Here is a 72,089-nt window from a genome sequence, read left to right on the forward strand (position 1 = left end):
CCTTGGCCATCATTATGCTAAAAACCTCTATTGATTTCAAACTTTTATTGCATTTATATATATTATTAATAATTTGGAGTTGTGCACGTGAGATTTGTCTGTTTCTGTGCCTGCAATTAGTCTCATCAGGTAGCATCATATATATAGTCATTTTGTGCAGTCCAGAAATCTTTCCCATATACTCCATTTAATGTGCTTTATTGCACTTCTGAGGGAAAGGAGACGCCCTCATTCTGGATTAGCACCCTTCCTTATTGGTTTAAAATCATGAAATATGGTAATGTATATGCACAATGTATTAGGCACAATTCTAGATAAGTCCTACAAGTTATATACCGTAGTGCAACTTTGGTTCATTTTTGGGGCGTGGGTCCCCCTAGATTGCGTTGGTTGATCTGTCTCAGGGCACCACATTATAACACATTTTCCTTTATAACACATTTTAACCCTTCACTGTGTGTTTAATATATACGTACTACACTTTTTTATTTTCATTCTTTATATGCAGCTGCAGCTGCTCCTAACTATCTCTTTACACTGCACTTTTCTTACTATGGTGGTGCCCTGGGGCAGCTTGGCTGGGCCAGTTTTGGGGGGTCCTGCGCTCTGGATTTGAACCCTAGTATGTTAGGGACCTATCCAAAAGAGGTTACCTGGATATGGTGGGTAGGCCCATAACCTTTATAAAAACAATCTAAAAACAACCTGCGCCCTCAAGGACTGCAGCTCAGTCCACACTCAGGAGCACCACCACCTTCAAAATATAACAGAAATACAACAATATGAGTGGTCCAAAGAGCGCTGTCCCTCATAGGTCATGTCTTCTCCTATTCTTTCATGCAATGATCTCAAAACAGGGAGACAGAATAATACACGATTATACTCCAAATGATAAGTGTTACTTCCAATGGTCCGCAATTAATGTTAAAAGCTACTCACCTAAACTAGGTGAGATGCATTCATATAAAGGTATCTTTTTGAAGTGTTTTACTCTGGTCATAGACAAACACACCAATTTTCATCGCTTATTCCCCACTGGGAATACACTCACCTGAAATCAGGTATAGGCGTTCTCAAAAAGGTATCTTTTTATTCCCCTTAGGAGAGTTCCATCCTTGACCCAGATGACTTTATAATAACTAAAAGATGATACAACTCCAAAGGAATAAAGTTTAACTTTTTAATCCAAGAATATAAAAAGGTTGTGTCTATCCTTAGATAATATACATGTACATTTTTTGGCTGTATGAGGTGAGTGTATTCCCAGTGGGGAATAAGCGATGAAAATTGGTGTGTTTGTCTATGACCAGAGTAAAACACTTAAAAAAGATACCTTTATATGAACGCATCTCACCTAGTTTAGGTGAGTAGCTTTTAACATTAATTGCGGACCATTGGAAGTAACACTTATCATTTGGAGTATAATCGTGTATTATTCTGTCTCCCTGTTTTGAGATCATTGCATTATCCATGAAAGAATAGGAGAAGACGTGACCTATGACTCACAGGCCCATAACCTTGGCCATGATTATGCTAAAAACCTCTATTGATTGCAAAATTTTATTGCATTTATATATATTATTAATAATTTGGAGTTGTGCACCTGAGATTTGTCTGTTTCTGTGCCTGCAATTAGTCTCATCAGGTAGCACCTCCCATCATATATATAGTCAGGTTGTGCAGTCCAGAAATTTTTCCCATATACTTTTTCCAAGAGACCCACTGGTGATGCTGAGTCAACTCAGTGCAGCAGAGTTTGGTCAGACTTAAAATAATTGCCCACATATATTGACAAATCTACCATGACTCAATCCAGTAAGCATCAATAGAATGGTGGAGGATTACTTTAATGATAATGTACAAATTAGCATTTTACACAGTTCTTTTGAATACTGGGAGGTAAAAGGCAATTTGGAGCCCCTTGAACAAAGTATAGTATCTATGGTCTACTTAAACTGTCCACCCTATAGTCTGTAAATGGAAAGAGTATTTAGCACAGCTAAGAACCTTCTGAATAATTGGTGTAGAAAAACTGATGTTCATCAAAATGAACTACAAATATTATGACAAACATAGCCGAAAATTACAACAAACACAAACTTCTTAAATGGTGGATTCCAGTGGGGATAAGCTAGTATTGTGTGATGATGATATCAACAACAGTGATGAGGGTGATGATGAGGATGATGACATCTTCCAACTCTGAGGATGATTAACATCAATGTTAGATGCCCGAAGCTTACTGGTAGCGCTTGATTTAACCATCAAGGCGTTTTCTTTTGTGTGGGCCCAAACCAAGAACTTTAACCACAAAAGTGGCACTCCCTTTTGCTGAAGTGCTTGGTTTGGTAAACTTTGCATGTCCTCTACAACATAAAAGTGGTTATGATGGCCCAAGGACATTGCCATCATGCATCAATTTTAATTATGGGCTTTGCCAAGATTTTGTGTGTTTGACAGACAGCATATTTTACCATACTTTACTGGTGCATTGATGGTTTGTATCTAGCAAGACCATCCATCACCAGCTTCTCCTCCATTCGTATAGGCCCTGTTTCTGGTAGATTCTTCACAGATACAGAGTGGTATCATCCTCCTTAACACTTTATTTATTTATTTATTTATGCAGCAGCATATGTTTCGTTCATCATTTATAACAAACATTGATTTTCTGTATCTTTTATCTTGTAGCTTGTATTTGGTATCTGTATGATTTGATTTGATTTGATTGAGCATGTGATTTGCTGGTTGGACATTTGGATGCTTGTTTTTTAATAGTTTTTATACACCTCTAAACACTTAGTACTCCACCTCCAATCACTTGTATTGACCTAAAGCCTGTGATTTACTGTTTGGAGAAGTGTGCTAGTATAATATATTTTCTACTAGGATTTAAATTTTAGGCTATTAGTATTTGATTAATGAAAACATTCTATAGAGTTGTATAGTTTATTAAACTGCCATCCTGTCTTCCACTGCTGTGCCACTGTGTCATAGATGTGCTATATTCTTTTAAACCGCCATGTGTTTGTGCCACAACTGTGTTGCTAAAACAAATTTTTCACTGCTGCAATAACCCAGGTTATTACTGGGTCTTCCCGGTTATCAGCTCAGTGGAAAAGGGTCCCTGAAAAATAACCCGGGTCAAGTGACCTGGGAATCCAATCAGGATAGCTAATTACCCAGGATTACCTGGGTAATAGTGCAGTGTAAATGGCACAACCTGGGACATTCCTAAAATTAATTGATTGGTAGCTGTGGACCAATCACCTCCCACTTTTTATGACCTCACAAGTTTAGCAGGGCAGACCCGAGTTCTGTGTGAACCCAGGAATAACCTAGATCGAAGGTGCAGTGTAAACGAGGTCTGACCTGGGTTGGAACCATGTCCAATAACCCAGATAAGATCCGGGTTTTTGGTGTAAAATGGGTATTAGTTTAGTCGGCCAGCTCGCTGCAGAGTTTGCCCAATATTGGTGAAAACAATTTAGTGAGCCATAAGGTGGTGACAATTGACTGGAAATGATTGCTACTGTATTGATATTTATACTACTGAAGGAACAAAAACAGGTCCAAATTACATGACTTTAGCTGTTTTTTTTAATTTTTAAGAAATCTAGATCCAAAACCAAAACATCTGAAGGTGGATTCCAAAACCAAAACACGACAATGATTTAGAACCAAAACCAAAGTGTGGGGCACATCTCTAAGTATTACACATTACATATATTTTTATTTTGTTTCATAGAAACAATTATGCAAAATATTTATACATTTTTTAAAATTTTAACTATATAATAATTCATCATCAGATCTCTGCACCTTTTTGTGAATATGCAAATCCAATCTAATTATTTCACAATTATGTGAGCAATTAACATCTAATTAGGATTTTTTGCAGAACATTAACATATCATTTGATGCTTAAGGACTTAATTGGTACTCAAGGGGATAGAAAAACTGGTTATAATAGATACCAGTAGAACTGCATCTAGTATTCAATGGCTACTAAAACTTTCAAAATGGAATCTTCAATTTATGTGTCAAGAAGATTTTAGCATGGTTTTCTAACAATGTCAATACTGTACTTCTTACTATATAAAATAATCAGTTGTTTACAGATGTTTGCTTACTTTTGTTGTGGTTTTTTTTAAATCATGAAACATAAACCAACTAATTATACAACATATCATTCAAACATACAGATGTGTCCTCTTACACATTTACTTTTTTGCTTCATGTGTCACGAGATGCTTAGCACAGATAGGACACTCTACCATGAGTAGCGATTGGATAAGTTCGGAATTTTTTATGCTGCAAAAGAATTTGTATAAAGTAACAGATTAAAGTAGCAAATTTTAAGAAAAATCACAAGGTGTGGCTAAGTCGCAGAGTCCATGGCATGGCAAATTGGGCCATATGCATGGGCATAACTACCACAGGAGCAAAGAGTTCAGCTGCTAAGGGGCCCAGAGCTCAGGGGGGCCCATTTTCCTTCTCAAAGTTATATGTGGGCCCCATGTGGTAGATATAGGAGCCGTGAAAATTGCCGTATGAATAAAGGTGCTAGTAGCCTCAGACTTTACCGTGCCCTTTTCCTTGCACGGTAAATCCATGGGTAATGCATGTTAACACTGAATATTTTGCTTGACATGTTAGAGCAAAGAAAAAAATCCAACACACTTATTGTAGCTATGAAATACACTGTAAAACATTATCTTCATAATCATATCTCATTTTTTTCAGAATGATTAGCATAAAATAAAACCATATAAGTAGAACAAATAATTTTATTAGTATTTAATTAATAGATTAATTGGTGTATATTTACTGTACTAAAGTGTGGGTTTTTAGAAGTGGAGATGTTGCCTATGGCAACCAATCAGATTCTAGCTATTATCTTCTAGAAGGTGCTAGATAAATGATAAGTAGAATCTGATTGGCTGCTATGGGCAATAACTCCACTTCTAAAAACCCGCACTTTAGTAAATATACCCCACAGATTCAAACTAATGAATTAATGTCCCATAGTTCAGGTAACAGATTAGTTATTATTGCCTGCTCTCCACCTTGTATTTATCTCCTTTTTATTTGTGATTTTCTATATCTTTCTCTTGTTCTTTCTTTTTTTAAATTTTATTTGTAATTTGCAGGTCCCTTTACCATTTGATATCTCGATCCAGTCAAATTGCAAGTTTGCCTACCTGCCACCTGCAGAATGATGGGTCTCACGCTGGCTTCCTGAATCAGCTGGCTTTCCGAGTAGCCAGTGCTACCTGCAGGGTTGCCTGCTCCACTACTGCTGCTGACCAATGAACCTCCAGAGCTTCTACATCAAGTGTTGATTACCCCATTGTGCATTCCTAGGCTGGGTAGCACCATTAATACATTATGGAGGTAGCAGCCTTCTCTTCCAGAGAGTGGAGGGGGTGGGTTCCTCATCTTAGGCTTTGGAGCCTCTCTGGTGATAGCCCTGCAATTCTAGCCACTAAGGTTGAGTTTACTAGGGCTCCGAGTGGTTCCTCCCACTTGCAGACTACCATAGCTGGTAGTCATGGGGTCATGTTTGCAGCCCCAATGTGGTCACAGTACAATAGACAGTTATAGGCTACCAGAGTAACTCTTGGGGTGCTCTCTACTTGCCAGTGTCATGCTGGATAGACTTAGTGCTGGACCAGTTCAGGAGAGAGCTCTAAATACCACACAGGGGGCACACCAAGTGTCCCCTCCTCTTTATGTTTTTTTTCCCAGCTCAGCACTCTTGATTTTACATTAAGTGGGCACTCAAATATCTGTGGTCCAGTTCCTGGCTGGTATAAGGATTTCTGGTGCTCCTGTCTGTGCCCTACTGTATACATATTCAGTGCACCCGGGGTGTGCTTAATTGTCATGGCTTGTCTGCTCTCCTGCAGTCCCCTCCACATCCATGGCTAGTGCTTTTGTCACACTTTTCTTGCTACTTCCCCCTGCAACTTTGGGGGCTATTGCAACTTCTGATCCACTAAAAGTTGATACTGCTGTTGGGATTCTGGCCCCATTCTTGGTTGAGCATTCCCTAGTTTCAGCCACTGTCCAGCTAATTCCTTATGTCCAGCAGTCGCAGTAATTAATAGATTGTATAACATTGGTCCATGTTTTGGCCACTTGGCTCCACAAGATTAAATCCTAGAATGATACTATGCAGTAGAGACAAGAGTGAATGTTAGAAAATGTTTGGTGGGATCTACAATAATAGAGATTGCTGAACGTGCATCTTTCTTAGGAAGTGTGACAAATAAATGTTTGCATAGGGAAATACATTCTAAACTGGGGGCAACAGCACTTTTCATCAACATTTATACAATACCAAATAATGTAGTAGGTATTGTATTGTCAAATTATGGGAGATTCCTTGTCCACAAATCTGCAACTTGGTCCAGAATTTTTTAAGAATGGATTCCCATACAGTGTAAACTGAAATGGCTAATACAATACTTTATTACTTTAAGAGTGCCTACGTAGCACAACAATATTACATCTCAAAAATCACACATGGAAATTACATGCAACAGAATTGCATTTATATTTGTCTCAATCATTTAGTTCAGTATTTGTTTGTTTGTTGTGCCTTTACAAAATTGTCTTGAATGTTTATGGAAACTAGGGTCAGCAACAAAGGTTTGTAGAGTCATATTTGCTCTAGATGTACATTGACTAAAAGGTATCTCAGTTAGAAATATGTGTTTCAGGCATAAGTACATTGCCTACAAAGTGCACCTTAAACTGTTAATAACATTCCAATTTTGTGTGAAATAGATGTAGCCAATTAGCCATGATTTATTTTGATTCATTTGGTATGTTGTTTTTTCTACAGTTGTGATCTGAATCCCTAGTATTAAAAATCCATAGTAAAACAATATTCTTTTCTTCAATTAATAGATATGTAAAGAAATTCATCGTACCAGATTCAAGGTATAAAGTGCTGTTAGATTGAAGGCCTTTACCAAAGAATACAACACATAACATCTGTTCTTTCTATGGCTCACAGAGAGAATAATTTCCTCATTCTTTTTCTTCCTGTAAGCTCTCCGTTATAAGAATCTTACAGGCATCACATTAAGCATCTTTCATCTTCATCATGTTAAGCATCTTTCAACTGCTCAGATAAGCAGTTTAAACAGTAATGCTTTTAATGCTTAGTCTGTCTGTAATTCAGAGAAAGCAGTTCAATTGAAAGTTATGTTAGCAAAAGCAGATGGTTTTCAAACTATAGAAGGTAGAGGTCTGCTTATAATGCAAAGATTCGCTGAAGCCAAATGAGGAATACAGGATGAAATTATAATTACTTTCCAAAAATATTGGTATGTTCTTAAAAGTATTTATGGAAAAAACTAAGCTTTATTTAAACAACTAAATTGCTTGGGGTTTACAGTAGGCTGCCTTAAATCATAATCTACATTCTAGCATCATATACACCCTACAATTACTAGTTAGTGAATTACTCATGCACTTTTTGTGAACAGAATGATTTCCAGTTCCATGTCTTTTTTGTATGTTGCTATGTTATGGGACAAAAATCTGGCATGCATAATAATACACCTGAAAGCTCATTAACTAACAGTAAAGTATGCAGACATGCGGCACATTTAATTTTGCCCAAGTTCAGTTATATCTGCCCACTGCATGAAATTTCCCTGAAGAAACCCATGGAAACCCTCAGGAATAACATACAAACTCCACACAGATAGGGCCTACTAAAACTTCTCGTCCACTCTCTTTATTTATTAAGATGTATTTTATCTATTGGACATTTACGTTTTTCTCCTGAAGTATTACTCACTAGAGTCTCATGCCTAATATCATGTGGCTTAAGTGACATTGGGACCAGGGGCGTAATGTGAAATTACTGCATAGCAAAATTAAAATATATGAGGTTTATAAAGACCTCAAACTTACTCTGATATCCTCCTAAATGCATTGATTTGTTGGATTTGGTTTACTGTTTTAAGTGGTAGCTGCAAACAGGCCATATATACATATTTGGGTACATGTAATAACACCCAACATACACTAAAAGAATGGATTGTCTATGTAAATATTCATGCATACAACAGTAATACATACATACTGTACGGAATCTGTATGTATTCCTTGTGGCTGAATAGCCGCCGGATCAAATACCAACAGTGGAAGACCGACAGATCAAAATCCTGACTGGGGCTGGTAAGCACCCTAACCCTCCCCTCTCCCTACCCTAACACTAACCCTCCCGTAGTGATGCCCAACCCTAACCTCCCCCCTAGTGCCCAACCCTAACCTCCCAGGGGTGTGCCTAACCCTAAGTCCCTCTAGGGGTTCCTAAACCTAACCCTTCCCCCGTGGCTACAACCTAAGACACCCAACTTATCTTCATTCGGTATGCCGGGAGTCGGGATTTTGACGTGGGGCTACTGATAGGTGTCAGGATTTTGATGCCTATCTTTAGTCCCATGTCGAGCTGTTAGTGTCGGGATCCCAGCCACCGGTAACCTGACTACATCTTTACTGTACATAGCTAAGTACAGTTTGTATAATCTAGTCCTACAATATACAGGTAAAGTCCTATTTTGCAATGCACTTTTTCCTACATACATGTTACAAACAGTTATTAAGTAATATATACAGCATAAAGAACATGACATATGTGTTATGATGCAGTTATCTGTATATGATGTATAATAACAGATGTGCAGAGAGAAAAAAACAGGCCCTGAAAATTACATTCAACCTTTGGAGCATCAGGTAAGTAATACTGTACAATTGTCAGTATATGCTGAATAAGAAAAGATAATAGTACTGAGCTGTTATCCATGCATACAATCTCTAAATGGAAAAGTATGGAAAATCCTTAACGCGTTTCACCACGATCAGCGGCTTTTTCAAAAGGCATTCACAGATTTTGCCTGATTTATTTAATTGTGCCTGACTCCCAAGTATGATGTCATAATTGGGTAAAATGGCAGACACCAGTGCCACATTCACATCATAATAGAATCAATCATTTCTGTTAGATTTTATTTTGGCTGTCTTTCCCTGACTCGTACTTCACCTCAACCTTCCCTGGATCCTTATCCTTCTCTCTACTACCTCTCCTTTCCCCTACATACTAACACAAAACAGAAAAGACAAACAATGAAAAATAAAACTAACTCTAACACTGCACTCCACACAAGCACACCATAGGCACATAGCAATAAACACAGACAAGATGGAAACAACAGACAAAAAATACAACAAACTTTTAAAGTACTGTACACAAGACTACACAAAATAAGACAAGACAACTACCAGCAATTACTTTAAATTCATACAGAAAAGTCCTCCAAGCTCCTTAATGACAACTCCATCAACCACCAGTCACCTCACTACACACTTCCAATTAATTTTGGTGGTTTGGGGCATTTATAAGGGGTTTGTGATGTTAAAATGGAATGTGTTTAAACTTATAGAAAAGCACCAAGAAGTGTTTGTTGGTTTTTAGGCAGTTTCTCTTAGATTTAAACTAAGGTGCATTTGACATAGGCTTCTACTGTCAAAATTGATACTGCCACTGACCATTCATACATTGCCTCCCCACTTTGCCACCCTATCTAGGGATAGTGACACCGATAATGGCATAGTGCCCCTGTCTTTCTTATCACTTCCCTTCATTACTACATCCAGGGTAGTGGTAACTGCAGCACATAACATGCTCAGTTACCATTTTTACTACTAACACCCTTCTAACAACTATCCCACAGACTGTAAAGTGACAGGAGCTGATTGGTTGGTACTTCATCTCCCTCCACTTTATCTCTCTTTAAGCCTTAGTACATAGACCCCTAAATCTAATCAAGGACTTGCAGAGGCATAATTCTGCCCTCCAACACTAATTCAATACCTCATTTATGTATAGGAGATTCTTACACATGACACTGAGAACTATTTTGAAGCTTACTATCAACAATCACACCTACAGTAAATTGTTCTGTCAATAAAAATCTAGCAAAACAATATTCACAAACTATGCATCATGAAGTTTCTTAATGCCAAAAAGTATCATTCATAATTTGTTAATATTGAGGTTCTTTAAGTTAATTGAAATAAGATTGCTGAATAACACTTTATTTAATTTACATGTATGGCTTTACCATATACAGTATCTACACATTCACTAACAAACCGTTTCCAATTGTTTTTTACAACATTTTGTGAAACTCTGGAGAATAACCAGGGTGCACATCACAAATTAGCATACTTCATCTAAGGCTTTGCTTCTGAGGCTGCTCTCTGCTCTGTCTACACACCTGTTTGAAGACATAGTGCATATGCAAGTTTTGAAATTTTGGCTTATAGACAAACAAATGCCTCAGTTGGAAAGATGCCATCCTTGCCTTTGCATAGCAGCATAAAACTAAGAGCAAAAAACACATGACTTTGCAATAGAGATCACAACATGGTCACATTTCAATAGGAGTAAAAAGGGATCTGCACCATCTGGTTATTAATTACTCAATATATTGTTTTAAAACTAAGTGATTCCAAATCCAAAATAGAGAAAAGTTCTTTACATTATTAATTTACATTTGTGTGGTTTTTATTCTATAGATATTTTAGTTTGCAAGTTATGGCTTAAAGTTACTTTGTTGCACTGGGACTAGGAACACTTCAGTTGGGTACATACTAGACAATGTGTGTACCCAGTGATGGCAGATGCAATATATCGGGTGGTCCGTACACACTGCACGATCTGGTGTATGACCACCATATATATAGTTCCTCTGCCGCATCCAGAAGCAAAGTGTTGGCTGCCGGATCTTCTGATCTGCCGTACATGTGACAAACGATAGGCTGGAGCTCGCAATTACCTGTATATGTGGCCAATATATCCTTCCGATCCGTGTTGGAATGATATATCGTAATATTACATGATTCAGAGATGGATGCTATGCTGATGTTTGCATGGATGCCAATCCAGACAACATAAAGCATAGTGACACCTTGAAAAAGATTGGTGGGACGAAATGCGTTGGTTTGGGATTCTGACTCCTACAGACTTATCAACTGGACTACTCTAGCCACACGAGGTACACTTGTATCATGTAACTTATCTGGAAAGTTCATATTGAGTGTTTGAAATCCTGGTTGTATTCTCGTGGACTGTAGAGCTGGTACCATTGGTTTTTAGTTTGTTTTTATGATAAATGGAATAAAGCACTTTTTTATAGACATTTCACTGAGAATAGACTGTTTCCTAACTACTGCAAAGATACATCTATATACTTATATATCTTTCATTGCCTCCACTTGATTTGTTAATCTACATGTTTTAGAGTGAGTGGGGTAAGCCTCTCCCAGCTATTTACATCCTTGGTTGTGGTAGCACGTGTGCATTAGAAACTAAAAGGATCCACACTAGAATTAATTCCCCCAAAAAGATACCTTTATGAGCTTTTTTCACCTTCACTCTTAAGTGTGTAAGGTACGTTTGGTTATCCCAAAACTCTCCACTCACTTAGCTGCATAAAGAAAGATTTGACACATTGTTGTTTTTTCTTTCTTTACATATTTAGATATCACCAAGAGGAAAGAAAGGAAAAAAGAAAAAAAGATTGGGAGCAACATCTTTACAATCACAAATGTTCACCATTTTTTCATTCTTTATAGCCTTCTATTCTGTTGGTTTCCATATACATAGTGTGATCTCAATAAGATCTAAAGCGCACGCCTCTGAGAACCTATATTATATTACAGATGTGTACCTGCTTAATGGAAAGGCTCTCCCCAGTAAACAGGTACAATAAGCACCCAGTGGTTCCTGGATCTTGGCAGTGTAGTGAGACAGGAAAAGACACTCCATCAAACTTATCCTATTGGTGATAATAGTTCCACTAGCAAACATATTAAGTTGTCCAGTGGTGCAATATTTAAGAACTCTAAAAACATAACCCTACTAACATCTATTACAAACTATATAGTACAATAAATATATCCTTATTATCTGCAAAAGAAAGTTGCCAAGCTGGCTTAAACTTTACTTTTATGATTACTGACACCCTACTCTCACCCCACTATCTACAGGTAGAGCTCTACAGGACTTGGCACTGCCCAATGAAACACATCTATTTTGTCTGATGTAAATCTGATAGGACATTTAGGAAGTAATGATAACATTATGGAAGTTAAAAAGCCAAACAATAACTGTACTAGGTCCATGACCTTGTACACCCTTCAAATCAGACAAGACCTGAGACCAAGCCAGCCATTGACATACAACATAGGGAGCTGCCCAAATGTACCACCAACCAAGCCTGACCACCTTAAATGTACAGAAGCTGCACACAAACAAGGAATGAAACTAACCCCATGGATGCCAATCCAGACAACATAAGGAATAGTGTTCTGTCAAATCCACATTGTACATGCACAAAATTCACAATCAGAGAAACATTAACAAACTACCACCAGCAAGTATACAGCAAAATAACCACAGAAAGACAACATGGAATGTGGGGAGATGAGGTGTAATGAGTGACCCATCTGATAGTGAAACAACTCCCAAAAGGATCTTTTTTTTATTTTTTTTAATCATGACAGGAAAAATAGCTAAATAAACTCCTCAAACTCCCCACCAAATGTAGTGAGCAGCTCATGCCATAGGTTTTACAAACAAAGGCAACTTGATCCCTAAAGCTGCACTTCCGCAGCCAGGGCAGAAATCCAGCTAAATGCATTCCTCCCCAGAATCCCATGGGCAGCCCCAAAGCACTCAGAAGCGACGGCACAGAAAAACCACTGCAACATGGAAAAAATGCAAACCTATGTCTACCAATAGAAAACTCGGTGCAGCCAAGTAAATCCTACAGCACAACCAGGAATGCAAACACAGAATAGAAGTATCCAGTCACAGGCACCAACACAGCAGTCCTCAGGAACAGCCTCTACTGGGCAAAAAAAGCCACATGAATGGGCCACCACCACACCCCAAATCACTGAGGTGACACCTGCGACTGTGTATGAACAGTATGGCACACAGCAAGGCAACCACACAGCCATGGAATATGACAGAGGGAGTGACAATAGAAGAACCCCACTAAGAAACCCCACCGAAATTATACTCAGAAAAGGAAAGGATACAGACACAGGAAGAAACAAAATTACACATAAGCAAGGCACAACACATCAGGATACAGATGGGACTATAATGTATAAAGAAAACAAATGATCCCCCAGCACCATGCCAATAACCGACAGATAAACCAATACATGCTAGCGCACACATCCATATGTGGGCAATTAAAAGTCAACAATGGAATAGAGCTCCACATAGTGTATGATCCAATTTTCCAGATTTTAATGAAGTGCAAACAGTAATACAATGGTGCAATACAATAATAAAAGAATAAAAACCACCAAATGGGGTTTACCCGTACCAAATTGGGCCTTTTGGGAAAGGCACACTTAGAGGTGTAGATGTAGTGAGCCGGATACTCTCCTCTACTCTCCTCCTTACAGTGGTCTTAGTCCAAATAGTCCAAATAGGTGTATGGGTCAATCCCCTACCACCGACGTGTTTCAACTGATTGGTCTTTATCAAGGTGTGAGGAGAGCTCTATTCCATTTTTTTGAGGTGCCGCACTGTGAAGGACAACGTTATCAAACCTGAAGTAATATATGATCAGGAGATATATATTTGGATGAACATATGGGTGATGAACAATCCATGATTCCACTTGTGAGAAATTGACTGAGACGTTGGTGAATTCCCAATATATGTTTGGACTAACATTCAGTTCAGTGACATACTGTGAGACTGTTTATTATCAATGCTGAATATTCATTTAGATCAATGTTACAGTACTTTTAATCTGCACTTTCATCAGGAAAACAGGACAATTAAAACAATCTCATCTTAAATAGCTGCCAAACACCCTCTGCTCTGCATGGCACGCTCAACATCTTCATGCTACATTGAGCCATTGGTGGATAGTGATGTCAGTGCTGTGTGCACTATTACCATAACTAATAACAAAATCAATAACAGGTTGGCAAAAACACAGGCATGTATACAGGATAGTGGAAGAAAAATAGACATCAATGCATAATTAAATAGGGACAATGTACTAAAAAAGGATAACATTAGAGTTGTACGTGGACCCCTGTGTTTTAGTTTTGGTTCTAATACATCATCATGTTTTGGTTTTACCAAAACCACCATCACTTGTTTTGGTTTTGGATTTAAAAAAAAAAAAATGAGATAAAAACAGCTAAAATCATATAATTTGGGATTGTTTTTGTTCCATTCGTATTATTAACCTCAATAACATTAATTTCCAGCCATTTTTACCACCTCACAGGTTACAATATTTTTCACCAATATTGGCCAAAGGCTGGATGGCTAAACTAAGCAACAGAACTCAAACACATGTCAGTTTAAAGAATATAGCACATCTAGGAAAAATTGCAACATAGCAGTGCCAGACAGGATGGCAGTTTAATATACTATACGTATACGGCCCCATAGAAAGAAAGTTTTCATTAACAAGAACTAGATTAGAGCAGTACAGGGAAACAGAGGTGGAGTATGTAGTGGAAGGCAGGTCGATTGAGTAATTAAAAAAAATATAATTGAGATTAGGCCTTGCAAAAGCTGTTTTGCAGCAACTGAGAAGAGAAAACACCACAGAAGAATACAATGTTAATAGCCAAGGATTCCTGACAAGGGTTCCAAGTGAAGCTGGCCATACTACCCCCCACATTCCTTTCTTCTTTGTAATTGGGTAACACACTCCTGTAGTACATTTATGAGGTGCTTCAGAGAGTCTGAGTATGAGGGGAACTACAGTAGCTCAGAGACCCAAGGGCAGTATAGGAAAATGGAGGTGGAGGTGATGTATGTAGTGGAAGAGAAGAAAATGATTGATTGATCAATTAATTGATAAATTGATTCAGTAATAAAATGAAAATTGCAAAGTTGCCTTGTATCTTCAAGTTCATACTACCAAATAATACTAAATAGGTTCCATAATTCTATTCTTTTTTTTATATTTTTGTAAACCACCACATTATTTTCTGGTTAAAAATGAGTTGCAAATTAGTTATAATAAATAATAAAAATTGATATCACAAAAGAAAAAACACAAGAAAGGGGGCACTATACTAATTAATAAAAATGTTTGTCTATGCAAAATGACCATCACCAATGCCCTAAACAGCCCATAATTAATAGAAACACACACAGTTTTATTTTATTATTTTTTAACCCAGTGCCTGAACACACAACACTGTGCGTCTCAAAGCTCCTAGTAATGGTAACTTAATGATGTTATTTTTAACACAGTGTCTGAACATACAACACAGTTCCACAAAGTGCTCCCAATAATGGTACCATAATTACATTATTATTAGTAAAAATACCGAAAGCGGCATACTGATGCTCAGTATCACGCCAGGGGTCTGTAAATATGTTAACCATCCCCCTTTTTCCTCTAACCTTCTGTTCCTGTATTCTAACTCTAACCATCCCCCCTGCACCTTGATACCTGAACCTAACCCTCCCCCCTAAGTGCCTAACCCTAATCCTCCCGTGGTGCCTAAACCTAAACGACCTGCCTGCAGCCTAATCTAAACCACCCCATAGCCTAACCCTAACCCCCCTATGGTTCCTAAACCTAACTCTCCCCCTGTGGCTAACGGCATATGAACTGGCGTCGGGATTTCAGAGCCGGTGTTCTGTTCCAGGTTGGGATTCCTGTGCCAGGATTTCATCAGCTGGCATCCTGTACATAAGTATCATAACTACAGTACATCCCGTTTGGTGGCTATTTAAGGTGAGATTGTTTTCATTGTACTGTATTCCTGATGAAAATACCCATTAAAAGCACTTAAACATTGAACTAAATGTTTGATGTTCCAAGACTTTACTTCATTATTTTGGAGTACTGCCCATAGGCTTCTATGTTTATTATACAGCTCAGGTTGTTATTCAGAAGGCACCCAGTAAGGAATGTGTACCTAAGTAATTGAGTGTGAGATCTACTATTGTTTTATATTGTTACAAGGTCAGGTTAGGGGTTAGATAAGAGGACGATCTTCACCCTCTTTACTCTGAGGCATCTAATGCATCTGTTTGCACCACAGATTCACTTTGAAAGTGATGTGTTATCAAAACTGGTGGGGTGAACAACACTACCTTCAACACCTGAAAAGAATTTTCTGCCTCAGGATTCTACTTAACCATAACTGACTGTTTACACTTGGTAAGGTCAGTCAAAGAGATAGCAAAAGTGGAAAAATTGTCTATAAATCTTCTATAATACCCTGTAATTCTTAGAAAAACTGTCACCTGGCTCTTATTCAGAAGTCATGGCCCATTTTGTATTGTCACATTTTTATTACATGGGGCCTTAACAAACCTCTGCCTATGGTGTATCCAAGGTACTTCACCTCTTTTATCTCTAAGCAAAACTTTTTTTTAGTTGGCTTTCAACCCTAATTCATGGATGGAGTCCAACACTGCTTATACCATGGGTAAGTGGGACTGCTAAGCAGGGCTAAGATGACTACATTATCAAAGATAAGCAGCAGCATACTGTATATGAAATCTTAGAATTTTATCAATCATTCTCTGAAAGGAGGCAGGTACTCTATGTAACCCAATTGGCAACATCTGGTATTGGCACAGACCCTCTGGTGCAGAAAACACTATCTTTGCTTTTGCTCTGTCTGCCGACTGCACTTCCCACAACCCTATGGTTACATCTAGAGTGGTTAAGTACTGTGCTGTTCCCACACTCGCAATTAGTTCATCCACATGAAGCATTGGGTAGGCATCATATGTAACCCACTATTAGATTTACAAACATCATTGCAGAAGCATAATCTTCCATTGGGCTTTGGAATGCATACAATGGGACTTTAGCACTCAGATTGTGACTCTTCAATTATATCAAACTCTAAAAATGTTTAATTTCTTTACACATGGCCTCCCGTTTGCTTTCCAGTATTCTATAGGGCTTTAGGTTAAACTTAACCCCTGGTTCAGTGATTATGTTAATGTTAATGACTGATGTGCTTCCAGGCATGTGAGAAAACAAATGTATTTTTCTTATGAGAAATTCCTTAGAAGCAAGCTGTTGAATAGTTGAGAAAGTTTGGCTTTTGTTACTTCATAGACCAAAGGTATTGAGGTTACCTGAGGGACCAGGGTGGCTGACAGAGCTACTCTATCCTTCCAAGGTTTTATAAGATTTGGTAGATCTGTTCTGACTTTCTTTTTCTTTTCTATGATTTTAAATGGTCCTTGCCACTTTATCAAAAATGTACTTTCTGCTGTGAGAATATAAATAAGCACTCTCCAGGAGCAAAGGTGTGTAATTGGGCATTATGATTGTACACCCTTTGTTGTGCCTGTTGGGCCTGTTCCAAGTGCTCTCTCACTATCAGCACCACTGCAGCTATTCTTCCTGCATTTGAGAAACATGTTCAATAACAGGTTTATAAAGACTGGCTTGCCACTCCAATGTCTCTTTTGCAGTATCCAGCAAATAAAAAGCGAGAACCCTGTGGGAGTATGTGGAACTTCTCTAATAGCCAACAATAAATAGAGTATCAAATCCCAATCTTTCCAATTTTATCGACTGCTTTCTTTAGCATATTCTTTAAAGTTCTGTTAAGCCTCTCCACTAAACCATCAGTCTGAAGTTGATACACGGAGGTTCTTAGATGAGTATCCTTAAACAGGCAGCACAACTCTTTCATGGTTCTTAAAATAATGGGATTCCCTGATCAGTTAGGATTTCCTTAGGTATACCCATTCTGCTAAAGACATTTATGAGTTCCCTAGCAATTGTCTTTGTTGACATTTTGTGCAATGCAATGGCATTGCTTCCAGGTATCTGGTAGCATAATTCATTACCATCAAAATATAATGATGACCCAAGCAGACTTTATTAGAGGCCCAACCAAAGCCACAGCTGTTCTCTAAAATGGGACCTCATTCATGGGCAATGGGACAATAGGACTTCTATAATGTGGTCTGGGAACATAATACTGACACTCAGGGCTTGATGCACAGTAGTCAGATACATCTTTATGGACCCCTGGCCAGAAAAAAATGCTGCTAAATTCTCTCAGAGGTTTTCTATACCTCTAGATGACCCACAGTTTGGTGAACATGAGCCAGATCCAACACCCTTCTTCTATATACCTTAGGAACTATCAATTTTTCCAAAAAATCTGTTGACATATAGTTAAAAGGTTAAACACTACAAGCTGTCTCTAAACTGTGTATGACTCATCTGACTCAACAATATCACATGTATGTGTTATTGACTGTGCATGATCAGTCACATAACATCACATGTTTATTGTGCATAGTTTATCATATGGTATATCATATGTCTGAGTCACCAGGCTTAAAGGTCAAACCAATTACAGTGCAGGTTTGCTTGGCTCTGTAAAAGGAGCATTTGCAGAAGTCTGGCACTGTGTGTATTGGAGCCTCACAGTGCTGTACAGCTGTACAGTACTTAGCCCAAAAGAGATTACTACCTTATTATATTGGCTGCTGTTTATCTGCTATCACCTGTATCCTGTTATTTTCAATAAATCTTTCTCTGGTTTAGAATCAACATGTGCACTATGCCACAGTATCTTGGAGTGTAGATGGGAAGCAGAATCTGACTCCCCTAAGCATCTGACAATGGCCCTCATTCAGAGCCGTACGCTCTGAGTAGAGTGCACGCTCTGAATGAGGGCCGCCCTCCATAATTATGGAGCGTCCTCCTGGACGCACGTATAGCTGTGGGTCACCACCCACAGCCTATACGAGCATGCAGTTTGATGGCCGCGATGGTCTTGACCATCACGACCATCGCCACTGCGAGCCGGAGCCTGCGGTTGAGGTTTTCAACCGCAAGGCCCGCAGTGATTTTGGCTCTATCAGAGCCAAAATCACTCCCACTGACATCACTAGTGATGTCAGTGGGCTGGCTTCTGACGGTAGGCGTTCCCTTGGGAACGCCCCCGTCAGGGAGGCACGCCCCCGGCACGCCCACCAAAGGGGGCGTGCTGTCAATCAACATCGACAGCACGCCCCCTTTGATCAGACACAACGAGCGAAGAAAGGTCCTTCGCTCGTCGCGTCTGGCGCATGCGCATGACGGAGCTCCTGCCATCGTGCGCATGCGCAGTGCACAACATCGACCCACTTGCGAGTGGACAGCCGCTCGCGAGTGGGTCTGAATCAGGCCCAATGACTCCACCAGCAATTTCACAACATAACAGTCTTCTCCCAACAGCAAAATATGGGTGTCTGTTGCTTAGAATTTTTACATTAAAAATGTTTTGGCTACAATTTAGGTTCATTGCATGCATTCACCACCACATCTGGAAGATCAGAGTAAGGGTGCAGTCTCCTGGGGTAAATGGTTGCCCTTGTCATGCTGTAGCCAAGTAGAAGTACACCAGTCCTGTGCCTTGGTACAAGTAGCCACAGATAGTTTTTTTGTTGGAGAGGAGTGTTTCCTTCTCCACTGTGCTGTGACCACAGCGCAAGTGCAACCAAGTGCACGCTACTGTGTTGAGTGTCATGGTGCTGAATGGCTGTTCAGTACTTAACTCCTCAGAGCATTACTGCTGATATAAACACTGCTGCTATCACCACTGTGAACTGCTGTCACCACTGCGCGTATTACCAGTGTTGCCAATACATTTGCAAACCTGGTTAAGGACCCACTGTGTGGAATAACCTCCTTTTAACATTCTACCTATTGTAATCACCCAGGTTCTACACCTATAGGTCATATGAATAGGTTATGGGCCCACTACCATGTGTGGGAAGAATACATTAAGTCCTGTTTGTTTGAATCAAGCCAGTAAATGCATATGACATTCAAAAAATTAAGAGCTTCAGAGAATTACATCATGTAGAAGTTCACTATGGAGATGCAACTGAAGCAGGAGAAGATGTGTTAAATCACATATGATCCAGGTGACAAATCCTGATGAATTGGATATGATCGTGAGGACCATAAGCCTAGCTTTAGATTCCATAGTTCACATGTGGATAGCCCTGCAGGCAATGTATGAAGATAGAGATGTGATGAGAAGGATAAACCTATGGTGTACACTGTATAGTACAAGACTGGGAGCATGAAGAGACATGTACATAGACAAGATTGTTTCCATATCTCAGCAATTGATCTCTGTAGGAGTCCAGGTGGGCAATGAGGAGGTTGCAATGGTGATGCAACATAAAGCCTGAATTTGAAGTGGGACATAAAGCCTATGAATGCAGACTGAGAGACTCAAATGGCCCACAAAGAAAGAATGACAAAAGTTACCGTTGTTTTAATTAAGAATGGTTTATACCATTGAGAACATTTGACCCTATAACAGTCAGAGGGTTTGGCTACAAAGTCCTTACTGCAACAAATGTCAGGACTATCATGGTGCACCTGTGAATTAAAGATGAAACCATAGTCACAGACATCCAGAATGTGTTATTCATACCAGATTTGAGGACCAACCTCATTGCCATAGGTGTCCCATAAGGTAAAAGATTCAAGGTCAAGTTTGCAGAGGGCATGTGTGTTGTGTAGAATAAAATATGGACTGTGATTACAATAGCAACCCAGAGTCAGCAACTACACATCCTAGACACAGAGAAGTGTTATGTGATGGGGGCTTGTGATTCAAGCCAAACTATGGAACTGTGGCACAGGCAGCTAGGCCACCTGGGGTATGACTATGTCCAGAAACTCCATGATGGGATGTTGACTGGAATAGCCGTGAATGATATAGAAAGACCAGCATGTGAGATCTGTGTATTGGGTAAATAAACCCACTGTCCTTTCCCAAAATCAGCAACCAGAGCTGAGGGACTGTTAGCATTGGTGTATACAGATGTGTGTAGTCTGATGGAGGTAAAATTGATGAGTGTATACCAGAGGTGTCACTAGGGTTGGTGTCACCCGGTGTGGTAGCTCATGGTGTCACTCCCCCACATGGGCCTTGTATCACACCACACAGAATCCTTAGTTCTGTTTTTGTACTATCACTAAATATTTGTTAAATCAATGGGCAGCAAGAGTTTCCATTTACAGATGGACAAGCACTCATATTACCTCTATGGAATGCCCCTTATTCAATGCCCCCAGTAGTAGTGCCCCTTATGCAATGCCCCTATAGTTATGCCCATTATGCAGTTCCCCATGTAGTAGTGCCCCTTTATGCAATGCCCCTGTATTAGAGCCCATTATGCAATGCCCCTGTTATTAGAGCACCATATGCTGTACCCCCAGTAGTGCCCCTTACACAGTTCTCCCAGTAGCACCCCTTATACTTTAACACCAGTAGCACTCCTTATGCAGTGCCACAGTAGTGCCCCTTATTCAGTGCGCCCAGTAATGCCCCTGATGCAGTGCCCCAGTAATGCCCCTTATGTTGTGCCCCAGTAGTGCCCCTTATACAGTATCCCCAGTAGCGCGTCTTATACAGTGCCCCTTATACAGTGCCCCCAGAAGTGCACTTTATACTGTGCCCCCAGTAGCACCTCTAATGCAGTGCCCCCAGCAATGCCCCTTATTCTTTGCCCCCAGTAGCACCTCCTATGCAGCACCCCAGCAATGCCCCTTAAGCTGTGCCCCCAGTAGTGCCCTTATACAGTGCCTTCAGTATTGTCTCTCTTATGCAGTGCCCCCAGAAATGCCCCTTCAGCTGTGCCCTCAGTAGCTCCTCTTATGCAGTGCCCCTTAAGCTGTGCCTGGTGTGCCCCCAGTAGGGCCCTTATACAGTGCCCCCAGCAATGCCCCTTAAGCTGTGCCCCCATAAATGCCCCTTAAGCTTTGCCCCCAGTGTTGCATCTCTTATGCAGTGCCCCCAGCAATGCACCTTATGCTGTGCCCCCAGTAGTGCCCCTTATGCAGTGGCCCCAGTATTGCCTCCCTTATGCAGTGCCCCAGCAATGCCCCTTAAGCTGTGCCTGGTGTGCCCCGAGTAGTGCCCTTATACAGTACCCCCAGCAATGCCTCTTAAGCTGTGCTTCCAGCGCCCCTTATGCAGTGGCCCTGGCCCCCAGTAATCCCCCTTATGCTGTGACCCCCTGTGCAGTGAGTCAGTACTTACCTCTGGGTGTGTCCAGGAGGGGTGCGCAATGCGCACTTAACTTGTCTTGTGTCCTTCTGTTCTTGCCACACAGCACGCTCAGGCTCGTAGTCCCTCCTCCATCTCCATCAGGTTGAGCGGCTCCCAGAAGAACAAGTGGAGCTGGCATGTACGATGACATCATCGCGGCTGGCATCCAGAACCACACACAGGCTCAGAGAGATTCTCTGTGCTTGTGTGTGGCTCTGGACGCCGGCCATGGTGAGAAAATGTGCAGCTCACCCCGGTAGCAGCAAGCAGAGCAGAGGATCAGTGCGCAGCAGGATGTACCTGCATATACAGTTAAAAGTGTCTCTTCCGGCTCCAGCAGCATGGTCGGCGGTGGTGCCATGGGTGTGCAGCCCGCGGGTGTTGCGTGCTGCTCTTCTTGGTGTCACCCCCTTGAAGGGTGACACCCGGTGTGGGCCACACCCCCTGCACCCACCTAGTGATGCCACTGGTGTATACCAATATTTTCTTACATTTATCAATGACTTCATAAGCTTGATACACATTTACTTCATCAAAGCCAAGAGTTAGGAGGAAACAAAATTGCAGACTACAAGCATTTGGTGGAGATCAAAAGCTGTAAATCTTGAGATCTGACAATGGCAGCAAGTATGAAAATAAAATTATAGTCGTCTTCCTAAAGAAATATGGCATTGAGCACCAGCTAACCATTGATTACATGCCAGAGCAGAATGATGTCAGCAAACATGCCAACCACACAACTGTGGAGAATATGCAGACATGCGAAGTGACGCATGCCTAGAAAAGTTTATTTGGGCAGAAGCACTGTCTACCACAGTATTTCTGAAGAGCCATACACCCACAGTAACTGTGAATGCCAAAACAATGCTAGAGGCGTTAGGTGGAAGTAAGCCAAATGTCAATCATCTCTGAGTCTCTGGGTGCAGAGTTTCTGCACACATATCTAATGAGAATAGATGTAAGTTATATCTTAAGTCACTGGACCGTATCATGCTTAGTGCTTTAAAAATATGGGAAGACTCATAGGAGTTCCTACAGCAGTTTCAGCTTGCAACCTGTTACATAAGCCCTGTGGTGTTTCATGAAACAGCACCACCTAACATAAAGCTGGAACAAGAATCACAGCACAAGCTTTTTACTGAATATGAAATTGTGTCTCAATTAGAGACTTTCAGTGTGGATACCAATCACAGAGCAGAAGTTCTGTGAGAAATAATAAATGCATACCCCCTAAGAGATATTATGAGAAGTTTGAAAATATCACTTTCTGAAAACCACAAAAGATCCAAGAAGCAAATTCGTGCAATGATGGAAATCAGCAATAGATAAGGAAATGGCATCATTACATGGCAATAATAAATGGACTGTTCTTAACAGGTCGTGTCACCGAAAGGTAGTGAAGATCAACTTTGTACATTTAAAGGCTGATCACTGTCTATACCACAAGACAATAGATAATAAATTGTTAATTGTAGTCATGCATGTGGATGATCTGTTGCTAGCAGCTCAGGAAAAAGACAGTCAGATTCAAGCATCTGTTGCAGCAGAATTCAAGATAACATACATAAGGCCTACACATCACCTACTAGGCTAAATGATCTTAAAAAACTTGGAGACAGGAACTGTTACACTTGATCAAAATGGATATATTGAAGTAATACTTGCAATGTATTCAATGTCAGATGCAAAACCAGTCGGTAGTATTCACAAAGGCACAAAACTAACAAAAGCCATGTCACCAACAAGCAAGGCAGAGACAGAGGACATATGCCTTATCAGAATGCTGTTGGAAGTATAATGCATGCAAGCATAGGGACTCATCCAGACATCACACATGCTGTGAGCCAACAACACTGGACTGCAGTCAAAAGAATTCTGAAGTACTTAAAAGGTTCAACTTAATTGAAATTAGCTTTTAAAGTCTGGGAATTCTACATTAAAATCTTTCTGTGATGCCGACTGGGGATCAAATGAGGATGACCAAAATTCATATATGGAATACCTGTTTGTACTGGCAGGTGCAATCATCAGCTGGGCAAGCAAAATGCAACCCACTATGGCTCTATCCAGCACTAAGGTGGAATACAAGGCACTTAAAGAAACTGCCAAGGAGACTTTATGTTTAAAAGAGACTTTCTGTGAACTAAGGCCCTGATTCAGAGCCGGACGCTCTGACAGAGCACTCGCTCTGAATCAGGGCCATCCCTCTTACTTTTTGGAGTGGCCTCCTGGCCGCTCGCATAGCTGTGGATGACCACCCACAGCTATAGCGAGCGGCCAAAATGATGGTCGCGATGGTCAAGACCATCGCGACCATCGGGCTTGCGACGAGACCCTTGTGGTAGGGTTTCATCTGTCGCAAGCCCTGGAGTGCTTTTGGCTCTATCAGAGCCAAAATCACTCCCAATGACAACACTAATGACACTCCCAATGACAACGCCTCCATCTGGGCAGCCACACCCCCGGCACACCCACCAAAGGGGATGTGCTGTCAATCACCATCGACTGCACGCCCCCTTTGGTGCGAGACCCATAACGACAGCTTGGCCATCGTTATTCGGGTCTCGCACATGCACACGACAGAGCCGCCTCTGTCGTGCGCATGCGCACTTGGGCAACATTGCTCGCGAGCTGGTCTGAATCAGGCCCTAAGTCTTCTTAGTCAAAATGAGACTATCAACATAGAGTGTGACAACAGGATGTAGTTATGAGACCGGCGGCTGCACCCGTATCTTGACAAGGGACTTAAGATAGGCATCAAAATACTGATGCCTATCTTAATCCTAATGCCGGAACACTGAAGGATGCCGGACCAAACAAGGTAAGTCAGGGGTGCCCTTAGCGTTGGTATGTTGATATGTTTCACTGTTTATTTGTTTGGATCTTTGGATGCAGGTGAAACTTATTAAGGTGCTTAAGTGTAATATTTGAATGCAACTGGAGATACCCCTTAGCAAGGCAGGGTGTTGGGGAGAAGTGTGCTCCTACACTGCCTCCTTCTATTTTGTGCTGTGACCCCAGTGGGATTATGTCATGGTGCATAAACAAACCTGTGTGCATCAGTGTGAGTGTCACGTTGGTGCATGGATGTGCTGCACTTAACTCCTCAGAGACCAATTACTGCTGAATATTTGTAAATGTGGTTTGAATGCTATTCTTGCTGAGATGTTGTGGCAAGATATAGATTAGAAAAAGAGAGAAAACACACTTCTGTGTAGTGATCACTGAATCTCATATAGAGGTATATTTGGTCATACTCACAAGTGTAATGCTTGTATGGTTGCATATAAGAGGCCTTTCAGGGTCTGTAATTTCTTCCACTCCTTTGTGAGCCTCAAATAAAGCAAATAGGGTTCTTCAAAGTGTAGTACATTCAAACTATTTTATTGAAAATAAAAGAATAAAACCATCAGTGGCTGGTTTTACTTGCCGGAGTATGGGCTACAGATGTAATGAATGACCATCTATCCCGGTTAAATGAAACGGTCAAACTGGTACCCTCTCTGGTCCACCTGGTCACAGTCTTGCTCCAAAGCCATTTCCTCCAATATATATATATATATATATATATATATATATATATATATACAACAACAAAAGAAGAGGCAGCGGCACTGAGGGTCTTAAGCAAATAACGTGTATTATCACCAACGTTTCAGGGCTAAGATGCCCTTTTGTCAAGGTAAAATATTTATAGGTTTTTGTGAATTTTCAAATCATGTCTAAGCAGCTTTAATGGGACATGTGAAACCATGAGGTTTTCGTCTATGGAATATATATATATGTATATATATATATATATATATATATACTGTATATGAGCAAAGTTTGTGCGGCTCTCAGAGGCTTTGCCATTGAAACGTTGACCACAGGAAGACTTTTGTCACGTGTATTATCGAAGCCTCTGCTATACTCACTTTGTTCTTTTATTATTTCAAATGTATATTGACATGCTAGTGCTGGCAATGGGGTAAAGTTACTTTTAGTATGAGGGATTGCCGAATTTCTGGACTATATATATATATATATATATATATATGTATAGATATACACACACACACACAAACACCACATACACACATACATATATATATATATATATATATATATATATATATATATAGAATACCAGTGGACCCGGCACTCGCAAAACAAGTGGGTATGGCTCCGGTGTCCTTTCCAGATGCAATCAGCACAAATATCAAAGGAATAACGGAAGGCACTCTGGAAGACTTAACAGCTCCAAAAAACTGACAGCAAAACTGTTGCTAGATGTCAACGTTTCAGTGACATACACTTTTATCAAGACATGGAAAAACAACATAATGACATACCTTAAGTAGTGTTCACCCTGTGCGCCTGTACCACGCTGTCTCGTCCCAGCTGGAGTCCGATGACGTCACTGTTAGCGCCAAAGCGCTGGCGTCATCGTCATCACAAGGGGGCGTGTGCACCAATGTGTAACCCATCACCTAGGTAACATAAAAACAAAAGCAAAACAAGTCCATTAAACGAAGAAGACTGGACTATGAATAAACGTAAGAGGCTGTGTATAATCTACTGTCCTGTGCAGCCTCATGATATAGTATTGCAAGAGAAAAGCAAGGAGAGAAACAGTTACAGAAAGCAAGTATATGAATTCATTTCATTGAGGCCACTAGGATGAAGAGTCTGTAGATTGTGGATCCAACGTGATTCATGTTGCAAAAGGATCTGTCCCCTATCACCTCCTTGGGTGTTAGGGGGAATCCAATCTATCATTTTGCACCGTAGCATGGATAAACCATGTTTAAAGTCCCTAAAATGTTTAGCGACAGGCTGATCTACTTCTTTGCCCTCCAAGGCAGCTCTAATACTCGAGCGGTGTAACGCCATGCGTTCTTTAAGTTGCCTGGTGGTCTTGCCGATATAAAGAAGACCACATGGGCAGCGTATATAGTAAACTACAAAGCGACTAGTGCACGTTAGGACATACCTAATGTGTAGTTTACGGCCAGAGTGAGGGTGGACAAAGGTATTGCCTGTTTCTAAATGACTACAAGTAATACAGCCAGTGCATTTATAATTTCCTGGCTTATTGGTAAGGAAATGGGCAGAGGTTTGTGGTTTATGTTGGGAGATGTCATTGTGTACGATCCAATATGTATATGTATCAGATCAAGTGATTTATTGGAAAAATCCTGTACCCATAATATTTTGGGTTCTTTTGAAGTTTTTTTTGTGTTGTTGAGAGCTGCCATTCTGGAAATTTGCAGAGCTTTGGTTTTTGCTGTTTTAAGCAGTTTAGGACTGTATCCTCTGGACAAGAATATGAGAAGCATGTTATCAATCTGTTGTCTGGCATCTATTGGGTCACTGCAGATCCGTATAATGCGGAGAAATTGTGAGAATGGCAAACCTTTTTTAAGAGCTGGTGGGTGGAAACTGCCTGCTTGTAGGAACGTATTTCTGTCTGTTGCTTTGAAATAGATCGTAGTGCCGATTTCTAATTTCTCAGTGATTGACACAGCTACATCAAGGAAGTTTATTAATTCAAAATTGCTGTCAAACGTGAATTTGATAGGAGAATCTGCAGCATTGATGTCATCCATAATGTGGGAGAACGATTCTTTAGTGCCGGTCCATAGGATAAAAATGTCATCGATATATCGTAAGTATGTTGAGATACATCCTCGAATCTCAGATGATGAAAAGAACAACTCCCTTTCGACTTCGCACATATATAGATTGGCGAAGCTCGGAGCCACGCATGACCCCATAGCGCAGCCAGATTTTTGTAAGAAGAACTTGCTGTCAAATAAGAAATAATTTCTTGTCAAAGTTAGTTATAGTAAAGTGAGAAAGAACGTGATGTCCGGGCCAGAGTAAGATGCATTTTTCGTGAGGATCCGACGGACCGCCTCAATGCCCTTCTGATGAGGTATAGAAGTGTACAGGCTCATGCACATGAGGTGTTTAGTGGTTAAAGGTGATAGCTCCTGAAGTTTGAGGATAAAGGATGTTGTGTCCTTTAGAATGGTCACTTCTGCTTGTACCACAGGTTGAAGTAAGTAATCCAAATACTACGATACAATGTAGTACAATGAATCCCAGGCAGCAATTATTGGTCTGCCAGGGGGATTAATGGCATTTTTATGTAATTTGGGAATGCTGTATAATACTAGGGGTGTGCACCGGCCACTTTTCGTGTTTTGTGTTTTGGTTTTGGATCTGGATCTTTCTTCGTGTTTTGGATCTGGATTGGTTTTGCCAAAACCACCCTTCCGTGTTTTGGGTTCTGGGTTTTGTGTTTTGGATCTGTATTTTTTTTTAAAAAAGCATAAAAACAGCTAAAATCACAGAATTTGTGTGTTTTTCTGCTCCTATGCTATTATTAACCTCAATAACCTTAATTTCCACTCATTTCCAGTCTATTCTGAACACCTCACACCTCACAATAGTGTTTTTATGTCCAAAAGGTTGCACCGAGGTAGCTGGATGACTATGCTAAGCGACACGAGTGGGCGGCACAAACACGTGGCCCATCTAGGGGTGACACTGCAGTGGCAGACAGGATGGCAGTTTGAAAAACTAGGCCCCAAATAGTACATAATGCAAAGAAAAAAAAGAGGTGCAAGATGGAATTGTCCTCCCACCCACCCTTATGTTGTATAAACAGGACATGCACACTTTAACAAACCAAACATTTCAGCGCCAGGGTCTGCCACACGACTGTGGCTGAAATGATTGGTTCGTTTGGGCCCCCACAAAACAAGCTGGCAATTAATCTGTCCCTGCACAAACTGGCTCTACGGAGGCAAGATGTCGTCCTCATCCTCCGATTCCTCACCCTCTTCAGTGTTGTGTACATCCTCATCCTCACAGAGTATTAATTCGTCCCCGTTGGAATCCACAACCACAGGTCCCTCTGTACGTTCTGGAGGCTGGTCTCCCTGGAAGAGTTGATAATTTATTTTATGAACATCATCTTCTCCACATTTTGTGGAAGCAACCTCCTACGCCTTTTGCTGACAAGGTTCCTGGCTGCACTAAACACTCTTTCGGAGTACACACTGGAGGGGGGGCAACTCAGGTAAAATAGAACCAGTTTGTACATGGACCTCCAAATTGCCTACTTGGATGCTGTCACCGATGTAATCCTTTAACAGACAGACGCACGCTTGTCGCTGCTGCTTTAAGGATGCAGGTGCGGCTACAGCCCACACATTTCACAAAGACAGAAAAAAAAAGAAGAATATTTTTATTGTTTGTGGAGTGCACTTTGAGGGTTACACCACCCTTTAACAGACAGACGCACGCTTGTCGCTGCTGCTTTAAGGATGCAGGTGCGGCTACAGCCCACACATTTCACAAAGACAGAAAAAAGAAGAAGAATATTTTTATTGTTTGTGTAGCACACTTTGAGGGTGTCACCACCCTTTAACAGACAGATGCACGCTTGTCGCTGCTGCTTTGAGGATGCAGGTGGAATCTAGACGGGATTTGGAACCGGGGACACACTACCTCCATCAATTGTCTAAATCCCACTGCACTAATGGCGGATACCGGACGCACATCTAACACCAACATAGCAGTCAAGGCCTCAGTTATACGTTTTGCTTCAGGATGACTGCTGTCGTACTTCATCCTCATTGCTAGGGACTGTTGGAGGGTCAATTGTTTAGTAAAAGTAGTGATGTTCCTACTTCCTCTCTGGGATGATGAACAACTCCCAGCAGCAGCAACAGCACTAGGAGGAAGTAGTTCTTGATCTTTCCCTATTTTATTTTTATCGGAGAAAGTTTGGTCCTCCATTTATGTTATATTGATATATACATGTGGCTAAAGCGCACACAAACACAGAAAATATTTTTTTATTTTTGCTGGAGAGTAGTGCACTTTGTGGGTTACACCACCCTTTAAGAAATGAGCCAGCCGGCTCTTTACTTATGGGACACAGGTGCACGCTTGGCGCTGCTCTTTTGTTGATGCACGTGCAGCCACAGTGCACACAAGTCACAAACACAGAAAATAATTTTTTTTTTGGTTTGGACTGGAGTGTACTTTGGGGGTTACAGCACCCTTTAACGGTCAAGCCAGCCGGCCCTTTACTTATGACACAGGCGCATGCTTGGCACTACTTTGTTGATGCACGTGCGGCTACTGCGCACACAATTCACAAACACAGAAAATATATATTTTTTTGGTTTGGACTGGAGTGTACTTTGGGGGTTACAGCACCCTTTAACGGTCAAGCCAGCCGGCCCTTTACTTATGACACAGGCGCATGCTTGGCATTACTTTGTTGATGCACGTGCGGCTACTGCGCACACAATTCACAAACACAGAAAATATTTTTTTTTTTGGTTTGGACTGGAGTGTACTTTGGGGGTTACAGCACCCTTTAACGGTCAAGCCAGCCGGCCCTTTACTTATGACACAGGTGCACGCTTGGCACTACTTTGTTGATGCACGTGCGGCTACTGCGCACACAATTCACAAACACAGAAAATAATTTTTTTTTTGGTTTGGACTGGAGTGTACTTTGGGGGTTACAGCACCCTTTAACGGTCAAGCCAGCCGGCCCTTTACTTATGACACAGGCGCACGCTTGGCACTACTTTGTTGATGCACGTGCGGCTACTGCGCACACAATTCACAAACACAGAAAATATATATTTTTTGGTTTGGACTGGAGTGTACTTTGGGGGCTACAGCACCCTTTAACGGTCAAGCCAGCCGGCCCTTTACTTATGACACAGGCGCACGCTTGGCACTACTTTGTTGATGCACGTGCGGCTACTGCGCACACAATTCACAAACACAGAAAATATATTCTTTTTTTAGCACTTGGGGGGAGCACCCCTGATGGACAGAGCACCCCCTGGACAAGACTACAGCACCCCTTTAGGACTGGGACACTGCACAGGACTTTGGAGTGGACACAGCCCCTATGGAGAACTGACTGCACAACACAGTCCAGCCAGCCCCTATGGACTTTGAAGTAGTGGACACAGCCCCTATTAACAACAGCAGCACAGCACAACACAGCCAGCCCCTATGGACTTTGAAGTAGTGGACAACAGCAGCACTACACTACACTACACTACACAGCCCTAACTCCCACCCTCCCTCTTCACTGTCCACAGCCGAGTGAGAAAATGGCGCCGATGCGGGTACCTTATATAGGATCCAAAACCCGCGAGACTCGGAAGGCGGGATGATGACGTTTTGCCTCGATTTCAGATCCGAGTCAGGCGGGAAAAGTCGAGCCTGACTCGGATTGGACTCGGATCGGGGGGGCTCGGGGGGGTTCGGATTACAGAAATCCGAACCCGCTCACCCCTTTATAATACAGGTACCTTAGGCCAATCCTGAGTGAGACTCTCAAAGGTTTTTTTTGTGATGATCTGATTCTGCAGCGCTACAGACAATATATCATCCAACTCTTTTTTAAACATTTGTGTGGGGTCACCTGTTAACTGTTGGTATACCTCTTGATCTGATATTTGATGATATAATTCTGTTTTATACATTTCTAGATCTTGTACCACGATTCACCCGCCCTTGTCCGTGGGCCGGTTCACAATATCTTTGTATTTACTGAGGTTTTTAAGTGCTGTTCTTTCAGCATTGGATAAATTAGATGTGCGAGAGGTCGCCTGTGTTGGATTTTTATCAGACAGGGTGTCTATGTATGTTTCCATTCTATTGTGGAAGTATTTGATAGCTGGATTAATCGATACTGGATCAAATTTATATTTTTTGATGTATGAGGGAGGTAAATGTCCCTGATCTTGGTTGACTCCATAACACTCCTTGAGTTTCATTTTCCTGGTGAATTTATATAGATCTACTTTGTTAGTGAAAATGTCAATATCCTGAGTGGGGACAAAGGACAAGCCTTTGTTTAAAACTGTTATTTCATCAGGAGTGAGTATGCTTGAGGAGAGGTTGAAGACTACATCTTCTTTTTGTAAATCTTTCTTGATCATCCTCGACCACTGCCCTCCGCGACGGGTTTTGGATCTATGGAAGGGTCTGTCCTGGCCCGCGTGCATACCCCTAAAGGGGGTCGCTGTGCTGATTTTTTTGGCTCCATAACACATTTTTGGTCACTAGAGGAGATTGCTCCTGCAGAGGAGTCAGTTTCCAGTGGGAATCTGCGAGGTCTATAACGGGGTCTTCTTTCAGTCATTGGGCCCCTGTTGTTGACCCAACTGTAAACCTTTAGTTCCGCGTAATCGCGATTAACCGTTTGGAGCTTAGATTTTTTTAATTTAATCAAATCCATTTTGTATTGTTCTACCTGTTTTGTCAGTTTGGATAATATCTCCGTTGACACCTCAGGTTGCAACTGACTCAACCGGGAAGATTCAAATTTGGTAATATTTTCCTTAGCCAGAGCGAATTCTCTGGTGGACTCCTCGATTACCAAGAGAATTAGATCGAAGGAGCATCTATTAAGTATGGCAGCCCATCTTCTACAAAAACCAGGGTTATATCTCCCAATGGTAGGAATGTTTTTGATCCTAAAACCACGAGGTATTTTCTTTTCGCGATAATAGTCAGACAGTGTGACTCCATGCAGGTAGAAATCTACTTCTCGTTTCTTCAAACGTAAAAGTTGAGCTGTTAATTGTTCAATGCTTTCTTCTCCTGCTGTAGTTACTAAGTTATCAGTGAATAGAATGCTGTTTACTTCTGCATCCGAGAAAGATAATATTTCTCCAAGTGGTAAAACCACATCTGATAGTCCAGTGTATTCAGCTTGTAAGGGAGCCTCAGACATCCCCCTTGAAGACAGGGACAGAGGCAAAATCTGTGACTAAAGCGATGTGCACACAGTTCAATAGATGTGAAGGAAACTAATTATGGTACTTGATAATAAAATATAGATGCGGTGCCTTGGCAAAGTGGACCCTGTGCGGGATAACGATCCCCAAGCAGCAATCCTAGATGTAGAATACCAGTGGACCCGGCACTCACAACACAAGTGGGTATGGCTCCGGTGCCCTTTCCAAATGCAATCAGCACAAATATCAAAGGAATAACGGAAGGCACTCTGGAAGACTTAACAGCTCCAAAAAACTGATAGCAAAACTGTTGCTAGATGTCAACGTTTCAGTGACATACACTTTTATCATTTTTAGATGGATAACATGCTTCTCAAATTCTTGTCCAGAGGATACAGTCCTAAACTGCTTAAAACAGCAAAAACCAAAGCTCTGAAAATTTCCAGAATGGCAGCTCTCAACAACACAAAAAAAACTTCAAAAGAACCCAAAATATTATGGGTACAGGATTTTTCCAATAAATCGCGTGATCTGATACATACTTCCAAATCAGCATGGCCCATCCTCACGACGGATCCTTCCCTGAGGATGCTCCAAGGTACTGTGATAACCCCTGCGTTCAAAAGGGGTCGCAACATTAAAGATTGGATCGTACACAATGACATCTCCCAACATAAACCACAAACCTCTGCCCATTTCCTTACCAAAAAGCCAGGAAATTATAAATGCACTGGCTGTATTACTTGTAGTCATTTAGAAACAGGCAATACCTTTGTCCACCCTCACTCTGGCCGTAAATTTCACATTAGGTATGTCCTAACGTGCACTAGTCGCTTTGTAGTTTACTATATACGCTGCCCATGTGGCCTTCTTTATATCGGCAAGACCACCAGGCAACTTAAGGAACGCTTGAGTATTAGAGCTGCCTTGGAGGGCAAAGAAGTAGATCAGCCTGTCGCTAAACATTTTAGGGACTTTAAACATGGTTTATCCATGCTACGGTGCAAAATGATAGATTGGATTCCCCCCAACACCCGAGGAGGTGATAGGGGAGAGATCCTTTTGCAACATGAATCACGTTGGATCCATAATCTACAGACTCTTCATCCTAGTGGCCTCAATGAAATGAATTCATATACTTGCTTTCTGTAACTGTTTCTCTCCTTGCTTTTTGTCTTGCAATACTATATCATGAGGCTGCACAGGACAGTAGATTATACACAGCCTCTTACGTCTGACCAGAGCGCTCGCTCTGAATCAGGGCCCACCTCCATTAATATGGAGCGTCCTCCTGGACGCTCGTATAGCTGTGGGTCACCACCCACAGCATATACGAGCGTGCAGGATGATGGTCGCGATGGTCTTGACCATCGCGACCATCGAAACTGCGAGCAAAAGCCTGCGGTTGAGTTTTTCAACCGCAAGGCCAGGAGTGATTATGGCTCTATCAGAGCCAAAATCACTCCCACTGACATCACTAGTGATGTCAGTGGGGCCGGCTTCAGACGGTAGGCGTTCCTTTGGGAACGCCTCCGTCTGGCAGGCACGCCCCGGCACGCCCACCAAAGGGGGCGTGCTGTCAGTCAACATCGACAGCACGCCCCCTTTGATGAGACACTCCGAGCGAAGGAAAGTCCTTCGCTCGTCGGGTCTTGCGCATCGCTCGTCGGGTCCCTCCGTCGTGCGCATGCGCAGTGCGGACCATCGACCCACTTGCGAGCGGACAGCCGCTCGCGAGTGGGTCTGAATGAGGGCCATAGTCCAGTCTTCTTAGTTTAAAGGACTTGTTTTGCTTTTGTTTTTATGTTACCTAGGTGATGGGTTACACATTGGTGCACACGCCCCCTTGTGATGATGATGATGCCAGCGCTTTGGCGCTAACAGTGACGTCATCGGACTCCAGCTGGGACGAGACAGCGTGGTACAGGCGCACAGGGTGAACACTACTTAAGGTATGTCATTATGTTGTTTTTCCATGTCTTGATAAAAGTGTATGTCACTGAAACGTTGACATCTAGCAACAGTTTTGCTGTCAGTTTTTTGGAGCTGTTAAGTCTTCCAGAGTGCCTTCCGTTATTCCTTTGATATATATATATAGATATATATATGTATATATATATATTCGCAGAGCTAGGAGGCGAAGCAGGAGTGGCAATAGCTCCATGTTAAGTGGACTGTTAGTAAATAGACCCCTATGTCTGATAACTGAAAACAAATGCAATACTTAATAGTATACGATTGTTTTCTTAATTAAATACTCCAACTGAGGCTGATGTCACAATTAATCTTCTAATTCACTGCACAACGAGTTTCGGACTGTCAGGAAAGGAATGCTTGAACAGCCTATTACTTTATTATTCCCTATGCAATTTATTTTTCACCTGCAGTATAACATCAGCCATTACTCAATCTCACATAATTTTTTTTTTCGATTGCAAAACTAGATAGAAGCTTTGTGTAGGCAACAAGGGTCATGTTCAAAGCTGTAAAAGTACAACACAAAACAAAAGCTATTTCATAAAATTGTGCACCTACTCTGGCATTATTGCGTATGTTTATATGTGCTCTATAGCACTGTATTACAATATATTTTACTCATATAATTGTTAAATTGGACATAATTAAAGTTTGTAAAGGTTGTATTATTATCTATTATTGCTCCCTCATTTGAGAAAACATGTTTTAGAGGGAAGGAGAAATGCAAGAGGCAGAATACCTGATGACTTATTAACTTTAGATTCTGAGGTAAAACTTGGATCTAATCATCCAGGTGTTTTTTTCTGCATATTATGTTGGTGTTGAAAAGTATACAATAAATAATAATAATAATAACAATAATAATATAAAAAAAAGTAATAATAATGAGGGTAGCACACAAGGCACCTGTTAAGTCAAACATATTTTATTATTCCCAGGCAAAATTATCCAGTCTGGAGCTGACAGAACAGTTCTCCCCACAGCTGGCATAGTATCTAATACCTCTTTTCCACCAAAAACCCAGGTCCGAGCTGGGTTTACAGACATGGGCCCTGATTCAGAGCCGCTCGTAAGCGGCCGCTCGTTCGGTCTAACCGATGTTCGCACATCTGCGCATGCGCACAGATTTTAATACGCATGCGCGAACCAGTCAGTGCGGCAGAAAATCGTTTGTTCGCTATATAGCGAATGCCTGCTATTTTGAGTGACAGAAGGAGGCGTATGTGGGTGGTAACAGGGGAAGGTGCTTGAAAACGGGGGTGTGGAATTTGAACGCAGGCATGCTTAAAGGTCAAAACGGGCGTTTTAAGGGAGTGCATAATTAATACAGCAGCGTCATTGACCACGTCACTTGGTTTTTTTTTACTCAGAACTGCTCGCAAAATAGCGGTTGAAAAAACCAGCCACAAGAATAGCGAGCAGTTCATACGCTGTTCGATGTACTCGATTAATCTAATAAATAGCGGACATGACGTATGGTGCGAGCGGCAAGGGGGCGTATTTTTCAAAATTACAACCGCAAGTTTTGCTCGCTCGTTCAGACTTAGACGCGTGAACAGACCGCAATTAGCGAACGGTTAATTTGAATAGCTACCCCTTGTTTTAGAACGAACGACCGCAAATAGCGAGCGGCTCTGAATGATGGCCATGGTTCTTCTAACCCAGGTCAGACACCGTTTACACAGCATCATCGATCTGTGTTATTCTCAGGTCAGCTCCGTTCACACTGAACCTGGGTCTGCCTTGCTAAGCTTGTGAGGTCATAAAGAGTGGGAGGTGACTGCTCCAAAACCACCAATCAGCTCATTTTAGGCATGACCCAGGTCAGATAACCAGGGTTGCGCCGTGTACACTGCACCATTACCCAGGTCCATCCTCGGTCCGACCCTGGTAGCTACCTGGGTTGGATTGCAGGGTCACTTGACCTGGGTTATATTTCAGGGACCCTTTTACACTGAGCTGCGACCCGGGTAGACGCAGCAATAACCCAGCAGCAATAACCCAGCAGCAATAACCCAGGTTTTTGCTCTGGTGTACAAGGGGTATAAGCTGGTATCCTGTAATGAACTGAAATTTGATTAAAGGGTCCTCTCATTAAAAACATATTGCTGGTCCTTCCCATAATAAATAATAATCCTGAAGTCCTTTTCTGTGGTAGATGAGGATCTGAGGAAATATTTAGTACAGCTGTGTCTTTAAAGTCAAATCGAGCACTAAAGGATTTTTCTGTCAGAGACTAGGGGTCTATGTACTAAGCCTTTGTTGAGATAAAGTGGATGCAGATAAAGTACCAACCAATCAGCTCCTGTCATTTTACAGACTATTTTTGAAAAATTACAGTTAGGAGCTGATTGGTTGTCACTTTGGGCCTGATTCAGACCCGTTTGCTATATGCGTGCACTCGCAAGCGGCCCGATGTTCTGCGTACGCTTTGTTTTTTACAATGAAATACTCGCAGAGCTTGCGGTAGGGTAAGGCTACCACAAGCACTGCGTTTGCATCCGATGGTCCTCAATGTACCAATGTTTTCATACACTTGCTGGAGATGACGTATGCCAGTGGGAATCTCTTCATATGCTAAGGGATTGCATACGCAGAGCAATCGTTCGCACAGCCAAAGTGGGTATGATTATGCCTTGGCGAGCGATAGCATCCCATGACGTCAATTTGGAACATTTGTATATGCTCAGTGCGAGCGTCCGCATCTAGCGAACGGGTCTGAATCAGGCCCTTTATCTCCATCCACTTTGTCTCTCTCCAAGTCTTAGTACATAGACACCTAAGGATGGAGACACAAGGGTAAATGTTATAGCCTGTGGACTGCAGGCAGCAGCGAAACCAGGTTGATTTGCTTTTTAAATGACTTCCAATGCTTGCAGTCTGCAGACTATTAAATATTATCCTACAGTGTAATTTGCTTACCTGCACACAGGATTTTAAAGGTAAGGCTCCCACCAAGCTTATCAGCCATTAAACACGTAGGAAAGCACCTGACACAGGTTGGTATATATATGAACTAACATTGGAGTGCATGAGAAGATGTGATCACAACAAGATTAATTAAAAGAATAATCAAATAAACAAACGGCATTGATCCCCTCAAATGCTTGGTGGATATCTTACCTTTAAAAGCCTGTGTGCAGGTGAACGTCAAACCAGAAAGCATATCTTAAGATTAATTCTAATGTGATGGCAATTGCCATGTCTACAATTCAAGTAGGACTTGCAGAAATTGGGGTTCCTTGATGGCAGGCTGCAGAGCCTCTGTGACCACGGAACCATGCTGATTATCATGTGAGCTCCAAGCCTCACTCCAAGGTCTGCCAATGTTACTGCATCAACATACATCAACATCAACATATATGCATGCCTAGAAATAATAATAAATAGTAAATAATAGTAAAGTGTTGGCACTACCCACGATAATGACCTTAGTTTCTATTATCAATAATCTGTCAATATAAATTAACACATATGCATTTAAATAAAGAATACATTTATAAAAAGTCAGTAAAGCCAGTATAGCCAGTCAGGTAGTGTTCATAAAACAGTGTCCAGATCTGTGCACAATATAATGGTAGGTGGCTTCTTGTCTTCCAGCAGTGGTACCCAGTGCACCATATAGAGTCCTGTGTGTCCAAAAAGGAGGCATAGACTCACAGCAATCCCCCGTTTCATTACTCTGGGGCGGTGTGCCAAGCATTTCTGGAGATGCCATGCTGTTCCCATAGACTTTTGTTGCACTGCTGGCTCCTCCTAAGTGACTGGGAGCAGGGTACTGCACAATAACATTACAGTGCAGTGCCCAGCTCCTGGTAACTGAAGAGGAGCCTTGGAGGGTGACACCCAGTGCGGTCCGCACCCTCCTAGTGAACCAATGTCTTCCAGTGAAGTGATATGGCTAATTGGTGTTTAATCTAGAGATGGTAAAGGGCAATACATGCACCTCATAGTGCTATAAGTTTATGTACAATAAATAGTATATATTGGGGGTAATATTAAGCCACATACCAAAATTAGATTAATATACTGTCATGGACTCTGAGGAGGTTTTTCCAGGTAATGGGGTGAGGAAGGAACCAGAGGCATGGGGCCTGTATATAAGACTTTCTCATCCACGAATATCAGATGTTGCTGAGACCTATACAAAGGTGCGGAGTTTAACCAGCCAGGAGGTGTTCACCAGTGACCCCCACCAATTGGGATATGGGTTTAGCTGCACCCAGCTGGCAGGTTGTGGTCCATTGCACTGGTGTCCTATACCGTGGGAATGGAGTACAATATATGATGGCCCGAGGAGATATACTTCAAGGAGAAGTATGGCACAGGAGGAAAGGAGTACTGGAATGCCAGTATGCCAATGGGAAATCCTCAAGGGACATTCTTCCAGAGAGAGTCCTGGATGCTTACTTGCGTGAAATACAGCACTAGGAGTTGAGTATCACCAAGAAGAGATCCTGGATGCTAACTTGCATCAAATACAGCACTAGTAGTTGAGTATCGCCAAGAAGAGATTCTGGACGCTAACTTGCATCAGGAGATGTTAAACACACCCCAGAAAGGGGTCCAGGATGCAACTCTGCATCAATAGGAGGTGCGGGGTAAGTGCTCACAGGCTAGATGTTAGGATGCACAATAGCACTGTGGGTTGGCACTTGGCTCACACAGGCTAGGAGTTTGAAGCACAGTTGCACCGTAGTTGGTTCTCAATGCACATAGCTCAGATGTTAGGTGCACTGTTGCAGAGTGAGGTGTTACTTCATCTGGCACACAGGTTAGATGTTAAGAACAGTGTTGCACTGTAGTTGGTACTCGATGCACACAGGTCAGATGTTAAGAACGCTGTTGTAGAGTGAGAGTTGGTATAGACTTGCACATAGGCTAGATGTAAGCTGCTCTGTTGCAGAGATGGTCAGTACTTAGTCACCAGTAACTTGAGGGAACCTGAAACGAGATAGTAGCAAAACACGCAGGTAGTGACAAGGTTGCACAGGCAACTTCCTGTGATCCAGAGTCTGGCTTTATCCCCTGTCATGGCTGTGTCCATCTTTGAAATGCGGTCGACCACAACCCAAATTGTATTATAATCATTTGATGATGGCAATTCAGAGCTAAAATCCATCAAGATATGAGTCCAAGGGGCATCTGGCACCAGTAGTGGATGAAGAGGACCAACAATTTTACTTCTACTGGACTTATGTTGGGCATATTTAGTACAGGCAACAATGAAGTTATGAACATCCTCATGCATGGAAGGCCACCAGTAGGACCGCTGCAGGAGTTTATATGTTTTGTGAATGCCGGAATTCCCAGCAAACAGAGAAGCATGGGCCCAAGTCAACAACTTCCTTCTCAAACAAGGATCCACAAAAATTTTGCCTCGTGGAGGAGATAGTTCCTGTGTGGGAGCCAGGACAAGAGGGTTTAAAATGGTTTGCTCCTGTGGGAGACCTTCCTCCAAGGGTGATAGAAAAGACCAGGACAGAGCATCTGCTTTTTTGTTCAAGACCCCTGGCCGGAATTCCAATTTGAAATTGAAAAGGGACCAACGTGCCTGCCTGGCATTCAAGTGATGAGCAGATTTTTATGGTCCATGATGATGGTAAATGGGAACTTCGCCCCCTCCAGCAGATGCCTCCACTCCTCTAATGCCAGGCGCATGGCCAGTAATTCTTGATCACCAATTGTGTAATTCCTCTCAGCTGGAGAGAACCTCCAGGAGAAAAATCCACAAGGATGAGACTTCCCATCTACTGGCTGTGAAAGTACTGACCCTACTCCAATAGAGGATGCATCTACCTCCAGAACAAAGGGTTTCCCCAGGTGTGGTTGATGAAGAATTGGGGCAGTAGAAAATGCAGACTTTAATTCTTCAAAGGCCGAAAGGGCTAAGGGAGACGAGCAGGAAGGGTTAGAGCCTTTCTTGGTGAGGGTTGTGATAGGTTCTATTTAGGGATGTGCAGGCTCGGATAGGTTCGAGTTTGCACGTGGAGTTCGGATTTTTCCCTCCAAAAAAACGGAACTCAGAACGAGGCAAAACGTCATCTTACATGGACGAACATCATCATTCCTGGTCTTTTGTCCAGGAATGATGATGTTCGTCAATGTAAGATGACGTTTTGCCTCGTTCTGAGTTCCGTTTTTTTGGAGGGAAAAATCCGAACTCCACGTGCAAACTCGAACCTATCCGAGCCTGCACATCCCTAGTTCTATTACTATGGAGAAATTCAAAATAAACTTCTGTAGTAGTTCGAGAATCCCAGAAAACATTGTATGGCCTTCAAAGTGGTTGGTTGAGGCCAGTCTTGAATGGCTTTCAACTTTTTGGGGTCCATTCTTAAAGAGTTGCCAGAAATAATATGTCCCTGGAATGACACAGAGGATTGTTTGAAGAGACACTTAGAAAGTTTCCTGTACAAATTGTGTTTTCTAAGACAGGCCAGGACTTCCTTGACATGTCTTTGGAGAAAACGAATATATCGTCCAAGTTTACCACTACGAATTCATAAAGCACATCTCTGAATACTTCATTAATATATCCTTGGAAGATCGCTGGAGCATTGGATTAACCAAATGACTTTACAAGATACTCAAAATGTCCATAGCGCGTGTTGAATGAGGTCTTCAACTCATCCCCAGGTTTGATGCAGATTAAGTTGTATGCTCCACCTAGATCCAACTTGGAAAAAACATGGGCCCCCTGCACTCTATCAAACAGTTCTGAAATGAGGGGTAAGGGGTAACGGTTCTTAACTGTAATCATGTTGAGCCCCCTATAGTCAATGCAAGGTCGAAGACCTCCGTCTTTTATCTCTACAAAGGAAAACCCCGCACCAGCAGGAGAAGAAGGTCTAATATAACCTTTTGCCAGATTTTCCTTGATATACTCTGCCATTGCTGCAGATTCTGGTAGAGACAGAGGATAGACACAACCCCTAGGAGGCACCTACCCCGGCAGTAGATCAATGTTGCAGTCGGAGGAGTGATGAGGAGGTAGCTTATCCACCAATTGTTCACTAAAAACGTCCGCAAACTTTTGATAAGCATTAGACAAGCATGGGTCAGAAGGCTCTTTTCTAGGTTGAGACACCTTAGGAGACTGTGTGGAGAGAGAGTGGGCATCGACCAGTATAACCCTGGAAAGGCACTGATGGCCACAGTTTGACCCCCAAGCTAAAACTTGCATCGTGGACCAATCCAAAATCGGATTATGCTTTCTGAGCCAGGGTAGTCCTAACACCATCTCATATGAAGTCCTAGAGAGAATGAGGAATTTTAGTGTCTCCTTATGAAGGCAGCCCACTTGAAGGGTCACTGAATGAGTAATTGAGGAGATCGGGTTACCCAGGATTATGACATCCACTCCTGAGAGGTCCAATTTAGCAGCGAGGGGTGTCACTGGAATACCCACGAAAAGTGTCAAGGCCTCGGAAATAAAATTCCCATCTGCTCCCAAATCCACTAAAGCCTTTAGGTCTTTCATCTTCTCCTTATAGGAAAGTGTGACAGGTAAATAACTATTCATGACATGGGTGGGTTTGATCAAAACATCTAACTGGACACACCTAGAGCCAGTTAGGGTCTCGTGTTTCCCATAAGGAGAGGACAGTTCTTCAAGACATGGTCTGGAGCAGCACAATATAAGCAGAGCTTGTTTTGAAAGTGACAGGTTTGCTTAGCGGAAGACAATCGAGAGCGGTTAACCTGCAAAGGCTCCTCTCTGCTGGAGCCAGGAATAGGAGAGGAACACACTGTGTGAGGCAACGAACTTGGGTTACAATCCCATCGACCTCTGCTGGCTATATGCTCCCAGTGGCATAGATCAATTTTGATACAGAGGGAAATTACATCCGCAAAAGACTCTGGTAGGTCCCGGGTGGCAAGCTCATCCTTCATCCTCTCTGATAGTCCATGAAGGAAGGCTGCTTTCAGTGCCTCCTCATTCCATTTTAATTCTGAGGAGATAGTCTGAAACTGGACTACGTACTGTCTAACCGTACGGGTCCCCTGTTGTACTCCTAATAGATCTGCGGATGCTGAGGCCGTGCGACCAGGCTCATCAAAGATCCTCTTGAAGGAAGAAATGAACAAATCGTAATTGGACATGAGGGGTTTGGACCGTTCCCAGAGAGGGGAACCCAGTCCAAAGCTGACCCGGATAACAAGGAAATAATATAGGCCGGGGTGTAGGAAAATTTTGTGGCAAACATTCAAAGTGTATTTTACACTGGTTAATGAACCCACGACACCATCATGGGTTTCCGTCAAAGCATTCTGGTGCGGCCAACTGGAGACGAGACCTCTATCTATCTATCTATCTATCTGAACATTGTGTTTGAAAAGTTACACAACTGTATGGGGTAATTAGATATTTCACAGTAAGAGCTGGACGTGACCACCCTTCTGTGCTTTACACTAATGGTAGCTCTTTTATCTAAAGAAACACATTTTAGAATTAGTGGTCCTTTTACACAATCTATGAACTGTATCAAAATTAAACGGAAAGTGCAAATTATTAAAATTGTAAATTGTAGAATCTCCTGAGGCATAAACTAAATGAATGAATTTGATGATGATGATGAAATGGGTTTAAGAAGAGCCAATCATTCAAGGTGCCAACATGTTTTAGGAACAGTTCTTAGGGATTGCTCTGTGGAAATATTGGCCAGGTGTAACCCAGAGAAAAACAGAGGGAATAAAAGGAGGATAAGTGGAGCATTATACCCCCTGGAAGGTTGTATCATGGACCATCATCATCAAATAATATACACTTTACATTTTTAGCAACCCAGGTAAAGCCAAGTTGCTAGAACCATATGGTTAGTAAAACATTGAGAATTACTACTAAAACATGGGATTTTGATAGTTATGGAGTCTAGAAACCAGGTAAATGAGAAAGAAATGAATGTGTGTATGGGAAAATGAGAAGTGAGTTATAAGGAACTTAAGGATAAATTTACTAAAGTGTGGGTTTTTAGAAGTGGAGTGGTTGCCCATAGAAACCAATAAGATTCTAGCTATTATCTTGTAAAAAGGAGAAATAATAAGTAGAATCTGATTGGTTGCAACAACTCCACTTCTAAACACCCGTAATTTAGTAAATATACCCCTAAGAGTTAATGATTAATAATATTATTCCCTCTTATTCTCTTGCAGGATTAGTAAATGTAATCCTTGGATAACAATGTGTTAAGTGCATAGTATAATTTATCAAGGATTTTAAGTGTATCTGGAGAAAATGAAGAACAAAATATTTGATAATTCTCTTATGCAAATTTCAGTTAGGAGGTCATTGAGTCAGCTAAGCCACATTCAGGAACATTTCAATTTAGATTTTTATTTTATAGCTGTCTTGCAACACTGCTGTTTATTCAGTCGAAGCCACTAATTAATGTAAACCTATCCTTGAACCATGGAATTCATTGTATGCCTGATATTCTTGAATTTATCTAAGATCTCCTACTCATTCTCATTATGACAATAATCAGTTATGCGTAAAGGTTTAGTTACAAAATGGAAATTCATAAGACTGAATTTTTTCAATGTATTTTAATCTTTTTCTTGAGGGATTTCTGCCACCATTTAATCTAATTCCTTTTGACACTTCATCCATTTGAACATTGAGCAGTTTCAGAACAAAGAGAGGAAGCTGCCGGATTCTTTGAAAGCTGAGAACAAATTGCAATACGTATTCAAACAGCTTTCTGCTGGTCGGTCAAATATATATTATCTACTAAAAGCACAAAGAATGTTTTAAGCATAATTAGAAATAAAGTGTCTAGAGAAACCTTACAGAAGGAGTGCTAAGATTGGTACTTGTCTCATTGCAGAAACATTTTCCTTTATATGACTTTATGTTTAACAGAGTCATTTAGAATTACATGTATGTTTTACTAATGTCTTTTTAAAAAATAATCAAAGTTCAGTTGTCATTGCATTTTGAAAATAAGCAGAAATGTATAAAACAAAAATGTAAACAAAAAATAACCAGCAGAGATCCGTTTGAATACACTTTGTGGGTTGGATTGTCTCTGGCTTGAAGTCATCATTCAGCTCTTACAAATTACTGCTTTAAATATTTTTGAATGCCAATTGTAAAAAAAAATTAAATCATAAAACATCAATGTGTCTTGGGTGTAGAAGCCTGATATAAACATTTTAAGCCAATGTTGGTTCATTAAGATATTCTGGTAGATAATACCTGTTGCAGTAAAATTATTTTCAGTCTTTGGGGATTTCCATTTTCCACTTGTGCATTTCTACCTCTTTACTTACCTGAAGTGTAGTTAATATGTTCCAGGCTACATAGGATTTATAAAAATTAAAACATATTTGTATACTAGCAAAAAAATATTGATGCTATGATAAGAATCAAGTTAGTAGCATACAATTTAGGAGTCTACATGAGCAAAGCAGGAACTGCTGGTAAACTAAACCTGTGCAGTGCACTAGCTTTCCACTACTACTGTATATAACCAACTTGCATTGCCAATAATTAATAACATTTGGCAACATTGCCAAGATACAGTACCCAAAGCTGTATAATACTTTCTGTCAAAATTGTGGATGCATATTGTTTCCTTATTATATGTTGCTGACAATGATAATGATGATGAAGATGATGATAATGATGATGGCTTTATAGTGTTACCAGTATAACTTTTGTTTCCATTTCTGGACACATTAACTCTGCCTTTTGCAATTTGGGAGGACTTATGCAGTTAGTAGTTATTGCCATATGAAATAACTACCATGCATGCTAATCCATAGGTCAGTGGTTAAATGGAATTTATGGCATATTGATATAGTAGGCAATCCCTTGCCAACATTCTTCATTGTTTTTTTTGTTGTTGAAAGTTGTGGAGTGTCTGTAGTGTAAAAATAAATCCTTCTGGGGAACTTGAACATGTAATTGCCAGTTGGAATGCTGACAATTCCGCAAACTTTGAAGGCATACATTTTTGTGTCAACATTTTAGCTAATTCTCCATTCATGAAGTTATTGATATGCTTTCTTTTTCTCAAAGATTCACAGAATGTGGGTGATTAAAACTGTGAGATCACAGATCTTATTAGTGAAGTGCCAAATGTTTGCATACTGTAGTTATGAAGTCATAGTATTTCCTCCTGGAGATCCCCTTTGAGGCTCATAAACAGATATGTTGTTAAACTGGCAGCTCAGATCCTTAATGCAGCCATATGTTTGATTGCCTCCCACTGGAAACAATCTAATGCCTGTGCCTTACAATTGGCCATTAACAAAGTCTGGCTCCTTGTGCCATGGATAAAAATGACAGCCTACTTCAATGACAGATCCCACAAATTTATTCAAACATGGTGTATGTGGTATTACTTCCATAATTCCTCCTCCCTGCCCTCCTCTAAATATGGACAGTTGGACCTTCTTCTTTTAATGTCATAGATTAATATTTAATACGGTAGCTTGCTTGTGTCAGGGTTCAGCCTAGGATAGGCCATAACTTACCTCCGCGCCGGGTTCCCCTGACTTCTCGTGTGGTCAGACGTCTGGTGCGATGGCAGGTGATGCACTGAGTATTCTGCCTTAGGTGCTCACGGACTTCCATGGTCAGCACTGTATCTTGAGGATTGTGGTTTCTGTCATGGGCACCGCCATGACAGTCCTTCTCACGTGACAGTATCTCCAACCAATGGTAGCATGGTTTTGATCAGCTGACTCTGTTCTCCTATCAGCTGCTACCCCTGGGTATATAACTGGCTCCAGAACTCCAGGAAGTTGCCTGAACAACATTTGTCACTTCTAGTGTAACTAGTTGAGTCCTCGTTCCAGGTTTCCTTGCTCCTTTTGTTAAAGTTTCCAGTGTCTCCTTTGAGCAGCAGTGCGACCAACATCTCTGCCTGTGTGCCAATTGCCAGTGTCATCCTGAGCAGCAGTGCAACTAACATCTCTGCCTGTGCACAAATAATCAGTATCACTTCAAGCAACAGTGCAATTACATCTCTGCCTGTGTGCACTACCTGTGCCATCCCATTGTGCAAAAGTGCGTCAGTGCACCACTACTGGTGTACTATTTCAAGTGCCATCTTCAGCGCAAAACTGCGTCAGTGCACCACTGCCAGTGTACTATTTCAAGTGCCATCTTCAGCACAAGAGTGCATCCCAAGTGCCATCCTCTAGTGCAAAAGTGCATCAGAGTACCCCTTCCTGTGTCCCACCTTCTGGTGAATCCCCTCTGTATAATTGTGCCTTTGGTTAGGCATTTCCCCTGGGCCATTGATATTTTGAGTGTCTATTCCCACAGGTCTTGGATATCTGTTCAAAGGACTGCGACCTGCACCCTGCAACCTGCAGGGTGCAGTTAAACCCATATCCTGCTTGGAGGGGTCACTTGTGAACACCTCCCTGTAGGTTAGACTCTGCACCATTGACCAGGTCTCACCAACGTCCAAGACCTGTGAATGAGGAGGTCATATATCCAGGCCCCTCACCTCTGATTCCACCCACAACCCCGGACCTCAGCTTTCAATTCTCTAGTGACAAGCATGACAGCTTGGGTGTTATCATTGATCTTCTGTCTCTATATTGAGCTCTCTGTGGGCAATCATTTTCTCTTGTACATCACATGTTGTTTGCTCTTCCATCAGTGGCCCCAATATCAGCTCTACTTCTCTCTTCTGATCAGTTTTTCTTACTCTCTGTTATTTCTCCACTTTTCCCCTCAATTACAGTTCATTCTTTTTTATCTAATTCAATATATGCCCATTCTATTATGGTATTATTACTGTATTAATATTGCTGTTATTGACTTGTGCCTATATTACCATCATTTGTTTGCAACAGCCTTGTTTAAACTCAATGTTAAATAGTATCATGTACTGTATAAACAATTATAAACAAAGGTTTTTTAAAAAAATGAGTATGCTGGTAACACCAATGATGTATTGTAATTGAGCATGAAGAACCCACAGTTATACCATCACATTTATCAATAATAAATGGATTTGTAATGGTAGCCTAACCTGGAGTTTTTTGCTTCATTTGCCTCAAGATGCCATCATGGCTAAAGCTGCCCATCCGCTAGAAGATTACAATGAGTGATTGAACCATAACGATATCATTATCATTCAATCTTTCATTAATTGTTTGCAAATCATTTAGAACAATGTCTAAAACGACCAGCGATGCATGCTCCCGCTGGTCGTTTTAGACATCTATCATCGGGCAAACATACTGGACAACCTGATGATAATGTCAGGTTCAGCATGTTTGCAGATGATTGATGTGCCTACATTGAATGACTGCTCATTCAGTGTAGACACATCACAGACTGACAAATGACTGCACGATTACAATGTCGTAATTGTGCAGTCGTTTTGAGGTCTGCTAGTGGATGGCTAGCCTAAGACGCTCCACGACAAGTAGCAATAGGTTGGATCCCAATATTTTTTCCTGTAAAAGTATTCATATAAAGTAGCAGATTAAAGTAGCAAAATTTAAGAAAAATTAAAAGGCGTGGCTAATTTGCAGATTCAAAGGCTTGGCAAATTAGGCCATATGGCTAAAAGGTGTATGTGGACATATCTGTAGCATAATATGGCCATCCACATGCATTACTTGCTCCCATTCATGGTTACATGACTTTTTTTGGGCTGCACCCAGTGGCATAACTACTGTATGTACAGGTTGTGTGGCTGCTAAGGGGCCCGCCCGGACCACCCTCTGCAGACCCCATGCACCCTCCTCACTCCTATCTCCTTGACTTACCTGCTCCGTGGTTATGTCCGCCCACTCCATGGTCGTGTTCTCCCCCTCCATGGTCACTTCCTTCCGGTTGGCTCTGCCTCCGGCTCTCCTCATGACTGATAATGGGAGGAGGCATGGCCACCTCCTCCTAGCATCAGTCAATGAGGAGAGATGGAGCCAACTGGGAGAGGATGTGTGCCTGCCCTGCACAGTGTGACCATGGAGCAGGTAAGTTGATGAGAGGGGAGTGAAGAGGGTGTGGGGGGGGAGTGTGGAGGGGGGCCACAGACCAAGGGGAAGCCAGGGATCTTGGGGGCTCATGAAAATTTTGCTATGGGGCCCTCCTAGGCCTAGATATGCCCCTGGCTGCACTCCCTCTTTGGAAGACTTAGGAAGACAATAAGACTTTCCCTCTTTGGAAGACAATAAGACTTTCCTCTAGTCTCCAAACCTTCAAGTGTTCCTTGAAAACTCACCTCTTAAAAAAGCTTATCAGATTCTAGAACTGCCCACATAACCTTCATAGCTTCCATATCTAATTACATCTCCTCTCACAGTCCACACATAACCTCACACATAATCTTTCTTTCACATCCTGCTGACCTTTGGCCAACATTCCTATGTTGATTGGATCAAACAGTCCACGAAGAACGTCTGCAATCTGGCTGTACCAAAATGCAATATAGCACCTATACTTGTGTATCAATGTCTATTTCCCTATAGATTGTTGCGCTATATAAGAAACTGTTAATAAATTAATAATGGTACCTCTAAGGTGATTTATTGTGTCACGAAACCACACACCCTTTTCGGCCTGGTAATGTATACTACACACATTGTCTGAGATGCAAATGTTTTAGCAGTGCAAAGGGGTTTCCCAAGCAGCATAGTGAAGCTTGAGAGGAGTTGAGAGCAAAACTGAACAGTAAATAAGGACCATAGAATAGATATGTATATTTGGCACTGTTGAAACCACTCCTTTTTTTTTGTAAATATTTTTATGGCCAAGATAAAGAAAAAATATTTCTGCGAATAATAGATATTTGACCAAAATATAGTGCACCTGCAGCATGCAAATAAAGGGGAATTTGCAACTACACAGAAACTAAACATAAATTGTTAAAAAGTGTATCCACATAAGTGAAACACTATTAACACATTGCAGCACTGCGTACACTAAATAGTACATAAATCTATACAAGGACACCTGCAGATTAATCAATGGTGATAGCCCAGGGTGTCCCCCTGCAACTTTACAAACAGAGTGATTAATCCGGGATACTGCTGCTGCCTCTGACCACCGTGAATAATCCAACCATGCTGTAGGACTTTGATGTCAGAGTAAGGTGTTAGAGCAGCATCTAGGAATAGGCTGACTATGGGGCATAGTCAATTGGGTGCGAGAATAGCAAAAATCCTGTACCTGTGGGGTTTTGCCTGCAGGTGCAGGATTTTTACTATTCAATCAGGAGCAGGGTTTTTGACTTCTTGCGCGCCGGGAGGTTTTTTTTTGCGCACCTCCAGAACACTACCAATTTATCTAAAATCCCCAATTTTAGGAAAAAACGTTGGTAAATGCTCTGGGACCCCGGCCGTACCCCTTCTAATGACTAATTAAGCAATTGGAAGTTTCCAATTTGCTTAATTAGTCAGTAATACTCACCTTCCAAAGTGCTGTCTTCTGCATCCAGTGTCGGGACCCGGTCTCCTGCAGCAATGGTGAGTATGCAGTGTTTGTGAGTGTGTATGAGTGAGTGTGTGTGTGACCCCAGGTGTGTGAGTACCCCCCAAGGTCAGTGTGCCCCCCCTGGAATGGGCACTGGGAGAACTACATCTCCCAGCAAGCCTTCCCCCTCCCACCAGCCCCTTGGAGCCTCCCAACAGCCCCCTCTCATGTGAGAAGATAGAGGGGAGGCCACTGGGAGCTGCAGAGACCACCGGAGACCCCTGGGCAGGTAAGTGCAGAATTTGGTTTTATTTTTTTTCTATGTAGCGTGGGGTTTTCAGAGCTGAAAACCCTGTGACCACTTTTTAAAAATTGGATACCATGGGTATTGGGAGCGCGCATACCCGCGGTAATCCAAAATTGGGCACGAGGGGCACAAGGTTTTTTCCTTTGCTAAACCTTGCACCCAATTGAATATGACCCCGTAAGGCAGTGCAAAGAGGCAATTCAGTAATTAGCAGGTGTAGGTAGTGGGCTGGAGACAAACCGGCATGCGTCCATACAAAATCTCTATAGTCAGAGCTCCAGTGGCCATAAATAAAAGTGCCAGTCTCACAAATTGTCTATTTTTCCCCAATAAAGGTGCAATAGTAGGTAGGTCAGGAATCCATGGTGATCATAAATAGGGACAGTGACGTGTTTTGTCTACACAGCTTTAAAACGTCTAATGGGTAGACAAAACGCGTCGCTGTCTATTCTGGACTTCCTCTAATATCCAAACTATTTGCTCCATAAATAAGGAGCCTTTAGCAAATCATTCTGAGAAATCCAGTTATACCCTGGTATGTCTTATAAAGTATTAATCTTTAATTGTTACAGTGTAACACATACAATTATAAGGCTACATTGTCTATTTTATGTAAAATTGCACTTTTTCATGTTACATTCTTGCAATGATGGTGATAGATATATTTATTGAGACACTGTTTATTATTTGTTAAAGCAATCATGGAAGACCAATGTGCTTTTTTATTTATCAGAACTAGGTCATATTATTAAACAAATTACTTGTTTTTAACATTGGCTGATTATTGATTTAAATTTAGGTAAACCAGCGCATTTTTTTCTAGTTATTATTGTTATGGCTTTTATGGAACCTCACAGTTAATTGAGTAGGGCCCTATAAGTTGGAAATGCAATATATTTGGCAAAGCTGGACTTTGTGCTATTTATGAACTGTTTAGGAATTTTAATGAACGTATGTAATGATAAACTATTGTGATTATATCTACTGTATACTGTATAACAAATATTTGATATATTAATAGTTAAACTGCAGGTGCATTAATAACATTTATTATCATTTTGGCCATATTTGAATTTTGGTGACATATAGTTCCACATTGTTTTATCTTTTAGATTTAAATTTTTTACTACAATATTGTGATTTTATTTTATCCTCTGTTTTAGTATTTGGTTTAACTGCCAGTTTTATTGAACTGGCAAAACTGAATTCAGGTATGTTTTGCACAGTCTAATAAAGCGATGACAACTCTGACCAGCAACTTGTATGTCCCAGAACCTACAAACTTATCTTTAAAAGTTTATAAAATGTAATTACTAAATGTATTAGTACAAGGTGCATCTCACCCCCCCTCCCCCCTTCACAAAATACGGTTGGGTATGAAATACCAGCTGTCGAAATGCTGACAATGACATCCCAATGCTCGGTATCCCGACAGGGATTGGGGTAATCCAACAGGTTAAGTATACTAACCCTCCCCCCTTCTTCCCCTAACCCTCCCTTCCTGCACCCTAACCCTCCCCATCCCGCACCCTAACCATCCCAGTTAGTGCTTAAACCTAACCCTCCCCCTTTGGTGCCTAAACCTTTTGACGCCTATCTTTAGTCCCGGTCGGGCTTCCGATGTCGGTATTTTGACAGCCGGTATCCCATCCGCTGGCATACTAACTATATACCCACAAAATATTCTAATTATTGAGTAACTAATCTGACATCTAGCAGGTTCATATACAAATAAGTAACAATATGCAAATTGAGTGAATGACTCAAGCTTCGTACAGTACATCACAAGTAAACACCAACAAACAGCACACTGGGCCAGATTCAGAACCGGACGCTCTGACAGAGTGCTCGCTCTGAACAGGGCCGGTCTTCTTGTTTTTTAGAGCGGCCTCCTGGCCACTCGCATAGCTGTGGCTGACCACCAACAGCTATAACGAGCGTCCATGATGATGGTCACGATGGTCAAGACCATCACGACCATCGGGCTTGCGACGAGACCCTTGTGGTAGGGTCTCATTGCCTCAAGCCCGAGAGAGCTTTCGGCTCTAACAGAGCCGAAAGCTCTCCCACTGACATCACTTGTGATGTCAGTGGGGCCGGCCCCAGACGGTAGGCGTTCCCATGGGAACGCCTCCGTCTGGGCAGCCATGCCCCCATCCCGCCCACCAAAGGGGACGTGCTGTCACTCAACATCAACAGCACGCCCCCTTTGGTATGAGTCCCGGAGCGATGGTTTGCCCGTTGCTATCCGGGTCTCGCGCATGCGCACAACGGAGCCGGTTCCATCATACGCATGCGCATTGGGCCACCATCAACCCGCTTGCGAGCGCTCAGCGCTCGCGATCAGGTCTGAATCAGGCCCACAGAGCCTTAAATGTGTGAATACTCTATGTGAATGCTGGTAAACTCTGTAAACTGTTTTTATAATTGTTATTCAATATGATACTCTGATTTTTTTTAATATTCCAGACATTAAATTATATGGATAGGATCAAAATTGTGACCTACAACCAAAATAAAAAAGCATAACTCTTTGATGGAGACCATTTACTGCTCATATGCTTGAAAGACTTGAATGATTATTTTCAGTTGGATTATAAATGTGATGATCTTATCGAACAAAGCAGACCTATTTTATTGCTATTTACATACAGTACATGATTGCTTGATTGCTTTAGGCAATAGTTTGTTACCAACTAAATTCTAGAAAAAAATTATCAAGAGACATAATTTTATTAACCATTGCAATGACAATCGTGTGCATATTGTATTACTAGTATAATTACTGTATTACATTGCAGAGAAAAAAATACTGTAATACAATGTTTCAAACTAATTTCACAATGCAATACAATGCTATTTAAATGTTACATGGTGCCAAAATCACACCAGCAAGGCAAGTCAGTCTAAGGAAGGCATGAATTCTTAAAAATCTCAATAGTTCTTTTCATGATTCTAATGCAATGAAATGTAAATGCCTGCTGCTGATTTAATTACAGGGCTACAAAAAAGTATCTGTCACATTATTACAGAAGTCACATAAGGACAAAGAAACAGCTATAACTTCCATAGCACAGCACAGAGTGCTTGCCATTATCATAGCAATTCTTCAACTCTTCCTTTCATTCAAAGCTAATTAATTATTAGTTATAGTAATATAGAAAATTTAACAAAAATGAATTCAATATAATTTATAATTTAATATTTCATGCAATAGAACACTCTTGTTTGATCTCTTCTTACATGATCCAAAACACTACATATATCTTTATGACACCAGGAAGCAAAATACCACCAACATTTTTAAAAATTAGTTAATAAAAACTACAATGTATACTACTCATGATCCAGCACCAACCTGTGGAGAGGGTCTGGTTTTGAGAGTTGATTGACGGGGTAAGAGGATATGCCAGCAGTAGGAATTATACAGCCTCCAATTCTAAAAACAACAGTCTCCAATATGCCAGAGGTACAGAATGTGATATTAGGGTCAGCCAAGGGAGGACTGTGGTGCTAGAACAGAGGAAAGAGAAGCACAGGGGTGCTGTAGAGGAGGTAGACAAGTGTAGCCATACACGGATCAGATGCCATTCTCTGAACCCTGTCTGTCAGTACAGCTGATGAGCCTGCCAAAGATGAGGAAACACATAGTGGGAGTGAGTACCATGTACCCAAGCACCCTAAAGCCAGGCATAGGAGTAGAACAGGTATACTGCACTTGGAGACTACATAAAAGAAGAAGACCCACCGTTTCCTAGATAGTTTTGAAAGTCCCAAAGTAAAAGATACACTTTTATCTGAGAAAGCTTCCAACCTAAAAGAAAAGACAGTTGGTCTAGTCCAAACAGCTGCCAATCTATCAGGAAGAGCTGCCAGATGGCTAGAGGTAGCTTCCAGACTAACTGAGGGAATTGTCAATTTTAGAGGGTAGTCTTTCACAGCCGGGGATCAAACCAAGTCCATGTCCATCCCAGAGGAATGTAGGAGCTCAGATTGAAACCAAAGGAACAAAGGGAGTCCAGACAGAGGGCCTGATTCAGAGCCGCTCGTAAGCGGCCGCTCTTTCGCTCCGAGCGATGTTTGCACAACTGCGCATGCGTATGAATTGTAATACGCATGCGCGAACCAGTCATTGCGGTCGGAAATTGTGTCCTCGCAAAATAGCGAATGCCTGCTAATTTGAGTGACAGGATGAGGCGTTTGTGGGTGGTAACAGGGGAAGGTGCTTGAAAATGGGGAGTGGTGATCCGAACGCAGGTGTGCCAAAAGGTAAAAATGGGCGTTTTAAGGGTGTGCATAATTAACAAAGCAGCGTCATCAGCCACGTCACTTGGTTGTCTTTTAGCCTGAACTGCTCGCATGATTGCGGTAGGAAAATGCTACCACAAGCACTGCGAGCAGTTCATATGCCTTTCGATGTACTCGATTAATCTAATAAATAGTGGAGATGACGTAGGATGCGAGTGGCCAGGGGGCGTTTTTAAAAAAATAGCGACCGCATGTTTAATTCGCTTGTTCAGACATAGAGACGTCAACAGACCGCAAAGAGCGAGCGCTCTATTTAAATATCCGGCCCCTTTTTCTGAACGAGCGAGCGCAAATAGCGTCTGGCTCTGAATCAGGCCCAGAGCCCAGAGTGCTGAAGAGAGTTGAAAGGGGTTCCAGTTGTTTACTACATATCTTGTCATTATTCTGAATTCCTGCTGCTGCCTTTACCAATAGAACATCTAGTTAATACCAGTTTATAGTGCCCCCAAATTTTCTGAACTGGTCAGCATCGGATGCATGTGTGAGTAACCTGCATAACTCTTCCTTTCACTCCAACTGGAGCCATTTGTCTATGTTACAGACTGCTTGAAACAGAGTTACAACCTTGTATTGCCCTACACTGATGGAGCTACCACTCCTTTCATCCTTCACACTTAGTAGTATTTAATGTAATTAGTAGTACTATACCATCCCTTTTGGACTTACCTATGCCCATTCAAGGGAGAGCATTTATTGGTGTTAAATACAAATCCACTTATGATTTAGTTTAGGGCTGATTGGGGGAAGGAGGCTTATTTATTTAATATTAATGCTATTAATTTAATGTCAGGCTGGTAGGGGTACGGTAGTCTAGAGTCTTCACTTGTTGCTCAGATTTTCAGGAGGTGAATAGTATCTATCTCTATGTCCATCACAGTGCAATATTGTACAGTACAATACATTTATTTTACAACAGTATTGTAAAAAAAATATTCAATTACTATTATTTTAATCGTACAATCAAATAAATTAATTTATACCATATAGTTTCTTGCATGAGCTTAATATTCATCATTGTAATGATTACAAATTTTTTGCCTGTTACATTGCAACTGTAATCACTGGGTTTTAGCTGGTTCTCCATCTGAGATAGAATGATCACAGGGACAAAATGAAAAGTCTGTAATTTCATTTAAAGTAAAGGTTAAAATCGATTACTAACAGCTTGATAAACTACTGAGAACTCAACACCACCTCTCACTGTGCCTAAAGGCATTCATTCTAACCTAACATTTTTTATACATGTTTCTTAAAAGGACAAAGATGTCAAGCTTTCTCTATTTTATCACATTATTCCAGACCAAAGTTTTTCGATCAAGCCACTATTGTACAGTAAAAATTTTTGTTTATACAGTCAAGAAAACCCTTTCTTGCATGAAGGACATTTTTTTTCAAATGATTTTTCCAGCAGTCTGAAAACACAGTGTGAGACTAAGAACCTATTGCAACTTGACCAGAGGGTACTGTAATTTACTAAACTGCAGTGGCCAAACAACCAGCAGGGAGATTATACCTGTCAATATACAGGAATTAGCCGTTATGAGCTGAGGGGATGCAGTGGTGAGGATGGTTAACAGTAAAGTCATAATATTCTCCATCTAATTCTGAGTGGAGGGCAGATGGATATAATAATAACCTCCAGCATAGTACTGGGATCCTAATTATTTCCTTATGAAGCTACAGTAAGTGGTGGTGGGAATGTGAGTATATTAACGCCAATGCTAGAAATTAATTTCACCTCCTGCATTCTACACTTTCATTATGCCAGTGGTGACCAGACTTGATCCCAAGGGTACCTTCACAATATGTTTTCCAGACCACTCCTGGATCTTTTTAAATGTGCCAGTTAGTAATGAATACACCTACTCTATGCACCAGCTAGCAGATATTGAAAACATGAACTGTTATGGGTCAATAAGGACTGAGGGTTTCATTCAGACCCGGTCGCAAGCGCTGAGCGCTCACAACCGGGTTGATGTTAAGGTCCGCGCATGCGCAATGGCCGCACTGCGCATGCGCAATCCCCGGAGCTAGATAGAAATTCTTTTGCTCCGGAGCTTACTACAAAAGGCGGGGCGGGGGAGGGTGGGGTGGCTACACAAACGGAGGCGTTCCTGACGGAACGCCTGCCGTTTTGTGGGCGGCCACACTGACATCAGTGCTGATGTCAGTGGGGAGCTTCCTTCTCAACCTTAGGGTCTCATCGCGAGCCCCGATGGTCGCGATGGTCTTGACCATCGCGACCATCACCCTGGTCGGTCGCTAAAGCTGTGGGTGGTAACAGCTTAGCTAGTGACCAGAAGGCCGCACTTAAAATTACAAGCGGCTGCCCTCATTCAGAGTGAGCGGTCACTTCTTGCGACCGCCTCTGATGAGGACCTGAATTTGGCCACCACTGTCATATGCCTTGTACTAGTTTAAGTATCAAATATACTTAAGGCCAGGGTACATCTGTTAATAAAGATAAGTTAAAGGAACTTCAGAATTGCACCTTTGGAAATCAATTTTTTTTTCCGTGTACCAGTTTAATGGGATCCTACACTGGGACTCTATTCCTCTGCATCACAGATAACTCTAAGGAGATTGGGCATACATGTATGAATGGAGTGAAGCTTGCTGTTGTTCCCACCACCCTCTCATGTCTCTACATTTTGGCTGCATAATGAGTTTTACAAGTAGAAACACCAACAAATATATTAACTATACCTCTTCACTAAAGAGAATTAATATGTATATGGTAACACCACAGGGTAATCTGCTCTACTCTCTCTTTGTGAATACTAATTTCTTCAGTGCTACCTGGGAAATGAGTGTCGAAAACTCAAGACCCTGCATTATAAAGATACAGAGAGGAGGATGCATCAGTAAAATAGAGCCTTTTAACTAAAAATGAAAAAATCTACCTCCTTGTAAATAAATATAATTATTAAACACATTAGTGCTTACTAACCCTTGTTATATGCATTGTCAACCAATAACCTCCTAATTAATGTAGTTCAATCAATTAAACTCAAATCCAGAAGTAAAAATAAATAAATGAATAATCCCCTTAACCCTATCGTTATCACCGGTATAGCACAAGCTGAAAGTTTCTCAGTCTTCTATACTAGTGTAAAAACTTTCAACTAGGGAGTAGTGTAAAAAATACAACAACTAGTATTTTTCTATTAGAATGAATATATTTTATGTTTTTACCTTACCACATGTATTGATGATCTCGCTCTGTGGGAACAGGTGGCATAATTAGTGACAGAGAAATTAATTTCTTCACTTGTGAATGATCCAGAAGATCTTGTTGGATGCACTGAAAGACTGGAGTTGCTGTAATATTTTACTATCCCATATCATCAGCCACATTGAACTTTTGATAAAATTCTGTTTGACCAATTAGGGGGGGTATGCAATTACTGTAGCTGTGGTAAATTACCGCTGCTAAGTACCTCACCCGGGGCTATCCAATTAGTTCCAAAGTCGGCCTGATGCCAGCACTTATAGGGTTTTTTTTTTCGGGACCTGATGTGTCCCAAAAAATAATCCAAGTGCCATTTTTTCACAAAAAAAAGTCGAAAACACATAGGTGCACGAGCTTATCATTGCTCCTATGTGTTTTCGGGAGAACTATCCTATTATTTTGACTGAAATAATAGGATTGGGTGAAAAAAAACATCGGCGAAAATCGGGGATAATCTGCGAAAAATCCCTGTTTTTCACTGATCGTGGGGATCAATTAGCACCCAAACAATGTTTGTGGCTAATTGGATACCGCTTTAGGTGTTAAAAAAATATTTAAATCACAAAATATGCAATAATGATCTCCAGTTGCCATCGCCAACATTTAAATATAGATACATTTCAAAATGATAGTGTTACAATACTGTGCTGGTTAGCACTGCAAGGATGTGGCCAATTTCCCTAATATTTTATTATGGCAAAAAGTATAATAATAGTATTTCTCCACGTATACATTCATTTGTGTATTAAAAGGTAGCTTATATTTAATCAATCTATGGAATTGTTGTTTATTATTATTATTATTATTATTATTATTATTATTATCCTTTATTTATATGGTGCCACAAGGGTTCCGCAGCACCTTACAAAGTACAGAAACAAATGAGCACAAACAGGGGTTACACAGATGGGCTAGATAGTGAGGAAGGAGCGCTGGAAAGCATTGAGGAAGAAATGGGTCTTGAGAGCCCTTTTGAAGATTTAGAGCCAAGAAGCCAAGTGATGGAGGAATTTTGAGCGAAGGCCAAGGAGACGAAAACAGGCAGCTACTCGAAGAAGTTGGAAAAGGCAAATGTCATGAGTGTCGAATGGAAAGAATGAGATGGAGGGTTCAGAAGGTTGGTAGGAGTGACCCAAGGATAGAAGGACCCCAAGACCACCACCATGGAAACCTCCAGGCCAGGGTGTGTGAGAGTATGTGAGGCCCCCAAAGGAGATAGCTGCAGGAGCAATGGTGTCAGATGGGTAAATCCAGGATTTGGTGATGACCGGGAGAATCAAGGAATTGCAGATGATGAATGGGGACCAGTTTATTATAGACAAAACTGGCTTTCCAGAGGGAACAAGAGAGAGGGACAGAGTTAAGAGGCAAGAGGAGAATGAGATTACTAGGGTTGATGTAGTGTGGAGGTGCTGTTGATCTAGAGCAGGGGGATAAGGAGTGTGGGGGTTTATTGATGATGCTCTATTGAGTAACATTATTTTTACTAAAATAAAGTGAAAAAGGGTGTTTTCACTTCCTTTTCACATTATTTTAGATTCACCTAAATTTACTAAAGGGCAATTGGAGTAGAATTCGTAAAATTCTACGCCAGCCCTTTACTATCACATGTTTTTAGTAAGCAGATCGCATTTACCATAATTGTAATGGGAAATGCGATCTGCATGAGATCTACTAAAATGAAAATTGGGGCAGTCACGGGGGGGGGGGGATTGCAGCGCATGCGGCACCTTGTCACAGTGTTTTTTCAGAAGAATTCAAGCTCTGTCCCTGCAAGGAATTTTTAATAAATCCCTGTGCTATTGCCTGAATTTGCAGTCAGTAACAACACACTACACCGCATTTTAAATGCGGATTGTAGTAATTAGAGCCCATAGTGCTTGTTTAAGGGCTCTATTTACTACAATCCACATTTAAAATGGGGTTGTAGTGTGATATTACTGACTGAATTTGCATTGCGAATTCAGGCAATATCACAGGGATTTATTAAAAATCCCTTTCAGGAACAGAGCTTGCGATAAAGCTTTGCCCCTGCGATTCCACTCCGAAGCCTTATCACAGTATTTTTCAGAAAAAATACAGTGATGAGGTGCGGCGCATGCGCTGACCAGCTTCCACTAACCCCCCCGCATATATTGCCAGTTTCCTCCCTCCATGGTTAAATGTAGTGAAAATGTTGATCTGATCATTCAGCTTATGCATGCTCAGAATAGTATTTTCATTCTCTCTATTACATTCTGGTCTGGACAGACCTCTCCCTCTATAAGAACAGATAACATACTGTATTTACTAGCTCCATATTACACAGTTCTTTATACTGAAATTCTCTTTGTTCCATATAAAATACATATTTTGTAAACTGAATCTTATCAACTCTGAACATATTTAAGGTGTTGCCTTCTAAATCAATATGTATATGTAGCTCCCCAGGAATATCCCCAAGCCTGGGAATATTCCTCCTGTCTCTAGTGCATACCCCAAGACTGAAAAGGAGATAACACAGCCTTTTTACTCTCTCAGGATTACCAAGGGTTGATGTGGCTTCCAGGCAATACAATGTTGCCAATTGCCTTGCTTGTTGCCTGCAGCTTATTGGGTGCCCTAAGGGCGGGAAGCCCAGATATAGAATGTTACCCTGGATCTACAGAAAGGATATATACAGCTGCTGCATAGGCTGGGAGGTGTGGTTATCAGCAAGGAGTGCTGGAAAGGAGAGTTCGTGTGAAGCATTGGCCAGTGTGTGCAGCCACGGCAGCAGCTCAGCATGAAGCCTGTACTTTCCGCATCAGCAGTGAGCGACGTGTACGCAGCCGAACCAAGGACTCGGGAGACAGAGTGTCAGCCGCTTACACCTGGAACAACAGCACAGCAGCACTATCCCTGCGGCGGGAGACCTGCGGAAGTGGCCAAAGCAGCTCTGATACCCGCTGGGTAGTGGTGGTCCAGGCAACTGCTTTGAAGACCGGTATCTGACCGTCCCGTGAAGCTGCAAACAGGAGCAATACAGCGACCATCTGTGGACTCGGGTAAGACAATCACCCCTCTGCTTGTGATCACCCCTGTTGCCAAGGGACATCCCCCATAGTTGTAAACCACTGGGCTGTGAGAAGCAACAGTAACCTTACATTACAGCCTGATAATTACCAAGCAACCTTAGACAGGATTAAAGGCTAATAGTCCATTACTGCAGTAGTGACTCTGATTAAATATTACGGCAAGGTATCTAGTTCTATTTGTAATACTACAGTAGTGACTGACCAAATACAAGAATACTATATTTATATATAGGGCCGTAGCTAGGGTAGTGCTGCTGGTGCCATCGCAAAGGGCACCACAGGTCAAAGGGTGCTGTTTGGGCCTTTCAAATTTCTGTTTATTATTATTCTCAATTATAGCTTCCTCTTATTTCATCCCCGGCAGCTCCTGGCCTCCCTTATATCTTCCCTGGGATTTCCCCATGAGGCCATGGCCCATTTTTGGGTGCATTATGTCCTTTTGAAAAATGAGGGGGGCACCAATGCTCTTTCTGGCACAGGGCACCAAAAAGTCTAGTTACAGCTCTGTTTATATTAGGGGTGAGTGGCTTCGGATTTCTGAAATCCGAAGCCCCCGAGCCCCCCCGATCCGAGGCTGATCCGAGTCAGGCTCGACTTTTCCCGCCTGACTCAGATCTGAAATTGAGGTAAAACGTCATCATCTCGCCTTCCGGGTCTCGCGGGTTTTGGATTCTATATAAAGTACCCGTGTCGGTGCCATTTTCTCACTCGGCTGTGGACAGTGAAGAGGGACGGTTGGAGTTAGGGCTGGCTGGGTTGTGTAGTGTAGTGTTGTGCTGTGCTGTGCTGCACTGTGCTGCTGTTGTCCATAGGGGCTGTGTCCACTCCTCCAAAGTCCATAGGGGCTGGCTGTGTTGTGTTGTGCTGCTGTTGTCCATAGGATTTGTGTCGACTCCTCCAAAGTCCATAGGGGCTGGCTGTGTTGTGCTGTGCTGCTGTTGTCCATAGGGGCTGTGTCCACTCCTCCAAAGTCCATAGGGGCTGGCTGTGTTGTGCTGTGCTGCTGTTGTCCATAGGGGCTGTGTCCACTCTTCCAAAGTCCATAGGGGCTGGCTGGACTGTGTTGTGCAGTCAGTTGTCCACCATAGGGGCTGTGTCCACTCCAAAGTCCTGTGCAGTGTCCCAGTCCCAAAGGGGTGCTGTAGTGCTGTCCAGGGGGTGCTCTGTCCATCAGGGGTGCTCCCCCCAAGTGCAAAAAAATATATATTTTTTCTGTGTTTGTGAATTGTGTGCGCAGTAGCCGCACGTGTATCAACAAAGTGCGCCTGTGTCATAAGTAAAGGGCCAGCTGGCTTGACCGTTAAAGGGTGCTGTAACCCCCAAAGTGCACTCCAAACAAAATAAGAAAATATTTTCTGTGTTTGTGAATTGTGTGCACTGTGGCTGCACGTGCATCAACAAAGGAGCAGCGCCAAGTGTGCGCCTGTGTCATAAGTAAAGGGCCGGCTGGCTTGACCGTTAAAGGGTGCTGTAACCCTCAAAGTGCACTCCAAAAAAAAAAAAATATATATTTTTTTGTGTTTGTGAATTGTGTGCGCAGTAGCTGCATGTGCATCAACAAAGTAGTGCCAAGCGTGCGCCTGTGTCATAAGTAAAGGGCCAGCAGGCTTGACCATTAAAGGGCACTCCGAACAAAATAAAAAAATATTTCTGTGTTTGCGAATTGTGTGCACTGTGGCTGCATGTGCATCAACAAAGGAGCAGCGCCAAGCGTGCACCTGTGTCCCATAAGTAAAGGGCCGGCTGGCTTATCTGTTAAAGGGTGCTGTAACCCCCAAAGGGCACTCCAAACAAAATATATTTTTTTGTGTTTGTGAATTGTGTGCGCAGTAGCTGCACATGCATCAACAAAGTAGTGCCAAGCGTGCGCCTGTGTCATAAGTAAAGGGCCGGCTGGCTTGACCGTTAAAGGGTGCTGTAACCCCCAAAGTGCACTCCAAACAAAATAAAAAAATATTTTCTGTGTTTGTGAATTGTGTGCACTGTGGCTGCACGTGCATCAACAAAGGAGCAGTGCCAAGCATGTGTCTGTCTGTTAAAGGGTGGTGTAACCCCCAAAGTGCACTCCAACAAAAATAAAACATTTTCTTCTGTGTTTGTGAATTGTCTGCACTGTACGTGCATCCTCAAAGCAGCACCAAGCGTGTGTCTGTCTGTTAAAGGGTGGTGTAACCCCCAAAGTGCACTCCACAAAGAATACAAAATTCTTCCTTTTTTTTCTGTCTTTGTGAATTGTGTGGGCTGTAGCTGCACGTGCATCAACAAAGGAGCAGCGCCAAGCATGCGCCTGTGTCCCATAAGTAAAGGGCCGGCTGGCTCATTTCTTAAAGGGTGGTGTAACCCACAAAGTGCACTAGTCTCCAACAAAAATAAAAAATTATTTTCTGTGTTTGTGTACGCCTTAGCCGCACGTATATATCAATATAACATAAATGGAGGACCAAACTTTCTCCGATAAAAATAAAATAGGGAAAGATCAAGAACCACTTCCTCCTAGTGCTGAAGCTGCTGCCACTAGTCATAACATAGATGATAACATGCCATCAACGTCGTCTGCCAAGGCCGATGCCCAATGTCATAGTAGAGGGCACACACAATCCCAAATCACAAAGTTCAGGAAAATGACCTTGAAAAAAACATTTAAATCATCTGAAGAGAAACATAAACTTGCCAATATGCCATTTACAACACGGAGTGGCAAGGAACGGCTAAGGTCTTTCCCTATGTTCATAACTAGTGGTTCAGCTTCACATGATGATGGAAGCCCTCCTCCCGCTAAAAGTATCAAATGAGTTAAGCTGGCAAAAGCACAGCGAAGAACTAAGTATTCTAAGAAGATATCACAAATCACCAAGGAGAGTCCAAGTGTGGTGGCGGTTGTGATGTCTGACCTTCCCAGCCCTGGACGGGAAGAGGTGGCTCTTTCCACCATTTGCACGCCCCCTGCAAGTGCTGAAAGGAGCACCCACAGTCCACTTGCTGATATGCAAATTGAAGATTTCACTGTTGAAGTAAAACAGGATGGGGATACTGGTGTAGCTGGCGCTGAGGAGGAAGTTGGCGAGGAGGATTCTGATGGTGATGTGGTTTGTTTAAATCAGGCTCCGGGGGAGACAGTTGTTGTCCGTGGGATGAAAAAGCCCATCACGGTCATGCCTGGGCAGAAGACCAAACATTCCACCTCTTTGGTCTGGCAATATTTCTATCCAAATCCGGACAACAACTGTCTTGCCATATGTATCATATGTAAAGGTGAAATAAGTAGGGGTAGGGATGTTAACCACCTAGGAACATCCTCCCTTATACGGCACCTGCAGTGTGTTCATAAAAAGTTACTGTCAAGTTCAGAAACTTTGGCTAAGACCGTAAGCAGTCCTGGGACAAATAAATCCCATTGTCCTGTTGTATCCAAGCGCCTGAAAACCACACCGTCAACTCCCTCCTCATCAATTTCCTCCTTAGTCAGGATCAGAAGTAGTCCTGCAGGCCATGTCACTGGCATGACTGACTCTCCTATCTGGGATTCCTCTGGAGGATCCTGCATTGCTACGCCTCCTGCTGCCGCTGCTGCTGTTGCTGCTGCTGGGAGTCGTTCATCATCCCAGAGAGGAAGTAGGAACACCACTACTTTTACTAAACAATTGACCCTCCAACAGTCCATAGCGAGGAGGATGAAGTACGACAGCAGTCATCCTGAAGCAAATGTATAACTGAGGCCTTGACTGCTATGTTGGTGTTAGATGTGCGTCCGGTATCTGCTATTAGTGCAGTGGGATTTAGACAATTGATGGAGGTAGTGTGTCCCCGGTTCCATATCCCATCTAGATTCCACTTCACTAGGCAGGCGATACCGAGACTGTACAGAAAAGTCAGAAAAAGTGTCCTCGGTGTCCTGAAAATGCAGTTGTACCCAATGTCCACTTAACCACGGACATGTGGACAAGTGGAACAGGGCAGACTAAGGACTATATGACTGTAACAGCCCACTGGGTAGATGTATCACCTTACGCTGCAACAACAGCAGCATCACCAATAGCAGCATCTTAGAAACACCAGCTCGTTCCAAGGCAGGCTACGCTGTGTATCACCGGTTTCAGTGAGAGGCACACCGCCGACAACCTCTTAGAGAAACTGAGGGAAGTCATCGCCCAGTGGCTTACCCCACTTAGACTCTCCTGGGGATTTGTGATATCTGACAATGCCACCAATATTGTGCGGGCATTACATCTGGGCAAATTCCAGCACGTCCCATGTTTTGCTCACACAATAAACTTGGTGGTGCAGAATTTTCTGAAAAGGGACAAGGGCGTGCGGGAGACGCTTTGGGTGGCCCCAAAAATTTCTGGCCACTTTTGCCATTCAGCGACTGCATGCCGAAGACTGGAGTGCCAGCAAACACTCTTGAACCTGCCCCACCATCACCTGAAGCAAGAGGTTGTGACACGGTGGAACTCAACCCTCTATATGCTTCAGAGGATGGAGGAGCAGCAAAAGGCCATTCAAGCCTATACATCCACCTATGACATAGACAAAGGAGGGGGTATGCACCTGACTCAAGCGCAGTGGAGAATGATTTCCGTGTTGTGCAAGGTTCTCCAGCCCTTCGAACTTGCCACACGTGAAGTCAGTTCAGACACTGCCAGCTTGAGTCAGGTCATTCCCCTCATCAGGCTTTTGCAGAAGCAGCTGGAGAAAGTGAAGGAGGAGCTAAGATGGAGCGATTCCGCTCAGCATGTGGGACTTGTGGATGAAGCCCTTCTTTTGCTTTGCCAGGATTCCAGGGTGGTCAATCTGTTGAAATCAGACCACTACATTTTGGCCACTGTGCTCAATCCTAGGTTTAAAGCCTATGTGGTGTCTCTCTTTCAGGACGACACAAGCCTGCAGAGGTGCAAAGACCTGCTGGTGAAAACACTGTCAGCTGAAGAGGAACGTGAAACGTCAACAGCTCCTTCTTTATTTTCTCCTGCAACTGGGGCTGCTTGGAAAAAACTTAGGTATCCTAAGCAACCCGCTGGCGGTGATGCAGGGCAGGCAGGACCAAGTTTGGACATCTGGTCCAGACTGAAGGACCTGGCAACAATTTCTGACATGTCTACTGTCACTGCATATGATACTGTCACCATTGACAGAATGGTGGAGGATTACATCGGTGACAGCATCCAAGTAGGCATGTCAGACAGTCTGTACCTGTACTGGCAGGAAAAAGAGGCAATTTGGAGGCCCCTGTACAAACTGGCTCTATGTTACCTGAGTTGCCCCCCCTCCAGTGTGTACTCCGAAAGAGTGTTTAGTGCAGCCAGGAACCTTGTCAGCGAAAGGCGTAGGAGGTTGCTTCCACAAAATATGGAGAAGATGATGTTCATAAAAATGAATTATCAACTCTTCCAGGGAGACCAGTCTCCAGAACGTACAGAGGGACCTGTGGTGGTGGATTCCAGCGGGGATGAGTTAATACTCTGTGAGGATGAGGATGTACACAACACTGAAGAAGGTGAGGAATTGGTGGATGAGGAGGATGAGGATGACATCTTGCCTCCGTAGAGCCAGTTTGTGCAGGGACAGATTAATTGCCAGCTTGTTTTGTGGGGCCCAAACGAACCAATAATTTCAGCCACAGTCGTGTGGCAGACCCTGGCGCTGAAATGATTGGTTTGTTAAAGTGTGCATGTCCTGTTTATACAAAATAAGGGTGTGTATGAGGGCCCAAGGACAATTCCATCTTGCACCATTTTTTTTCCTTTGCATTATGTACTGTTTGGGGCCTAGTTTTTTAAACTGCCATCCTGTCTGCCACTGCAGTGTCACTCCTTGATGAGCCACGTGTCTGTGCCGCCCACTCGTATCTCTTAGCATAGTCATCCAGCTACCTCATTGCAACCTTTTGGACATAAAAACACTATTGTGAGGTGTAAGGTGTTCAGAATAGACTGGAAATTAGTGGAAATTAAGGTTATTGAGGTTAATAATAGCATAGGAGCAGAAAAACCCACAAATTCTGTGATTTTAGCTGTTTTTATGCTATTTTAAAAAAAAAATACAGATCCAAAACACAAAACCCAGAACCCAAAACACGGAAGGGTGGTTTTGGCAAAAACAATCCAGATCCAAAACCAAAACACAAAACACGAAAAGTGGCCGGTGCACACCCCTAGTTTATAGGAATCCATGGTGTTCTGGAAAGTGCAATTGACTTTCTTTATAAACGTTTATTAATGGATCCTCAAATGTTTCTTTGAGTTATGCAAAGTTGGTTATAAATGCTCTTATACTGTAAGGTATACTGTAATCAGGAAATATTTAACTGAGTTTATTTGCTTCACTTATTAAGTTGAGCTCTTTTATGTACATTTTCTAATGTCTGAAAAGTGATTGCTACTGTGATTTACTAAAGTGTCTTATTCTTGAATGAGAAGATATTTGTTTACCCCTGAATCTGATTTACACTACTGATCTTTGATGCAAGGATGTATGTATATGTTTTGTTCTGAAACTAACAGAGTGTAATTGAATAATGTTGAAATCTGCATATTAACAAAATAGAGTATACAGTTGCTGATTCTTACAGACAAACATCTTCTTCAAATAAACCAGCTTTCAATGAAGGCATCTGTTAAAAATGCCTTTCGTGTAGTCCCACCTTCCTTACCTCTCTGAACCACACTTCTTAGAACCTGTGCTGGGTGGAAAAATTCAAGTACCAGGTAAAGTGAGAACATTACTGTTTGAAATGACTCTGACACCGTTTACCTGGGTATCACATATATAAGTAAATCAACATGCGGAAATACATTTGCATGTAGCTCTATTGATGTAATACATGATTTTTTAAAGGTTTTGCCTCCTCGGGGAACCAAATAGCCCCAGACACTATCTCGGACTGAGCTATATGGGCTTCTGGAAAGAAATAAAAGAAGGGTTTGTACAATGATTGCTTGATAGACCTTGCTGGTAGATTCACTAAGGCATGGTTGTCAAAGCTGCTAATCATCGGTTGACTTTGAAATTGGCAAAAGAAATAAATGCTTAACAAGGTTTGTATAGCTTTTATTTTTATTGCTTTTTGAAAACTACTTGATAAAGCCACTGATGGCTGGTAGCTTTCACAAACCATGCTTTAGTAAATCTATTCCCTGGTCTTATTTTAAAATCAATCAGCATTGAATTAACATTTTATAGGCTGCGTTTGAAAACTGACAGTTAGGAACTGATTGGTTGGTACTTTGTCTATCTCCACTTTATCTCTCTTCAAGGTTTGAGACATCTCCCCCTTAGTTGTTTACTTTGGCGTTCTCAAACTCAGTCACAAAATATGAACAAAATGCTTATTAGTCATATCATTCTTACTATTGAACCTGTAAAATAGATAAATTAATATATTATTAAGTGAAGCAGAGCAAATTTGATATTCTCCAATCTCCCTACTTTTTAAAAAAATGTTCTAGAGAAGCCCAAGACTAGCTGCTTAAATTTTTAAAGAATACAATGTCAATTATTTTTAATGTAAGCCTAACAACTGTAAACAATTACTAAAAATATTTTTAAAATGAAAGAGTAACCCATCAATATGTACTATATTATGCACTAGACATATATTTGAATTTTGTCCTAATTGAATCCATATGCCTTTACCAGCTTGATCCATTTTGATTTGGCTAAAAATAAATAGCCCTGTCAGTTCATAATGACATCTCATGAAATGTTATTCCTGACAATCATTTACTTTTTGATACAAATTCTGAAATCGTAAAGACAGATAAAAAGAAAAAATATACCAAGGCAAATGAAATAGAATAACCTTCAAGGCCAAAAAGCAGATGGATTTCATAGGCAAATGCAGGGGGGTCTCCGGTGACCTGGAAACCCCCCTCCCCAGCCCACACCACACAAATGAAATAATTAGCACCACCTGTTATTCTTTTAAAATGTTTGAGCTCTGGAAAACATGCACTGTTAAGGGTGCACGGATATAGACCATCTATAGGGTCAATTATTAATACTGTATAATAATACACTATGTTGTGCATAAGGAGACCAATGTGTACATACTGTATATTTCCAGAGCAGTGCAAGGTTCTTTTGCTGCTACTCTAGACTCCTGAACTTGCTCAAATGATCTGGAATGGAGCCACATCTACAATAAAAACATTCAACTCAGGCAGGATGGTCCTACATATAATGGCATACTGTGATTGATGAATTATTACATACACTATACTGTACTTCGTATGACGTATATTATGACTGGTTAAGAGCTACAGTAATTATGTCCTCTTCATGGACTGGCCACATTTGATCTAAAATCAAGCATTTGGAAACCCCCCTCTGGAAATCCTGCATTTGCCACTGCATTTTAATATTTTTAATAACTTATTTAACATTTCAAATGTAACGGGATGCATGGGGTGAATGTAATAGCCTACGAGTTGCAGTGATATAGCTGCTAGATTTAAAACCTGCATTTGGCTTTTCAAATGTTGCCGCTTTAATTCCTTAGGTTAAATTGCCGCAAATATGCGTATAATATCAACTTGCAGGTCATTACTAGAGATGTGTGCCAGACCATTTTTTCTGGTTTTGGTATTGCCAAGCTTCCGTGACTGGTATTGGTTTTGAGTTTGTATTTTCTTCCAAAAATTGGCAAAAAAAGCTAAAATCACATAATGTGAGTATTTTTTTGTTCCTAGAGTAATATTAACCTCAATAACAGTAATTTCCACTAATTTTCAGTAAATTTTGACCACCTCACAGCTCACAATATTGTTTTCATCCAATTTAGGCCAAAAGATTGCTCCAAGCAAGCTGGCTGACTACGCTAAGCGACAGCAGTGGGCGGCACAAACATGTGGCAGTTCAACTTCAAACATGGCACATGGCTCATACTGCGTGGAGTCACAAGGCTTATATATACATGTGAACAAATCACACTACGGTAAAGTGCAACAAAGAGCACCAACAACAATAGAACTGTATTTAACATTTTTTGAACTTTGCAGCTCGGTTCAAACCCGTGTGGAATCACAGGGCTTTTATATGCACATGAACAAAGTGCACTAGGGTAAAGCGCAGCGAACAGTACAAACAATAGAGGGAACAATGGCCCTCATTCAGAGCCGTACGCTCTGAGCAGAGCGCACACTCTGAATGAGGGCCGGGCTCCATGAAAATGGAGCGTCCTCCTGGATGCTCGTATAGCTGTGGGTCACCACCCACAGGCTATACGAGCGTGCATTGTGATGGCCGCGATGGTCGTGACCATCGCGACCATCGAAATTGCGTGCCGGAGCCTGCGGTTGAGGTTTTCAACCGCAAGCTCCGGAGTGATTTTGGCTCTATCAGAGCCAAAATCACTCCCACTGACATCACTAGTGATGTCAGTGGGCCGGTTTTTGACGGGAGGCGTTCCCGTGGGAATGCCCCCGTCAGGGAGGCACGCCCCTGGCACGCCCACCAAAGGGGGCGTGCTGTCAATCAACATTGACAGCACGCCCCCTTTGATCGGACACAACGAGCGAAGGACTTTCCTTCGCTCGTCGCGTCTGGCGCATGCGCACGACGGAGCTCCCTCCGTCGTGCGCATGCTCAGTCCATAACATCGACCCACTTGCGAGCGGACAGCCGCTCGCGAGTGGGTCTGAATCAGGCCCAATATCTTTAGTTTTCACTTTGTAGCTCAACTCTCACTGCGAGAATTCAAAGGGGTTTTATTTTATTATGTAAGTGAATTATAGCGCATAGGGGTACAGCGCACACAGGTTGTGCAAACTTTTACATTTTTCTTTTACTTTTTTCACAACTGACAGTGACAATACACAATGTAGTGCTGCTTGTGAACAGCCACTTTAGATGGACACAGCCAATTTACAGCAAAGTACAGCACAGCATACAGCAGCGTGCCCCTATACACACTGACTATACAGAGCACAGCCACTTGTTAATGAGTCTGGAGTCTGGACACAGCACAGCCAATTTAATTTACAGCAGAGTACAGCACAGCATACAGCAGTGTGCCTCTATACAAATTGACTATACAGAGCACAGCTTGTGAGTCTGGACACAGCACAGCAAAAACAGCAGAGTACAGTGCAGCATACAGCAGCAAGCCCCAAAATACACACTGACTATGCAGAGTCTGGACACTGCACAGCTAATACAGCAGATTACAGCACAGCATACAGCAGCATGCTCCTATACACACAGACTATATAGAGCACAGTCACATGTGAATCTGGACACAGCCAATACAGCAGTGTACAGCACAGCATACAGCAGTGTGCCTCCCTATACACATTGACTATACAGAGCAGCACAGTCACTTGTGAGTCTGGACACAGCACAGGCTATATAGCCGAGTACAATGGAGCATACAACAGCGTGCCTGACAGTGAAATGACACCGAGTCCAAGCCTCTGCGCCTTATATAGAATCCAAAACCCGCAAGAATCTGACGCCGCAAGGATGACGTTTTGCCTCGAAGTGGAATCCAAGTCAGGACAGAAGACCTGAGCCACCACTCGGATTGCCCCGGATACTGGGAGTTTGGGCGCATTCGGTTTATAGGTAACTCTAACTGATCATCTCTAGTTATTACATTTTCCCATCAGAGCCTTCCATTGCAAATTGTTTGACATAAGATTTGTGGAATTTGAATAACTTAAGTAATATGAAATTCACCATATATTTTTGTAAATTGCAAAATAGGACAATCTAATAAATGAAGAAAATTAATAATAAATAAATGAAGAAAACTGTAAAATGACCAGGCTGACATGGAAATTGGTGAGATGCTATAAAGTTATATATTAAATACATAGTTCCTAATTCAAATTCTGCAGAGTATCTCGACATACAGCATAATACCTCATATTACCACATGAGGAACAAGAGATGAATATTCTGAAAAACCATTACC

The sequence above is a fragment of the Taudactylus pleione genome, unplaced genomic scaffold (genome assembly GCF_031769625.1).
Source record: "Taudactylus pleione unplaced genomic scaffold, aTauple2 ptg000062l, whole genome shotgun sequence".
Lineage (NCBI taxonomy): Eukaryota > Metazoa > Chordata > Amphibia > Anura > Myobatrachidae > Taudactylus > Taudactylus pleione.